We start from the raw sequence: 71037 nt of genomic DNA, 5'->3' as shown, positions 1-71037 counted from the left end.
AAATATTTAGCTCCTTGTGCGTAATAATTATTAGGGTTTTATCAGCCTTAAGAAAAGACAGAATCTCTGGGTCGTAAAAACTAATAACGAGCGCGAGGAAAAGTATTCAGCATTTAACTAATAGGGCTGACATTTTCGAAAAAGCCTTAATTTAGCTAGGTCCTTTTACTATTCAGAAATGACAATTTTTTTGTAACTGGAAAGTTGCCAAGGGAATTCAAATTCGGGTTTCCTTGCTGACCGTGATTTCTCCTTCCACAGGTTATGCCACACATATGATCGGTAAATGGCACCTGGGCTACCACAAGTGGGAATACACCCCGACATATCGTGGTTTTGATACATTCTATGGTTTTTATAATGGGTGGGGAGACCACTACTCTCATGAAATTGACAATATATTGGACTTAAGAGACAACAAGGAAGCTGTTCGTGACCTCAACGGCACATTCGCTACATTTGCCTTCTCCAAGGTAATAATGATCTTCCAGTTAACTCGGATAATTGCTTTCTCTGTATCGATCAAGGCAACCGCATGTCCTTAAATTGGATCCTTGCTACTTAAGAACGGACAGACGGAAGAATTCATAGGAGGATTATGTCAAGAAGAGCAATAGCAAGTGGGAAAGACAAAATTTTAAATAAGGCTCAGTCGGCGAATTGCCATGATGACTATTAGGAGACAGTCTTAGAAGGAAGAGATAGGAGTAGCAACAACCTGGGGCAATGAAAGACTTTTAACCTATTTCGTACCCTCAATTTACAGTTACAGTTTCTCTGACTTTTCCCTCTGAATGATATATTGCAATTATACTCTTTTTTTACCTCAGAGAGCGAATAAGGTGATCAAAGCACATAACTCCTCCACTCCTTTGTTTTTGTACATGGCATTCCAAAATGTTCACGCTCCACTCCAAGCTCCAAAACGTTATTCTGACAAGTACAGCTTTATTAAGGATGAAAAACGTAGGATGTTTGCAGGTATGGTGGATATTATGGATGAAGCCATCGGCAACATTACTCAGGCAATGAAGGATGCAGGGTATGTAACCCGGCGATACCCTTAGGAATTTGCAATACTTCTTCCATCCGCCAGAGATTTTTCATTCGCGGTTTCCGGTTTTAGCCAAGTCTTCATGGTGACCCGCGCCGCTCGAAAGACGTGTCGACCTTCGGCCGATCTTAAAGCATCTTCACCGCACTCAATCGCCGTACGCAAGAAAAAACCCCTGGTACCCAGAGTACATTCTAATTAGCTATAAATCAGCTATTTTCATGTTAATTGACCTCCAAGCCCCGTTTTGCAGTATCTCTTTTGTATTTTGCTCTCTGTGACGAGGCTTGGGGCCAATTAACATAAACGAGCAAAGGGTGAGATCTTTTAATCCCTTCTTTTACGGACACCAAGTTGGCCCTCTTCATCCAAAGAAAATGACATTCCATGCAGGTATGATCTAGAGAAACTCCGAAATTGAAAGGGATGATCTTGCGAACGCGATGTCGGACCGAAAATGTGTGGAATAAGATGGTTCACAGCCTCCCAAACAAAAGGGCCGAATATGATTTTAATGATGATGAACATAAATATAAAAGAATAATAAGTGGAGTGAATAAGGCTCTATTTTGATATTTCAGCTTGTGGGAGGACACCCTCATGGTTTTCACTACTGACAATGGAGGATGGCATGATCACGGCGGATTCAACTGGCCGCTTCGAGGGGAAAAGTTTACCTTATGGGAAGGAGGGGTGAGAGGGGTAAGCTTTGTCCATGGAAACATGCTTGGTAGGAAAGGAGTGAAATGTGAAGGCCTCATGCATGTTACAGACTGGTTTCCAACATTGGTCAATATTGCAGGTAAACATAGCTGTTCTGGTATTTTATGGGTTATTTCTCATGACGTTTCGATACTTTTAACAAGGTTAAAGCGGAGGTTTGATTAATGATGGCCTAATTGCCATTCTTCCTAGTACTTCTTTAATTATCACTGCACGAAAAAGTGGATTTTCACAAATTTACTCGGTGCAAATATAGTGCGAAAAAGTGCAAACTAGAGGGAAATCAAAAGCAAAGATGGTAAATACCGCATTTGCATGCCAGTTTACATCTTTGCCCTTTATTTAACCTTAGGTTGCACTTTTTTGCACCAAATTTGCACTGCGTACATTTGGTTTAAACCAAATTTTTCGTGCAGTGTATTATGAATTACGAGCAATTTATTCTTTAGATAAATTTGTGGTTGTATGCACTTATCTTAGACGAGATGACTAATACGTCTCAAACGAATTATGCGTCGAGTTTATAAATGGAGAAATTTTTGCACATTGAAAAAATGAGGACACAAGTCTCACTAAACAGAGGCTCACCCGATTCTGAAACGCCAAATGCAACCCATTATTTTCGTATTTTGCGATAATTTTTAAGGCGTAAAACTGTGCCCAATTATGACCTATGAATTTCTCGCTCTACTCCAGGTGGTACTATTGATCATGCGCAGGCACCTCTGGATGGTGTGAATGTGTGGAACACCATTTCTAAAGGAAAATCATCACCTAGGAAGGAGATACTACTCAATATTGATTTAAAACATAAACAAGAGAGCGATGAATTATCGGCCATCACTTATTACGAAGGCATTGCTTTGCGATCAGGTGAAATGAAGCTTCTTATGACTGTGCCTAATTCGTCTTGGTATAAGCCTCCTGAGCTTGAAGGAAACCCAGACCACAAACATTACATTGATTGGTCACAAGGAGGAATAAAGGTATGGGTAAATAATATGCAACTATCCCCCGAAGGGGAGTTGGATAGTGGTGGTGGAAATATGCCGAGGCGCGAAGCGTCGAGGTAGCGCTGTTCGTCGACCCTGAAGGGGATAGTTGTTTTAGTATTTACCAAATCAGTTGGATAAAAATGAAAAAAGTAACTTTTTGTAAATTAAAATCGTCACTTAATAGGAACTTTGTTTACAATTTACAAACATTTCGCGAATTTTGTCAAGTGCATTTTTACGATTTTGTTGCAGATTCAGCATGAAAATAATTTTATAACTACAAGTAAACAATGACAAGCCAAAGTTCGTCTCTTTCCTGGTATTTCTTTGTTCGACTACTTCATTTGTCGCTCAAACTTCCTCTTTCGAAAATGTCTCGAAACGAGACGCCCTCTTGGCTCCGGTCGAAACAGTGAATAGCTAAGGATATTTCGAGTCACGAGAGCCAATCAAAACGCGCGAAAATTGCTATTCACTGATTAGGTAAAAATTAATACCAGTTAAATCTATATCATACTCTCAGTTTATGTTCACACTATACCGGGTAGCTTTTTGTGGCGGCACGAAAAGCTATAAGGTATATTGATCCTATCAACTTTAAACTAGTAAGCACATTTAAGTGTCTTTTTTCATCGATAAATCGTTCAAGTGCCATAGGATAGAAACTTCTCCGGTCCAAGATGCCACCTCCGAAATCCGAAATCGAGTTTGAGTCTAAAATAAAATAAATCGTTGGGCCGTTTCTCTCTTTCTAAGGGCCTACTGTTGCTCCTAGATCGGATTTAGATGCCAAAGGCTCTGACTTTTTTTCAAAAGAATCTGATATGTCAGTAAGTTTATAGAATCGTTAAATGTTTTTGCCGCCTTTCATAACTTACGAAAGAGAATTAGAGTTCTTCTAAGCATGATCTATGTAGAGCATATCCTAGCTAGCCCATTTTTTGTATTTACTATAGAGTACTCCAAGTGTCACTCCAAGTACTTTAACGGTGGCTTTGTACAACATTACCGCTGACCCAACAGAGCATATTGACCTTAGTGAAAAGCTTCCAGGAGTGGTGAAGAAAATGAAAAACAGAGCGCAATACTACATGAAGGAATCTGTACCTCCACTTAACAAACCTGATGATCCTAGAGCAACTGAAAAAGCTTTGGAAGAAGGTATCTGGACTCCTTGGGAAGACTGAAATTTCTCCTGAGGGCAGTATTTTGATTAGAGATACGCCAGTCAGAGGAAACCTTAATTTTAAGCTGTAAAAAATCTTTTAAATCGTTTTAGATTAAGTGGATTTCGAATTTGTTGTGCTAGTTTAAGTTCCTCTCTTTCTAGGCTTTGAGTTGCAACTGTAAAAACAAATAAATATCTAATAAATGATAACAGGTTAAGCAAATAAATGAATGAATAAAGGAATAAATAGGACCGAGGGTTTAAAGTGGTTGACGTCCTTTGTGGTTTTCTGTGTACCCACCCCAGATGGAGTTGGAAAGGGGTTTAAACGCGAAAACTAACATGTGAACAGAAAGGAAATGAGGAGGGGAGGTTGTGTCAAGAGAGAAGGAGCTCATTCTCTCTTGGTTGTGTACATCCGTTTCCACGTTGTTCGATGTGAAAAATTTGAGAGCTGCCTCTCGTCGTTGCGAAGCGAACTAAAAACCCTCCACATATTTTGCTTGTGGTAGCCGATGATCTCGGTTGGAGCAATGTTGGATTTCATGACTCAAAAATCAAAACACCGAATATCGACAAACTTGCTTCAGAAGGAGTCATCCTTGACATATATAAGACACTTAAATGAACATAAAATTTGTATATAAAATAGGCATCCCAATTTGCAAATCACTGAAAAAAGTTAAAAATTCGTCACAAACTCAATAGAAGTCATAAAAGATATTTCCACCCTAAAACGAACAAACAAAAAAAACAAACTTACGCAGTTTTGTTACGAGTAAGATTAATTACAGGAATTAAAGGAGACGTCACTCTTGCCAAGCATAAATCAAGTCACAAACAATTCTTCCAACCTGAATTTCTGAAAAAAGTTTGCGTTGCGGGGGCTTGCGGACAGATAAACGGATGTAGTAACACTTTCCTTGAGCAATTTCTTTAGGTCGGCTGCGGCATGAGGGCAAGAAGGAGCTTGAATTGTGTACCTAAGTTCTTCAGTTTCACACTTTATTTTGCTTATTTTTCACTTTGCTTGGTTACCTTTGTTCTTTTTAGTGGAATATATTACATAACCCCTGATCATTATTCACTGTCTGAAAAGTTCATGAAAGTTGGTGATGGCTTTGATTGTAACAGGGGAGTGTGGGGCTCAAACAATAGCTGATAACAATCACAAAACAATGCAATATATATTCCTCTACTCATATTTCCCTTCTCAAAAAAAAAAAAAGACGTGTAACCTTCCCAGTGAAACAACACAAGTCAGATTTTGAACAACGATTTAATAAACTTGCCACATTGTTTGGACTTCATTTGCTTCGTCTGCATTTGTCATAGCACAATGTCTTTCAGAAGAGAAACCTGTGTCACCAGCCGCGTTCGCGTTATTTTCAAACAAATATGACACAACAACTCCAACTCGAACGTTTAACTGTGACTCGTCGGACGTCTAATATAAAAATCTGTCGAGATTGATGGTCCAAAAGGGCCTCCAAAACTGCTCTGCCTTAACGTTAAGAATACTTTTCTTCCTTTCTGATAAAACTACTGTTTGACTACTCCGCATGAATTGACCAATTTCCATATTTTAGAATTCAGCCTCAACAATTCGAGGCTCTTGGGAATAATCATCTTTAGAAAATAGACCATTCTTGATATATTAAAATTCATACTTGGCTGCGAGGCTTGGAGGAATAAAATTGAGGCTCAGCAATGAACAATACTTTTCTTTTGTTTTATTCCCCCCCAAGCTTCGCAGACCAGTATGAATTTTAATATATCGGAATTGGTCGATTAAATAGTTTATTATTTACTGTCTGGGGTATGTAATATGTTCGAGGGCGATACCAGGTAAATATATATATCACATACACCCTCGTTCCAGATAAATAACCCTTACATCACCACAACATGAATTATTAACGCCTGCTCTTTTGACTGTTTTTCTTCTGCTTTTCTGAATAAACACGCTTTAAGAGAACAAAACGTCAACCAACAGAAGCAGAAGTACAATACTGCGTGGACATATTTTCACTTTCTCCAAAACACGCACTGGGCGCACTTTTCCTGTAGGGAGGAGGGGGGAGGGGTGGTGCAACCCCCAAAGACTCCGCAGGTCCACCTTTTTGTTGAACAAAGATTTAAAAAATAGTAAATTAGCGATACTGAGCCTACAGTGTAATTGCAAAATCGTTCTCAATTTTGTGACAGTTGGACAGTTTGGAACATAGTTCGCTAGAAAATGGGCAGAAGAGAGCAAGAAGAGAGGCCGCCGCAGGATTTTGTCAACCATAGACACCTCTGTTCGTAAACCGCCTCAATTTCTTCATTTAAAAATCTCGAGGGTAAATCTAAAAGTTTTCGATTTCTGGGCATTGGGAAGCGGACACCTTGGCGGGAGTGCCCCTTCAGCGTGCTCTTGTTAAAGTCAGATTTCTCTAGTTTCATTTAAGTAGAGAAATACTATTTGTACGTACCATCTAACAGACATTGATCTGAATAAAGTCGTTAAGTTCAAACATTGTGGGAAATATCCTCGTTTCGCTTTTGGCTGCCTTGTCATACATGTATCTTCTTCAAAACGCCCCAAATGTAGTCTCAGACAGCCTAATCCCTCCCATCCTAGGAGACCCGGGGGCAGTCAGTCGGGTCGGGTGAAAAGGCGGGACGAAAGTTTTCAAGTACGGGCAAAAGAGCCCCTGGGTACCGACTCTCACCGAGCTATTTCTAAAAATTCAAGCGGATGCCGGCTCCTGATTGGGCACAAAAAGTGCTTGTATTATTGTGCCCAATCGGCGAACAGTTTGTCCTGAGTTCCCCTTTTCAGCATCAAATTTCTCCTTGCACTATCAATGTTTTGTACAAAAGGGTGGTCAGGAGAATTAAGGACATGATCACACAAGATGAATTTGCTTGATATTTTATCAACTCCTTCCCACTACTTCTACAGAGCATGAATAGGCGCGACAAATGAAAATTTTAATTTTGATCTTAGGGTTGGAAGGGTTAAATATAAACCTAAAGCCGGCTAAGAATCGTACTTATTGGAGCAGCAACAACAGACTAGGAAGAAACGACAGAACAAAGAAATTTATTATATATAGGTCAAAGCGAACTTTGGGTAAACAATTTCTACCACATAAATACGTTTGTTCAAGAAAACCTACGCTTTTACAGGTGTAATATGCCAGTTTTTAAGCTAAATAGACCTCTTTTTCTTTCAGTTAACTCACATTCTCAAAAAAATAAAATAAAACAAAACAAAACACCGGAGACGAAATTAATGTCATCCCTTTTGGCAAGTATCATCAATGCATATGCATTCTTATTTGTTTTACTCACAGACCAATGGAAGCAATGTGCAACTCGCACAGTACAACATTACTGCTGACCCAGAAGAACGCCACAATCTCAACAGGAAACTTCCAGAAGAATTAAAGTCATTGCTAGCAAGAGTGCGCTACCACATGGAAGGTGTGGTTCCTCCACCAGCTCATACGTTTGACCCTAAGGCCCATGCAAAAGCAGTAAAGGAGGGTGTCTGGTGTCCTTAGCTAGAGTAAATGAACTTTCGAAAAGTCGCCGTAATGGTTTGTTAGACTGAAAAAACAAAACTCAAGACATATAAAAAACGCGGAGTAAACTATAGCAATCTAGTTTTGGGGAAGCTTAGACCATATGATCAAAAATACGTTTTAGTGTTAAAAACTGTACTTTTTACACGATTTGGCCTTCAAAAAGTCCATAATAAAATGGTAAAAACGGGGGTTTTTCAAGGACACTATTTCAAAAGTGGAGAGTTCCAAAACGGAAGCTAGTCGTTCTAGTGTGGACGGGTGCAAACGGAGCTTTCCAAAAACGCTTACGGCGTAGTTAATTAGATATGACATATACCTACAAACGGAGGGTATAAGAGAGTATCACGCGAACAGTTTGGGAACGGACTATAAAGTTAAACGCTTTCGATTGCATTAGTGTTGACGAAGTATTTGGAGTGGCTCACATGAGCAACTCAATCGCTGGCAGAAGTACAGAGAAAACTACGAGAAATGTTCACACGTCCAAAGAAAGCCCTCATGCGTGTCAGTATCCCAAATCGCAACATGGTGGACGAATTTTTCAGTCACCTTTTGTTTCCGTTGAATTGTTCTAAGGCTACCCTTGAATCGGTTAACACTTGTGAGCGGTAACACAAAAAATGGAAAATTTTCTATTTCTTGCGCTTGCTTTGAAGTAGTTGTAACATATGTCCTTTTTATATCAAGGCATTTTTTAAAAATGCTGAAAATTGGTTCAAACAGGCGATGTGAACAGCGTGATGGTGAGCGTCAAAAGGGCCGAGCGCATGGAAAAACGCCCTTAAGAACGATATCGTCCGGAACGCCCAAAATTCTGATTGGCTGGAAATAAGACGGAGCCTGCCGCCTTAGCCTGCAAACCATTATCTAAACAATGCCTTGCCATAAAATCCCATTATGATGCCGTCATAACGGTGTCTCTTTTGCTTGCGTTTGCGTCGCTCATGTAAACCGGCGGTACCGATTACGCGCTTTGTTTGTAATTAACACCTTGCGTTGCCTATTTTCTTAACCTAAATATAGGTAACATGCGCCTGGCTGTATTCTGCCTACAGATATATTGCGTTCTTCATTCAATCATCGCAGATGTCAGCAATAGACTTTAAGCGAGCCTTCATGTTTTTTTGCCAGATCCTCACAAATGGTCTTTGCGGAATAAACAAGCGAAGTTCAGAGACTGAGATTTGCTCCGCCGTCCCCATGATAACATATTGCTTTCGTAAAAATAATCTCGGGCATTGACAATAATCATCTTGAACAAAAATTTCTTGTCTTGTCTTGAGATCCACAAGGCTCCTAAAGACAGTGATAACCCGTACTAGGTACCTCCTCTCTTGGGTTCTGTTATCAAACGTGGATTGTAATATCCGTGCTCGAATTACTGGTGAAAATAAAAAAAAAAACTTTATTGCCTAACGCTATAAAGGTGAATTTTTCTTGAACGATAATAATCCGATCAGCGCTCAAAGCTATGTACAGCATATTTATCATGGCCTAATGTGAAAAGTCTGGATATAAGCAAATACATGTACCTTGTGATTTTTTTATTTTCCTTTTTTTTCTTTTAAGTGACTATAAAAAGCTTTAAAGTAAAATTTAACATCCAAGGTCAAAAGAAAAGAGGACTGTTGTAGCCAATCACAGAAGAATAACATTAACGTAAGCATTAGCTTGCACCAATTCTGGTTACTAAGAAAACAAACTGTGGTATGCAACGTAACGATAATCAGAGAGATTTGTCAATTAAGAAGACACCGAAATGTAATAAGAGTAAAAGACAAGACTAGTGCTCATATATATATATATATATATATATATACACCCGTTTTCAAAAAGGTTTTCATACAGAGAGATATATAGATAGATATATACTTTTGTTCTCTTGCACGTGCGCCCGTGTGTATTTTCACTTGTTATTGTCCAACTTGTGAAAAACTCGGTTCAACGATAAATTTTTTCGTCGTCGGGGTTTTTGTTCCAATTTGAAACGTCGTTTTGATTTTTTTTTTTTTTTTTAGAAAAATACATGCCCCCCTGCGATACAAACTTGCAATGGCGAATTATATAGCTGATTTTGGGAATGAGGAAAACATCCCGCGAAGCAGCCGATCCGCGAGTTATACGGCGTCACCAAATTGGTAGGCCAAATGCCATGGCATCTGTAGCAAGTGACGAAGCATTTTTATTGATGGAGTGTATTAAAGGAGTGTATTAAGGGGCGTGCTTAAGAGAAACTGTAAACTAACTTAAAAGCATTTGTGGCCGAGAGTTTATTCTGTCTTCAATGAGACGTTGCCTTACAGGCCGCGATTTTACACGAAAAAAGGTGAGATATTAATATGTATGACCCGCTCATCATGGTTATGATAACATCTACTTCTATGAACCTAGTCAACGTCTTGGTCCGTTTTAATCAACTGCTATAATATTGTTGCTCCTTCCCACATATCCAATATGGATATCCACCGTCACATCTTCCTTCTCAGCGGTTTCGAAAACACTTCTTTTTTTCATTTCATCTGCGTTTTTCCCCTTATCCTGTAACGACAACAATGATATGACCTGCAAGTGACCGAATTCCTCATTCTTTAATTTTCAACAGGAATGCAAATCAAGAGAATTGCAGACAATATTCGTGCATTATTTTTTTTAATTGACAAATTGCAACAAAGAACCTGACGAAAAAAAAAAATTATTGTTGAACCAAGTTTTTTCACAAGTTAGATAATAACAAGTGTAAATGCACACGGGCGCACGTGCAAGAAAACAAAAGTATATATCTATCTATATATCTCTCTATATGAAAACCTTTTTGAAAACGGGTGTATATATATATATATATATATATATATATATATATGAGCACTAGTCTTGTCTTTTTAAGAACCCGCTGGTTCCTCCTGAAAGAATTTTAAATTTGTACAAGTAATGCTCTCTTTAGACAACACAGCCCGATATAAAAGTCGACACTGTTCGTTCTTTCTGTCCACTGCATTGTAAAACCACCGCCTGAGTACAGTCTCTTTTAGGACAATATCTCTTCTCATCAGGCGAGTAATTTTTTTTAGTAACAGCAAGGAAGCATTTACACCATTATCTCTAGTCAAAGGAACTTGGTAAAAAGATGAAGGAAATATTTACCAAAGTCACTTTCACAGTAGCTCTTGTTCCGTTTCTTTGATATTCTACATGTGCGGCATTTTTCTAATCAAAAGAGAACAACACTATAAGTGTCAGCAATAAATGCATCGAAAAGAAAGAAAACCGGTTCTTTTTTTTTAATGAAAAAAAAAATGAGTAGTAAGCTAAAAGAAACAAGTCAGTAATCGCTACCTGCAGAATTATTTAGTTCTTTAAAGACTCGCACCTGGAAAATGTCGTCTCATCAAGAGAAATAAAGTCAGGAAAATTAACAATTGTACGGTGGTTTTAAACAACGCAGACTATCTTTCTAAGTTATTATCTGACAAATTCAACTTCAACTTCTCCTCACCTGGTCTGTTGGGTGTTGATAGCGTTGTAGGTGATTCGCGCCCGATTTCAGTGATCCCTTGAGTTGTAATTAGAAACGTTTCTTCTCGTGGACCTGTATCACGTTCCGAATGAGAATTGTCTTAAATCAATTGTTATGTCATACTCGTTCAACATGTACATAAAGTTGATGTGACATTTTACTGATAATCTTTGACTAAACTTAAACTGTCACAGAATCTCATTCTTCGCAACACATCATATATCAAAAGTTATTAGACACACGAAAAGGTATCTCCCCGGATTTCAGGGAATTGGAAGAACCTTATTAAAAAAAAATAAGAGTAGGTTTAAGACCTGTTTACCAAATTGTGATAGCTCGAGGTGTGGGGATATAATAGTCTAGTAAACGGTCAATATTAATTTAAGAGAACAAGTTTTATGATAATTTGGACCACATTTTGAAAACTTCCATACCACAGAAATTTCAAGTTTCGGGCTTGTATATCTCTACGAAAAAATCCGTTAAGTCCAACTCCATTAACCCTAAGATTCCCTAGGTTTTGAGATGATTAAAGTAAATTTTAGTTTAAAGCTATACCCGCAATAGTTTTGGGCTCCGCTCGAACAAGCGTTGTCGTCTGCGTCGTCTTCATCAGTTGGCACCGTTTTCGTAAATCCTGCATCCTTCGTAACAACGATCCATTCCATTCTTCGACGTAGCTTTCTCGACTGACTTCAGCTATGACCTTTGTGGAGCCCACCATCCTGGTCATCTTTCCCATTAAAAGATACTGTTTACCAGGAAGAAGCAGGGGGCAGCTACACAGATTACTGAGTATCCAAACGCTTCGAAATGTTGGTAACGAACTTTTCATTTTAAACATGTGAATAAATCTGACGCGGTAGTTGGTGTCCAGGGATAATTCGTTGATACCTTCTGACAAAATCCTGACGTGTACGACTATTCAAAAAAAATTAGAAAGAAAAATGTCATCTTTGTCATGCTCTAATGAGCTTTAAATTTACCATCAATTTTAATTGATCAACCTTTCATTACGCTGTCGAATTTGCTGTTCCTGGAAGCACCCAGTAATTTTCCTGTAATTCTTTTTAATGTGGCCCGAACCTATTCGTATGCGTGTTGGTTTAAAATGTTTTTGAATCGCGTTTTTCAGCAGGAAAAATTTAACCGATTTCTATGATTTTTGGCATCCTTAATGAAGAATGATGGAACTTTAAGAGAAAATGTTATTTATTTTCTTGTAGATATAACACGTTTCAGATATCGGCATATATTTAAAACCACATTTTTACGAAAGCTGGAAATAACTTTGAAATCCTACGACAGATTTTTTGCCAATTTTAATTAGCAAATAAGCCTCAGAGCTCTCTACTCTTACATCTGCAAGTTTGAAGTCAATCGTGACCACACAACTCGCTGCAAAAAATGCTGGTCAAATTTAAAATTAAAATGCTACGCTAACAAATTTGTTAATGTTGACGCATAGATAGAGGAAGACTGTCTACGGACTATCTCCTGTCTGAAAGGGTATTCTTGCCCAAAGCTTTATTGCAAGAAACTGAATAATCAGAAACTTACGGCAAACACGGTTAGCACTGCAATGCAAGATATTAATATTTCTTATAAAAATGCGGTTTTAAATATATGTCGATATCTCAAACGTTTTTATATCTACAAGAAAACAAATAAAATTTTCTTCAAGTTCGACCATTCGTCATTAAGGATGTCAAAAATCATAAAAATCGGTTAAATCGTTTCTGCTGAAAAACGCGATTCAAAAACATATCCAACACGCATACAAACAGGTTCGGGCCACCATAAGAACTCCTTCGTAGCTCAGTGGAAAGTCCTCCTGCCCACTGTTTTGAAGGCCATAGATTGGAAATCTGAAGAGTTTTGTCCCATGTTTGTTAAATGATGATCACGGCGTCTTTCTCATTCAGTGCAAGGTTAAAATCTGCTCTCCTAAATTCTCGCTTTGATTTGCAGATAGCCAACGAAATACTGTAGTTCAGTGATTAATGTAACGGTCTGAAATTTAACGAATGAGCTTCATTGGGCTGTAAGAAAATTGAATATTTGCACCATTTTTTTGTTAAAGTTGTTTCTACGTCGGTTAGTTCTTCTCCAAGAATGCCCAAACATAGCGTCTTTCATACAAAGGTAAGAATGGCGTATTCAGTGAATAGTAGTATAGGGCGCACTGGCTTCTCCCCCTTTCTGCGGTGGAATCACATTAATGTAAGGTGGAATAGATCAGCGTGGAGGTTGTTACGAATAGGCATCAAATCTCTTGTTTTTTATTTCTTTGGTGTTGTGGCTAGAATAGTAGTCAGACGGTTTTACGGGGTTTTACTTATTTCTAAATCGATAATGCAGTCTGACTGTGCGGGTCATGTCGTTATGTTCACCATGGTGTTATAAGCTGTTTTGATTGGTGAACTCATGGAAAATAAAGCAGTATAGTAAATCGTTTGTCACTATAATCAATTTGCTTTGGCGTTATAATTCCAATTCTGTTCCCTAGTTTCAGTTTATCCAAAAACATTGTGAAACTTTTCAATTAAATTATTTCTCCTCCTCCTCCTCTAGCTTCCCCATTCTCCCCCTCCTACTAACCAATTGTATTGTCCTCCCTCTCCCCCTCCCGTCTTCCTCATCAACAATCCTAACTCGTGTAAGAAAGCCTGATTTGCACTTACCAAAATCGCTGATGCAATAAGCTCTGGCTCGTTTCACCTGATTTACACAAGGATCACATCGATCTATGAAAGAAGACGCAGTCAGCCATGTGAAATTTTTTCTACCGTCGTAAGGTCAGACCCCAGAGTTTTGGCTAGCATTTTGTCATCAAACGGAATAAAATTGCACTTAAAGCTGAAAGTTCCAGTTACTGTTGCCACGCCAAGGTCCTTTCTCCAACCACGGAGAGAAACATCTTTGGTCAATCGTTTGATGCATGAAATCGTTATGGTAAAACCAAGAACCATCAACTCCGCTCAATTGATTTCCAGAAAGCCTGTAAGTGTTTTTAAGACAAGCCCAGGAATCTGTTTTTGTTTCAAAGAATGAAAAAACGCTTTCGTCTACTTACTTCTTGCTGGACTTGCTGTAATAGACAGCTTTGTTGTATAGTTATGTGTGACTGTTACAGGCGGAGATGCAGCAGCTGGCGATGATATTGTTGCGTATTCCCCAGACAGCGCACTGATCTTGAATGTAGCTGTGATCACCAACACAACATATGGTCAGTTTTTTTCTCGAAATGAATTTGTGCCTATCAGAAATCTATATAGGACATTTCGAATAAAATCTAAAATTGCATGTCTTTTCTATGTTCAACCAAAGCAACTCCTGCATATAAAAATATCCTCACCAAGAAAATGTTTTAAAATTACTCAAATTTGTTAAAAGAACGGAACCTCAAAACAACCAGCGCCCTTCAAATGGGATAATTACGACATAAATATTTTATTCGTCACATTTTATCATTCCAGGATGAAACAGGTTCATAAAGAGTAAGGAAGGTGAAGAAATGTTGAAGTGGGTGACATACCTGAAGTCTTTATTCCCGTAATGATCTGTAAAGAATTTGCTACCCTTGGAGTAACAACAACTGAATTCCTTAAGCAGGAGTCTGCCATCTGATTCATTTCATTATCCAGTGTTTCATCCCATTCAGCCAGGAAACTTTGTCGGTCAAGTTCCAAAGATGCCATTTTTCTGATGGTGACATTGTGATTTCCGATCACCAGATACTCTCTTTTAAACAAAAGTTTGGGTTTGCAGTCACAAGTTTTGTTATTGAAACGTATGTCCAATTTCTTCTTCATACGTTGATTTTTCTTGAATACTTTCTTGACATTGACCAAGTAAAGGGTGTGATGGCCATCAACAATTTCTTGTGAACGTACTCTTACAATTATTGCTGAAATTGTAATAACAAAAAAGAAAAAAACAACAACAACTAGAACAACTTTGAGTGAAAGAAACTCTATTCACACCAACTACAACGGTTCACAATGATAAGGAAGCAGGAGATATGATTTGTAAAGTCAAGCGGTTCTGGACTTTCTAGGTTGCCTTTAATTTGAAACGTTAGGGGTCAACCTCCAGTTATCCCTCTCCACTCCTTTATCTCCATGAAAAAAATTCACAGTAGCCTGACATGTACTAAGCATAGGTAACAAAAAAACACAACGAGAAAATGGATTTTCAATATAACATATATGGGTTGATTTAGCAACAGAACGCGAACGTCAGTTGACGACGGCGCTCGCAAATCAAACAAGTGGCTTGACCAATGGCAGAGCGGAAAAGTGGGCACCAGAAGTCGCGTTTAGTCTTTTCCACGCACATTCCCGTCGTCAATTGACGTTTCCTAACCGACAGAATCAGAACTATGCTATCTTAACATTGAATATGATAAAGTAGAATTGGTACCTTGAACCATTATACGTACCATAATCACTGCCACAATACTTTTCCCTTAATTTCTGATCTAAATCACATGGTAGACATTTCGCTGTTGAAAAGAGAGATTGCAAAGAGATCTATATGTTTTTTACAGTGCCCCTCTTCTCTTTCTCTATTATTTTTCTGCATTTTTAAACAAAAACTTATAGAATTTTACCTAAGGTAAAAGGCCATACTTTTAACATGTTTCAATTACACTTTTCCTCAATGAATTTCATAGCCATCGCTTCAAATTCAGACTGTTTTAAAATATTTCTCCCCAGAAAGCTAAGAAGAGAAAGAAACAACTGCTAAGTAATTTCATTAAAGAATAAAAGGGGTGCCAATTCGTTTTTCGACAAAAGGTATTTGGTCGGCACTTACTTGTCCTCTCGCTTGTGAATCGAGCTGGTCTTTTGGTTGGACCTTACAAGTAAAAAATATGTATATCAATATCATAAATGCATTTTCATCCGTTTAGTTATAATGGTAAAGTGAAGGAACTAGCATTTGGAAAATCTAAAGTAATACCTGAGGTACTTTCAGGCTTCGTCCCCACAGACGTTGTCATCCACGTTATCCTTATCAACGAACATCGTTTGCTCTTTATTTCTTCAATCCGCGTCAGCATCGATCTCGTCCATTCCTCAACATAGCTTTCTCTACTGACTTCAGCTATGATCTTTGTGTAGCCTGCGAGCCTGGTCATCTTTCCGGTTAAAAGATACTGTTTACCAGGACGAAGTAACGGGCAGCTACACAGATTTCTGAGTATCCAAACGCTTCGAAATGTTGGTAACGAACTGTTCATTTTAAAAATGTTTATAATACTGATGCGATAGTGGGTATCCAGGAATAATTCGTTAATGCCTTCCGTTAAAATCCTGACGTGGACCACTGTTAAAACAAAAATAGAAGTAAGGGTGCGGGTAACGCCTTTGAGTAAAGTGAGTGATTATAGTACTCATTTTCATTAACTCTTACCAAAATCACTGATGCAATAGGCCCTGGTTAATTTTATCCGATTGACACACGGGTCGCATCGATCTATGACAAAAGAACAAAGGTATAAAGAGATATTTTTTGACATTACAAATTTGCGCATTTCGCCATAGGCATTCAAACTATTGTGGCCCCACGAAACGTTTAATGGTCCATCTTGTTTACTTGAAAGAAAAAAACTATCATGTAAAAAAAGAAGTTATATTCCATCGTTTGTGGGTAGTAAAGGATACTCTAGAATGCAGGGTATTATGGGCTACCATACTATGGTGGCACCTACGTCTAAATGATGTTCTCTCGTTGAACATAGAGAATTTCTCAAGGTTGTTTACATATTTGTATGGAGCAAAAGAAACTGTGCTCTATAGCTGGACACTTTGCTGGGAATGCTGTCATGTCAGTTAGAGACCCATTCATGTTTGGAAATTTAGTTTCTCCTTTATGACTTCGAATTCATTATGACGTCAAAGCTTTTTATATAAAATACTAAAAGACTTCGTAATATTATTAAACATGTTACTGTTAGGGTTTGTGGTTAAACATCCTTTCTTGATAAAAGAGTTGACGGCAGATGCGTTTAGCTAAAATGTGTAAATAAGTGCGCGAGGTCAGTAACTATGACATAAAATGTCCGCCTCCTCCACAAGCTTCCTTAAGGCTTGGTGGGGAACACCTACCGTAAAATTCCGAAAATAAGCCCCGGGGCTTATATTTTTGGAGGGGCGTATCTACGGACGGAAATTTGCGTTTCAAAATCGATTGGGCTAAACTTATAGTTGGAAGTAAATTTCCTTTTTTTGCTTTATTTTACTTTGTATTTGAGGGCAATTTTCTAAGCACAAGCCCCCCGGGGGGGGCTTATATTTGGAGGGGCGATTTAACGGAGGGTTTTTTGCGTAACCGGTTTGGGGGGATTATATTGGGAGGGGCTTATTTTCGGAATTTTACGGTACATACCATAACAGCGGAATGCTGGAGACGAGCCAGAAGCGCGAGTGGGGAGTGATGGAAAGAAAAACAGAGAGAAGAGAGAGCCGCTTAACTTTTTCTTCCCTTCTCATCACTACCTTCGACCTCGCTTTTCTAAATGAGTATCTCAAACTATGCTCAGGAATGACAGTAAAAGTTTATCTTAATGACATCATTCTTTCTAAATTTGGTGACTATATGGTAAGCATTTTTTACAGTTAATAACCGGTCAAGGGGTTTCCCCAGGATAAATATATTGGACTGTTCTTACGTTTTTCTTCATGAAGAATTGTGTTTGCTGAAACTGCAGCTTCATTCATCGTTGTTGGCTTCACGCTGTGTGCAACTAGTCTCGAGCTTTCTTCTAGAATTGGCGAAGAGGCTACATCATCTTTTGCTAAAGAGGAAGGACTCAGCTTTCTGTTTGTAAACCATTGGTTTGATGACGATGTTTTCAGCATTAACTCGTGTTTAGACTTTTTCCGTGTACTGATCTGCTGAGTCAGTTTTGCAGTAAATGGTTGGTTAACTATAGTAGAATCTAGAGATCCCGAAAAACTGACCACAGACTTGGATGTAAAGCTCTCCATGTACAACACTGATGAATTTCTTATAGAACTCCTCTCGGCGGTAAAATGTTCATCTTTCGAAATTAAACTACCCTCTGGAGAAATAATGGCCGTTGCATTTCCTTTTTTTGAGGATAAAATTGTTGTAAGGTATGAAGAGGATACCATGGACTTTAATGAAGACTTATTTGTCAAGTTTATCACCAGGCTAGCAAGGTTTCCTTTTATCGGCAACGAAGTTAACAACGGAGTAATTTGCTTGGAAGTAAGGTTAGCAGGAGCCTCTGGTGAGATTGTGATTCTTGTTGGCTGAATTGTTCCTAAACGAAATTGTGGAGACTTCGACGATAAAATAGGGTGTGAAGTTAAAGAAACTACATTTCGAGACACTGTGTTCTCTCCAATAGCTGCCGATATTAAAGAAGTCACATTCATCATAATGAGGCGTTCAGGTGCTGTTTTCGACTGTCGGAGTACCCAGGTGTTCGTGGTTTCGTCTGAGCTAAATATTAATGGCATCGCCGATGAAAAGGAAACTCCCGCCGATGAACTCGCTGAAGAGTTCACAATATTAGTGGAAGATTCATCTGCAGGGCGAGTGTTGAAATACTCAAATGTAAATATTTTGTCTTTCTGTGATACTGAAGTAAGCATTTTACCAACTGGCCTAACGCCTGAGGACGTTAAAAATTGCGTAGGTTGCGATGACATTAAGCGTCTGACGTGGTCTTTTCCTGTGGACTTACTTTGCTCTCTTGTTAAAATCAGCTGCGCATACATTGACGAAGGTGTGAGTTGAGGCAAAGAAGTCGTAAAGGGAGCCATATATGACATTGTGACTTTTTCAACTTCCATGGAACTAAACTGCGTAAGCGTTGGCGAGATTGCTTGCCATGGCGGCCATGGCGGGGTCTTTTTATCTAACACCGTCTGTTTTACATGGCCTGCAGTCGTCGATGAGTTTAAATTTCGAGATAATGAAATGTGCGTGCGTTTGGTGAAAGGAGAAGATGATGTGACGTGTTCTTTTGCCGAAGAACTGGAATTCGCATTCATCGGTACTTTAGGTAGCCTGGATAATGATGCTGTTGATGATTCAAAATCGCTACTCGACGACCTTTGTATTGGTGGAAACTTTAAATCCAAGGATGATTGCGATGATCCACTAGCTAGTGTGAAGTCCAAGGATTCAGCAACGGCCTCACTTCTTTTAACTGACGAAAAAAATGGGCTGACATCCTTTAACGTCTGGGAAACTGCGCTGTGTTCAAAAGACGAAAACTCTGTCGATAGCGTAGGTGCAATTAGAGTTTTTTCATATTCCCTTGTTGTTTTATTACGTGAGGGGGAATTTGGTGAGAGTTCTTTCTGGCTGGGTACGGACAATAAGCGTAAGTACTCTATACTCTTAGATGACAATGGATACCTTTGAGAAGTGAGCAATGAAGGATGGCCAAGAAGGGATGTGGTAAATCCATTCAGCATTGGAGTTAAGTTGCTAAAGCTTGTACCAGTTGATAATTGCTTGTATTTCCTGGTCGACGTACTTTTTAGTGATAACACACTACATGTGAAAACGCCTTCTGTTACAGGCGGCGTACGCCGTCTGAATGAGGCAATGGTTACGTATTCTTTGTGACGTGGTAGTGCTTCTTCGTTTACAGCAGAATATGATGAGGGTCGAATTGACTCTACAGACGATGGTCCAGAGAAGGAAGACAGGGTCGGTCTTATGGCTTCACCTTTCTGTTTCGAGCCCATTTTCGGTGACAGAGGTAAGTTGAAGTGGATTTCCGAAGGAATGGACGGTGAAAACAACACGGTGGCTTCAAGGGTTGAATTTTTCGACGCTGACATTGGAATGTTGGTCCTTGACAGTGGAGTTGCAACGGATTCTGATTCCAATTCTGATTGAGTCGAGCGAAACTGCATTTTTGTCGATGATGTAATGGCTTGTCCTGGTAATGGACGCATGAAAGAATCGATTTGTGTTGCCTTAAAGTCGTCCTTTAGTGTTCCAGTAGGCACTTTATACCATGAGGAAAGTACGTTTTGACTTAACGATGATCTTGGTAACCACTCTATTTTTAAAGTGTCTTGCCTCTTCATTACTTGGGTACTCCCTGTGATTGATGATGATACACGCTCCCTGAGCAAAGAACTGTTAAAGGATTCAGTTTCATTGTTAACCAAATTTTGTTTCATTATTGAATTCCGTAGAAAACCAGAATCCTTGCTTGTTATTGAACCCTCCTCCTTTGGAGCTAAGGTTGTCCGTGAAGACAAGGAAGTTGTAATAGGAACTATGGACGAAGAAATATCGTTAGACTGCATGTTGGTCCTTACCTCTCTTGGTGTTGAATTAAACTGTGGATGAGGTGACGAAAGCACCGGTTGATTGCGTAAAACACTGGTTGAAATTGCACTTTGAAGAAGAGAACCTTCTTCTATGGCGCTGGAAGGATGGGCGAGATGCAAGGCCGAAGGTGGGTTTTTAGAATACATGATTAAGGTGTCTTTTGTTGTTATTGATGATGGCGGCTCTTCCTTTGACAGTGAAATAGATACATCTCCACTTTCTATGTCTTCACTTCTCCCTGCTGAATGTTGTGATTTGGTAAACGGTGAAAAATATGAAGACGGTGACAATGGGGTGATAGTAAAACCAGTACCAGTGGAACTCAGATTAATACTGGGGGAAGGAAGTAACAATTTTGCTTCATCTAATGGCGTCGGTATTTTTGATAAAGTAGGTAGAAGTTGGAAACTTGTTGATGGTCTCGAAGACATCTCTTTCTCAAAAGAATAGGTGCTTTTGTTTAGAGCTTCTTTTGGCAATCCTGAAACGATAGTCGAAAATACAGACCTTGACAGTCTCCCGTGACTATAGCCAGTTGATGATTTCAAACGCTTACTTGTTGATAAAGCTATGCTTGGTGTCGGTGGCCAGACGATGATTAGTTTTTTCGTGATTTCAAAAGGTATAGTCGTCTTGGTAGGACGAACACTCTTGACTGCACTCATTCCTTCTGAAATTGTCTTAGTTGATTTCGTATTTATATCTTGTCCCTTCGAGGCATGAAAATATTTTGTAAGGGTGTTTATCTTTGATGACAATTCGATTGTGTCCTTCCACAAGCCTTCTCCTTCAACTGGCAATTCAGCTGTTTTCCTAGTGTCATCTACCTCTTTCTTAGTAGAAGGAAAAGATCGAGGAGTTATATTATGACCAGATGGGTGAAGAAAGGATGACAGACCTGAAGTTTTACTTGCAGTTTTCAGCAGAACACTGCCCGACCGCACATCATTTGGTTCAAAGAATAACATTGTTTCCATAGGTGGCAAGAAAGACGTCGTCCTTACATTTAAGAAAAAAGATTGAGTTTCGTCTGATGATGAAGGAGCGCAACCCACCGGACCTGATGATCCTTCAAAAGATGTCAATACTGTTGATGGGGGTGTTCTTGCGCTGCGTGTCATTATCAACTTTGAAGATATTTTTTCTAGGAGTTTGCTTGACTCAGTAACCTTGGATTGACGAGAAAATGAGTTTGTGGACATAACTAGATGTCTTGAATTTATATCAAATACCGAAGACCCGGTCTGTGGCTTCAATGTCGTCGACTGTTCTGCATTACGTAATAAAGAATCATTGAGTGACACCATTTTCCCTTGGATAGAAAAGGGTGTCGTCACTGAAGCATTTGTCACAACGTTAGCTTCAGACGCAGCCATGTTGGTGTTCTCAGTCGTACTCAGTGCGTCGCTGGAAGACGAGGGATAATAAGATACTGCCCGTTTGCCTGATAAAGACACAAAATTGCTCCTTTGAATCGTGTGTCTTTCTGACATCGACGTTTCTTCAGAGGCTTTTGTACTTGAAGACGTACTCTCATTCAAAATTGAACTGGACGCCAATTTCTCCCTTGGTCGTAGTATTATGCTATGGGTTACAAATAATGGGAAAATGCTGCCGCCAAAGGTGAGAGCTTGTGACCCTTCGGGAGATCCAAGGACAACTGAATGAGCGTTGGTTGTCATTTTGGAAACCATCTCGGTTGGATCCGTGGGTAGGGAAAGCCACTTTGAAAATGATGGCCTTACAACTAAAACGTTGGCTTCAGTCGTAGATAGTTTGTTAGAAGGGAGAATGGGCGTCCTTGCTAAGGTGTGCCCAAGTTCTGCGCTATCCAAAATTTTATTCAGTTCTGAAGTAGAGATTTTCCGCACGTCAATGGAAGAGAATGGCGTAACGCTTTGATCATGGTCAGAGGAAACAGGAATCATTTGTCCGGTAACTGAAAAGTAACTTCCATGGGTAGTTCTGGACGCTTTTATCGTTGACACGAGAAATGAATTGGCAGGGAAATGGAATACCTCTGAGGAAGTCAACGTATAACCTGTTAGCGAAGACGGTGTTGACTGAGACAAATCAAAAAAGCTCGTAGAAACGAGTGGCGTCCTTGCTATTTTGTGCGAATCCAAAAAATTATCTTTAGGAGTAATTGACGAGGAGGGATTACTTTCATAACTCGTTCCTGTAGAATTCACTGCGGGAGTTTCCTGCAATAATGAAGGCGTTTCCACATTGATGATGTCCGAAGTGTTTGCCATCTTTCCTTTAATAAGAACAAAGACAAGAGCAACCTTAAAAATATATAGCTGATCATAACTAAAGATATTCAAGCAATAGAAAACTAAGCTACGATCAGTATATTGTGAGATTTAGGCAGCATAAGCGTAAGACGAAAGAGTCCTGAAAACATGACGCGAAAAGTTGAGCTAGTTTAAAAGTGTGTTCACTCGTAGCCATTAAGACGAAACTATGGGTTAAGGTTCGCGTTAAGCTTGCATTGTAAGTTAACGCTACTATTTTTCAAAAATTACTGAGCCTGCCAGGTAAAAAGCGAAAATGCCCGTGTTGAATATCACAATAACCGTGTCTTGGCTAGCCGGAGAAAACAACTGACATTTCACGACGCCACCAACTGTATCCCCGCGAAATGACGTCTCAGGAACGAGTGCAGAAATTTAATACTGATGACGTCACACTATCCAGATCATGATAGTTGAACAGTTGAAACAAATATCCCTCCTGTTACGACCATTCAGAAGCATTTTTGGGTAGTGATATGTCATCAGTATGAAATTTCTGCTGTAGCTCCTTAGACGTCACTTCGCGGGAATACCAGTCGTGACGTCGTGAGATGTCGGCTGTTTTTTTTCAGGTATTTCTCCTCCCCTAGTCCTAGTGATACCAAACATAACACAATTCCTACTTCTAACTGAATACGGACGTCTCTGTAAAGCGCACCCTTCGGTCTCTTCGGTGTCCATATTAAGGATGTTTAACAATACAAAACGCTAAGTAAACCTTAAAAATAATTTCCTTAGTTTACAAAATTTAGAAAAAGTGTAATTATCATACTGTACGCCAAGCTAATCTTAGTATCATGGTTATGTTGCAGGCTTCGATAATACTTTTTATAAAAAGCAAAACTGCTACATTGACACCTTCTGTAGGGCACTCCTGTGCGTTGCAGAGCTCCACTGCGTATCTATCACCGAGACAGCTAGATCTGTCAGTAGACTGGTTAGGCGTTTTGCAATAACGAAACCTCATCCTTGCTCCACCTCCGCACGACGCACTACAATCATCCCACGGACCCCATTCCGACCATTCAGACATCATCTCATCATATGGCATATCACCGCATCGCTGAACGTCTGTCTCTCCACCTAGGAAGGACGAAACGTCTCCGTTGCCGCGCTTTCGAGCCCGCACTTTGATTCCACCTCCGCATGTGGCAGAACAAGCTGTCCACCTGCCCCACTCTATCAGTAAGTCTAAGCGGTTGCCCTGAAGATGTGTCTTGACTTCAGCTGCTTCTGGAACAAAAAAGGAAAACAAAAATCGGCCAAAACTAACTTGTCCCCTTCATACTTTTACCATTTTTAAAAATTTGATGTCACCAATGTTCACTCTCAAGCACTCAAGAAGGATTAAATGAGTTTTGTGCTCCCAAAAAGACAAGGTCTCCAATACTCCATAAGATTTCTAAGTTGCAATCATTCCAACCTACTAATATAATTTTATTGTACAGAAAGCGAAAGACCATTGTATAAGCACTGCGAATTGAGGTACTCATATAAATTTTCACAGCCCCGTTAACATTATTCAAAGCACTTCCTCAGAGGAGAAATTTGCGTTTCTTTAGATCCTTCCACTTGCCTTGTAAAACTTTTGTATGTTTTATCGGTATCCAGTATTCAAAGCTTATGTTAAGTTTTCCTGTAATAAGCAGACACTAAAACGAAGCATAATAGTAAAAATCAGTACAAAGAAAAATTCTGCCAAAGCTTTTAAAGTATTCATTAGGAAGCCTAATATATAAAAACAAATATTTATATTTCGATTTGGTTTACCCTCAGTAGACGTGGGTTAGTCAAACCGTGTTTTCGGGTAAAGTTAAAATTCCCTCACGACGTTGTGACGGCGCGCGTAGATCTAAAATTGAATTGGCCAATAGCAATGTGGCAAATTAAAAAATGGATGTTGCGTTCAGTCTTTTGTGTGAACTTTTACATTCTCATTAGACATTGTGTGATCTTTGCTAAATCTACCTAATAAACACTCCAACGTCCACTAAGGAACCTTACGTGCTTCACAAATTTGAAAAAATAAATAAAATAAAATCACTGGGGTACATTCAAGGCCGACGGTTGCACTGGTGTTAAACGAGGTAGAGACCTAATGTTGACGATCTGTTTTGCCAAGGTTGTTTACAAGAATAATTACTAACTTTTTCGGGCAAATCTGCGTTACCAGAAATACCAACTGAGATGGAAAAAGAAATGTTACTTATGCTGTATAGAAGTTAAGAGCGACTAACCATTACATAAATATCTTCTTCGGTGGGTCCTGGTATCTGGATGGTTTCTTTGATATTGTTTGAAAATTTCGTGTACTGAACATCCACATCACCAATTTTGTACAAACCAGACCAACTTGCTATCCGATCGCCATTGAAGACATAATCACCATTTTTTCTCTTAATAGCTGAAATGAAGAATTTCAGAATGTTATAGATGGATGAGTAAAGAATAAGCTCATCCGAAATTTAATTCGGGAACCCCGATCTCAACAGACGAATTAAGTATTTGTACATAGAGATTAGTATAAATATACAAAGTACTATATGTCAGGACAGAGCGCTCGGTTTCGAAGGGGTATATATAAAAAAGAAGCAATTTGCATTAGACGGTACCACCCTACCCTAACTAAGAACTGTGTCAGATCGCAAGTGTTATCCACCAGTGGAAACCTAATTATCAATTCTTGGTCTTAATGGAAGTACCCAAGCTAATATAAGCTTTAATTTTACATGCATTTTACTTGACTATGTGTTTTGTCGGTTTCGGTTTTTCCAGCCAGGAAAATATGTGGGAAAGATCATATAAGTACCTAAATAATTCCAGGTTTCGTCTGAAAGAAACACACTCGTTGACCCTTTTGGAATGACCATTACCTCTGCATACCCTAATGAGAAAATTTTGTTAACAGTTACACATTGTACAAAGTAATTTCCTGTTAAACAGATATTTAAATTGTGAATCTTACACAATAAAAAGAACTCTTAGCTAAGGAAAGCCTTAATTGACACTCAAACCAAGAAAAAGCGCAAGGAATACAAAACCCCACAATAAAACAAGAAATATATATCTGTATGCTTAGCTCTTAATGTTCGACCCACAAAGCAGTCACCCTCTCACCTGACATCTTTTCAAAATGATTCGGCGATCTTTCTATTCTTCCTCTGACTGGCTCGCACGTCGTGGAATTCCCACCACATACGCGACACTTGTCAGGGTAGACACCTGACTCGAGAACATTGTCACATCCCACTGGCTTAACCATGAAAATATGCAAAAAGCAGATTACTTAAACTATATGGGCGCAGTGTCATCAAGAAAAGCTATGACTCGAACATCCTGATGAAGTATCAAAACAAATCGACTCAAGTGAATTGGCAATCAACTAGAACATAAAAGAGATTTAAACATGAATTCGGTTAGGAAAAGGTTCGTATGGAAGGTGACTAAAACTTGAAAAACTCGGTCCCTTTTCCCTTTTATTTATTTGGGAAAAATCGATCACAGCTTTCCTTTTACTATGTGGAGTATAATAATTCTTTTGTTTGGCTTTGTTGTTTTGGGCTGAATGCGTATCATATACAGCACTTCGAATCACTGTGATATTAGTCCTTTTTTTATTTTTAGACGAAAAATTCATTTTACCTTACATTGCCCACGTATACATACGCCGCGAGGTTCTTTGGAGCACTGAGTCCCATCCTTTGCTTTTCCAAAATAATAAAATAATTGTCCTCCTTGAGGGTAGCAGAACAGCAAGCACTGATTGTCACCTGAAAATAAATTACACCGAATTGGTAGCTGAAACGATTTCATTCAATTTTGAAGAATTTCAATGCGCATGGTATACAAGCAGCTGCTTTTTAAAAATGCGAATTGTTACCGGCGATTACTTAAGTAAATAGCAAGTAAGATATTTGATTTGGGATTTTTTTGGCTTTAGAAGTTGTACATGTGCTATTAAGTCTTCTCGGTTCATTAAAAAACCTTGTAAAATACTGGACATTACTATGATGGCTTGTATAGAGCGCTCTCACTCACGTGGCAAGATACAATGCAATTTTAGTGAAAAAGAAAGTGTGTACATAAGAAAAGAGTTAAACTTCAAATACCAATATGGCCAGCCTGACATAATGTGAAAATATATTTATTTAATTATACTCTGCTAGAGTTGCACTCGTCTATCGCCTCGTGCAACTCTTACGCATCTTTCGTGCTCTCCAAACTTCCCGCGTGCATCCATAACTCGATATACGCACGCTAAGCATGAGCAAATTCTTTTATAACATAGCTCACAAAAATGCTTGCTTTTTGATTAACTGCAAAATTCTCGTAACGCGCGACACAATAACAAACGGTTCTATTGGCTGATTACGAACACGCCACAATCGTCTAGTTTGAACGAAAATATTCTTTCTGTAAAAGTGAGAAAGAAAATTTGCTTCTTTACTCGTTAACGATCAATGGAAACAAAGCAGAAACAAAGGTAAAAGAGTCTTAAAGTTCACCTAAAGTTAAAACTAACATGTTCGTAAGAATTCGTGGAGTATGGTTTGGATTTGCTGAAAAGATGTTTACGTTTTGCTCGGCGAAATCCGGAAAACATGTTTTTAGCGAAGACGACTGTCATCCTTCTTTAAACTTATATTCATTTACGAACATTGGCTCGTCATTACGGCTTCTTGAGAAGACCTGGCAGCAGTTGTTTTTGTGAGTAATAAATTTATGTCTTCTTGTGTAATTTGTGTTGTTATTGCGATATAAATTTTTCTGCTTCAGTCGGATTGTCCGGAGATAACGAAGTGCATAACAAATTTAAAAACAACAATAAAAACGGAAATTTTGCCTTTAAATGTTGTTGATGACCAGTTGGTGTCTGTTCTGTTCCCAGTGAATGTCTTTCGGTCAAAATTTTGTGCAGCTCAGGTCTTCGATAAATTTGCTAAACGCGCAACTTGCGAGTTTTTTTTAATTCGGCTTTATTTTTGTTTTTGTTGGATCAGGACCTAAAAGGTCAATGCCGATAGAAAAATTGGGCAGTTCTTCGCTGGTTTCTTCCATATTTTAAAGAGAAGGAAAAGTGCACTGCAGCTTATTAAAAGACGACAACTTTGCAGCCAAGTAAAAAGAAATGCTCACGTCATCTCATTTACGCACGGGCGTGCGTAAATAAAGATTTTGTTCATAGCGGCTCAATAGGACTTATATAGGGCAAGCACGCGCGCTATGTTATAATTCAAATTTCCACTATAAATTACGAGAATGTTCAGATACCTCGAACATATGGCAGCCATTTTGCTTTGTGACCATTGATGAATATATTTCTATCGTTATAAATTCCACACTGCAAATCACGAAAACTTGTGCCTCCGGGAGGACATGCCTAAAAAGAGAGCGATTCATAAACAAATCAAAGTGAAACACGCACGCAAAAATTCTGGTTGGCAGTTAGCTCTCATTCCCTTAATCACTTTATCTGCTCATCTTCCCACCCTGTCGAGATCGTATAGTGTAATTGCAAAAGGGGACGTTCAAGTAATGCTTATGGGAATAATAGGGAAATGTGGAGGGACAAAGAACCGTAGTGATTCCAGTCTCCGATTCTCATCTGTACATCTGTGCAGGAGCAACGGAGATTTAACGAGCATTGAGCGGAGCTACCTGGAGGGCGCGAGGCGCACTTTTCATGTTTTTTAGTTAAATTATCCCTGAAAGGATTTTCTACTACGTATTTGCCGTTTTCAGCTTTGCTAACAATCTGCGCGGCAGGAATAGTTCAGTCGGAAGAGCGCTAGTTTGTAGAGCGGAGGTCGTGGGTTCGATCCCCGGGGCCGGTTCTATACTTAAGAGTCTTAAAATAACTAAAAAATAAAGGTACTGCGTTTGTCCTAAAAAAAAACTCCAATAGACCTTCACGTGACAGGGACTGTCCTCGGTCTGCAAAAAAACAATAGTTCTATTTTTGATTGTTTTGCCAATTTAGCTCTCAAATAAAGCCCGTCAGTGGGATTTGCCATAACCTTTCATTCAGTCGCTGATTTGGTTGTGACATGAAACCTTTAGAAAGGAGCATACAGGTCTCCGGGCAAGGCCTGTCCACCAGAAGAGCTTGCCAAGGTTTAAGACGACCTGGTAAAGTCTTTTTGCAAAGTTGCCAGGTAGATTCAGCATTTTGCTGATGTTGGAGAAGAAGTAGAACATGATACACGTACTAGGAGAGCACAGACTTCTTTGAATGACAGTTCTGTACTAAGTGGCTTAGATTCTCAGCCTTAATTGGATCTTGGTGGAAGCTGAGGAAGTACAGATTCCAAAGTCCATGATCAGCCGGGTCGGTTCATGAAGAGTGTAAGACCGGTCCCGTACCAGTTGAGAAAGAGGAAAGGGAACAAAGGGTGAATGTCTTCTTCAAATGGTTGCAAGAACTTGAACCAAATGACCACAAGAGTTTTTATGTTGTTACTGGTGACAAGTGTTGGATTTCTTTTCTTCAACATGAAAACGTTCCAACACGGTGTGGTTGACCGAAGACCATGAACTACGTTAGACGTCCTGAAAACAGATTCCGTGCAAGAATGAGGATGTTCACAATTGTCGTCAATCTTCAGGGGCCTTTTGTTGTCGATGCAACGCGCGACGGGCTACATTCACTTCCACAAGTTACATAACTTCAGTTTTTACAACGGTTATCTTCCGTATCCAGTCAACTGCACGGACATTTAGTCGGTCCGGAATCCAGTTACATACTGAAAATGGTGCCCCTCACAAAGCTAACTTCACATAGTCCTACCTTGATCACAATGGTATGCATTTGATGGAACACTCACCATACTCACCCAACACGGCTAGGGTAAGTATAGTTCATTCCAAAAATCAAATGATTTATTATTTGGAAGACCTTTTCAAGAACGAACACCTTGCAAAAAATTGTACATTCAGAGATGAGTGCCACACCTGCCTGAGAGTACCGGCAATGCTTTTAGAAGTGGAGGATGTGTGTAGAAGTCGAAGGAAGCTAATTTGAGGGAATGTGACTATAACGTTTGAGACAGTAGGTGAATCGGGGGAAATATAGGCCAAGTGACTGAAATTCTTGATCGGCCAGCGTATACTAGCAATTTCTACAAGATAACGTGCGGCCTTCTCGTATTTACATAAACAGGAAACGATCTATATAAAAGTATGACTAACTACGTAATAAATTTAAGGACTACCGAAAATTTCAACTTTCCTCGTAAGAACTTACACGTATATTAAGTGAACAATTAACAATTACAAAATTCGGGAAAAAATAGGAAAACATAAATTGACAGTCGATAGTCCTACAAACAGACTAATGGCTTCTTTTTCGAAAGAGCCAAACCCACTTGTATTTCACATGCTCACTTTAAAACTGTGACGCGACGACTATCGAGTGTCAGTAAAACCCCCATTCAAGGTAGAGAGAAGGTGGCTCTGTTGCTCTTTTTCTTCGTTCATTTTGTTTAAGAAAACAACAGGAAACGAAACAAAATAACAAAGGAATACTTGACTGTCTGATGGAGGATACATTTCCTCGGATTCGATCCAATATTTTGTAACTAATTCGTGCAAGGACGAAGATGATTCCCGCTAATACTAGCTCCGGAAAATCGGACTAAACTATGACGAACTTTTCTTTGGACGTTCCAACTCGTTTTGATTGTGCAATGGCTTAGCTATCCTTACCTGTGGGTTGCACGTTTCATATATTATCGGTTTCTTCACACACAATGCCTTGTTTTTCCTAGATATAGATAAATTATATAGATGATACAATACACTACTGTCAAACATAACTTACACACATTCATTTTAACACCCCCATGCAAAAGACACAGGAAACACTGGATGCCACCCTTTTCGAGGGCCTCTTTTTCTCAATTCATATAAAAGATACTCCTTCTTTACTTTTGTAAACTGGCTACGGATTGTTGCTATGATATGATATGGACGACAAGCGAAATATCCAGAAAAAAAACCTTGGCTGGTGATTATTAAACCAACTCCCCCTTCTCCGAAACACTTCGTGGATGTGTACTTTCAGGTATCATCACTTTTGAAAAAATATCAAACCATTATAGTTCTACATTAAAAAAAAAAACTCACCGAAGACACAACTGTCCTCTAAATTTTACTCCAATGCCGCAGCTTCTCGAACAAGGACTCCACACTGACCATTCATAAAAGTCCTCCCCTTGTTCGAAAGTCTGGTTAATGTCTTCGCGTCCTTTTTCAAGAGCTTCATTTTGCTTTTACATGCAATGAAACAGAAGATATATTTTAATCGATTTAATCGTGATAATCAGTTGCTCTGAATGTAATGTCGACGAAAGCCCCTGACAGCTTAATCCAATTAAGAATCACCATAGGTAAAGAAACACAAAAATTACAGGCACGAGGCCAAACACCCATTTTTGTCTTTTTTTTCTTCGTTTCATTTCTTGAACAAATTGTAACAGCCAGCTGAAATTGACTACTACCCTATCAGGTGCAATGTCTACTAATTTGGCCAGAGCTTCTGGAAGCTGCATTTCTGACTGCGTTTTCAAGAAAACTAACTAAGACTGCGAACTAAGCCGGCCTGTGAAATTCTTGGGTAATATGAAATATTTATTCTCCTTGTGTGACCTTTTGGTGAAAGCTAAACTCAACTTAATCTGCACTACGATTGGCCAGGTGAGGACTTGCTTAATTTAGTTAGTTGTAAAAAATGTAATGACCTATAAAATTACTTACATTGGCTTTATATAAACTCTTATGTACAAGATACATATGAAATAATAATAATGATAATAATAATAGTAATAATACTAAAAAAAACAACACATTTTCACATGATCCCCTTTCATACTACATATTAGGACAAAGCAAGCTAAGGCAAGTTGTGACATTTCATGTGAAAGTAAACGTTAACCATTCCTAGCCTACATTGCAGACGTAACGTAACCCCGGTTAGTGTCTCGAAGTTCAGATCCGTCTCTGGCGCAGGCTACCATATTCCCTGATGGCACCTGATAGTACGTTATACCCTGTTGTTTACATAGCTACTTAGTTTATTGACCATAAATTTGCCCCTGAAGTAGACTGAGTACATTTCGCACGGTTTAGTAAGTGGTTACTTTCCACAAAGCTGTCAACGTTATAGTTTGTTTCAAATTAACGCAAACCTAAAATAACAGTGGACTTTTGAATTATTCGGAAAGGTATGGACATTTAGTTCATCGTCGATTTTGTGTCAACTTGTTTTATCTTTTGGGAATCATTAAATAAGCAGTAAAAAGAAATTATCACACAGCAGAAACATTTATTTGCAGTAGTTCAGTAAAATGGAAAAATTCATATCGTGTTGAGTGGAAAAATCCATATGCCTCTCAGTGTGCAAGAAATATTTTTACAAAACCTGTAATATATTTCCTTGCTTACTTGATTGCTTTTTGTCTCTTTCTTTTGCGGCTCTTAAAAGGATTTTAGCGCGAAAAGATTATTGTCGTACGAATTATTTTGAAGAAATTTAGGATCATTATAAAATTAGATTCCCTTTTCTTGTTGTTTATAAATCTATTTTTTGTTTCGAGAATCCAGGGTTAAAGGTACGTCTGGTATTTTTCCACAAGTGGTATTTGTCCACAAGTTTAGGCCCCTAGGGTCGCGAAAAAAACGGTATGAAATTCTCTAATCACTTCAATACTTGATACTAAAGCTAATATGTCCCCAATATTTTAGAGTTTTGAACTGTCGTGGCTCAAATCCATATCAAAAGCTTAAGAATATCAACAAGATGAGATAACAGAAGTTAGGGGATCAACATCATTATACTGTGGAGCAAGAACAGGCACGGTATGCCTGTTAAAATATCTCCCGGTAGGAAGTTAAAAAGGTGATGCAATGATTTTATGTACCTACCCCATTTGCTTTTGTCGGACATCCGAAGATCACAATGTCTACAATGATAAAGACTAAGAGACACAGCCTAAAAAACGATATCAATTGATTGTGAATACCATAAATTAACAACGGGCATAAAGATTAGAGAGTGGTAAACACTCGCCTTTATTCCTACCTTTTGAAACCGTCCATTGACCAGTTCAGCTTTCATGCATATGGTAAACTTATGAAACTTGCGTGCACTGAATAACTGTACTAATTACATTTGTCTTTCCCGTTATCTCATCACCATCGGAAGAGATATTCACAAACTACACGAACGATGAGTTATCGTTGATATGTTTAATCTGCCATTGACCCTATGGGTGCAATACTATACTTGTAATGAGTGACAGACAAGTCAAAAAGGAAATTTTTGAAGGACTTAAACAGCCACAACAAAAAGACTTTGCAAAACTAATTTTGGCAAATCAAAACAAAACACTAAATCTATCTTTGGTTATTTGCGTGCTCCAGAATGCTCCATGTCAACTTATCGTATCGATCAGAGAGCCGTCAACTTGATTGTTTTTAAGGTAATGGAAATCTGGGTGGGGAAGGGACTGGGGACACCTCCAATACCCGTCCCGAGGGTTTAGTTTGTGTTTTTCACTAGTCTTATTTTTTTCGGACACCTAGGGCCTACGAATTCTAGACGTCCCATGCGATCTAACTTGCGTACATGCTCTGGGAGGCTCAGGTCTATAAATGGGTACCGGCGACATACTGCTGGGGGGTAACCCTGCAATGGTCTAGCATCCCGTCCAGGGGGAAGTAGTACTACTCCTAGGTGCTTCATGCTAATGAAACCCGGATAAGTGCCGGCCATTTGGGCCTTTGGCTCGTGTGCGCCGTTACCTTACCTTGAGAGAAAAAGGGAAGGCGATAAATTTCATCGTATCTACATGAGCTCGCTCGCGGTCTCTTCTCCTCACCTCTACCTTGATTTCCTAACTTATAAAAGGCTAAGTGAGAGGGAATAATCACCTAACAGTTTCAAGGGACGAAAAGTTAGTTTTACAGTGATTTTTTCATTGGCTTCGCAGTTGCCATATCGCAAGGTGCCAGACGACTCGGGCGACTGATCATATGAAAGGAGTATCCGAGAGCAACTCTAACTTCTCGCGCGGTTCTCCAAACTTGTGCGTCCATAACTCGTAAAACGTCATAGTCGTTAATGCAAGAATCGATTCTTTCATAACAAAGCGGCAACAAAGTTTTATTTGTGATTTCTTTTAATTTAGGCGTTGCGCTACATTTTTTATGTATTATTATTATTTTTTTATCTTTACGCTAAATTTTTTATAATAATAATAACAATAATAAAAGAAAGGCAAGGAGAAATAGTTGTTCTCTTTCTTTACATTCAGAGAAGGGAAAAGAAAGCAGTAGAAAAAAAGATAATAAGAGTAAAATAGAACAAAATTAAAAAACAAACAAACACGCTAGCTCAGAGATGATTCTAACATTCGGCAGAGAGACTTAGTCGAAAGTTGACTGTGAAGTACTTAAGATCTCCTTGTCCTTAGTTTCCGCCGCAATGTATTATTTTATCTAATTATTATCTATTATTCAGGTGAATAAACTAAAATTTAAGATGTGGAAAACGTAGAACAGTTGCTGTTCATTCTTTCTTTTTGCCGATAACAAAAGCTTAGACAACACCACTAGTGAACGTCTAAAAAATAGTTTATAAAGCTATGCACAATATTACTCTTCTCCAAGGGTCAAATGGCTCGGCGAGTTGTTGAGATGGCTATTCCGAACTTTCGTTTTCTGTACACCTCGCAAAAATGGTAAATATTTTAACTATCTATAGCCGTTAAAAACCGTATTGCTTTCACTGGTAACCTACATTCCCAACATTAAGGTTGTCGTACCAAAGTACTCAGCATTGCGAAGCCACAGATTGATAGGATATTCGCAAATCCCTTTCCCTGTGTAACCAGAAAAATCAAACAAGCCGGACATAGCCGAATCACGGATTGGGGGAGGGCACGATTTCAACCTCAAATTAACAAAATACCAGGGCCGCAAAGTTCCTGCCACTGTTCTAAAAATAGGAAAAATAAAGTAAAAACAGACTCTTTATTTTTAGTTCTCATGAACGCCCTCTGAAGAATATAACTGAAAAACTGAAGGGATTTATATCTTGGAAATTAGTCTTCTCTTTAACACGTCATTAGCAAAAGAAACGGTTCACGCCCCCGTAGCGTCTTATTTGCGATACAACGTATGTTTTCCACAAACAAACAAAAAACAACTATTATGTTTTCCGTTATGTTTAAGCCCCATTGTTTTTATTAAACAAATAAGAATTGTTATTGGCCGGATGAAATGAAAAAAACTATTTTCGTGTGCTCAGCTGCTTGCAACAATAAATATGACTACATAAAACGTAACTGAACTATTTAGGGAGTAATCTTTTCCACATTTTTTCAAGTCGAAAGCCATGCGCTCCTTTCTTGCTTTGCTCATTATAAGCTTCGCGTCGTACGTCAGTGCTAAGAATTATGTGCAAGTGTGTTACCACACAAACTGGTCCCAGTATCGGCCTGGTATCGGCAGGTTTAACACGCCAGCTCAGAGATAATTCTAACATTCTGTAGAGGCACTTAGTCGAAAGTTGACTGTGAAGTACTTAAGATCTCCTTGTCCTTAGTTTCCGCCGCAATGTAACAATTTTATCTAGAGCCAAATATTATTCAGGTGAATAAACTAAAATTTAACATGTGAAAAACATAGAACAGTTGTTGTTCATTCCTTCTTTTTGCCGATAACAAAAGCTTAGACAACACCACTAGTGAACGTCTAAAAAATAGTTTATAAAGCTATGCACAATATAACGCTTCTCCAAGGTCAAATGGCTCGGCGAATTCTACGCGGCTGTGCAGAAACTCAAAGTTGAGATGGCTATTCCGAACTTTCGTTTTCTATACACCTCGCAAACAATGAGAAATATTTTAACTATCTATAGCCGTTAAAAACCGTATTGCTTTCACCGGTAACCTACATTCAATGGCGTACCAAAGTACTCAGCATTGCGGAGCCACAGTTTGATAGGATATTCGCAAATCCCTTTTTTTTAAAGTTCATACATGTACCGTCAAGACCACAATAACTGCAATTAAAGCTGTGTAACCAGAAAAATCAAACAAGCCGGACCTCGTCTAATCATGGATTTGGGGAGAGCACGATTTTAACCTCAATTAACAAAATACCAGGGCCGCGCAGTTCGTGCCACTGTTCTAAAAATAAGAAAAATAAAGTAAAAACAGACTCTTTATTTTTAGTTCTCATGAACGCCCTCTGAAGAATATAACTGAAAAAATGTAGGGATTTATATCTTGGAAATTAGTCTTCTTTTTAACACGTCGTTAGCAAAAGAAACGGTTCACGCCCCTGGTAGCGTCTTATTTGCGATACAACGTATGTTTTCCACAAACAAAAAAGCCGAACTATTATGTTTTCAGTTATGTTTAAACCCTATTGTTTTTATTAAACAAATAAGAATTGTCATTGGCCAGATGAAAGGCAAAAAACTATTTCGCGTGCTCAGCTGCTTGCAACAATAAATGTGACTACATAAAACGTAACTGAACTATTTAGGGAGTAATCTTTTCCACATTTTTTTAAGTCAAAAGCCATGCGCTCCTTTCTCGCTTTGCTCATTATAAGCTTCGCGTCGTACGTCAGTGCTAAGAATTATGTGCGAGTGTGTTACCACACAAACTGGTCCCAGTATCGGCCTGGTATCGGCAGGTTTAACCCTGAAAATGTCGATCCTTTCCTCTGCACTCATCTGGTGTACGCATTTGCAAAGATAAACCGCAAAACAAACAAACTAGCCATGTTCGAGTGGAACGATGACAAACTGTACCCAAAGTTCAACGCTCTAAAGAAGGCAAACCCCGGTTTGAAAACCACCCTGGCCGTAGGTGGCTGGAACCACGAAAACCAAGACAGCCCATTTTCTAAGATGGTCAAAACCAGTGCTTCTAGGAAGGTAAAATTATTAAGGAAAGGTTAAAACTCAAATAGATGATTCCAAAATGAAGATTTTCAGCCCAAAAGGGAGATGTACGGTTACACGAGAGTCAGTACAGTTTAAAATTGTCAGATTTAGAATCACGTTTAAGGAAAACTGCAAACATCGTTAGGTCCAGGTTAACGGTTTCAGATATTGTTACATGAAGAGATAAAACATGTGAAACTAAATTCAGCAATTATTTGATGAGGCTGAATTGATATGGAGAACCATGAAGGTCGAGGAGGTTGCTCAGCGCTTTTCCATTCCATAGCTATAGCACGTCGGCTTTTCGAGTTTTACTTTTTATATGATAGCTTGTTGTATTTTATGGGAAAGGGCTCTAACTTCAAGTGTCGTTTCTTCTTTTTTTTTTTTCGTCCTATTTATTTATGCTTTAAAGTCAATTTGGTCAAAAAAATTCGGTTTTACAATACTGATTGCTTCTTTTAACATTTATCATCTATTGCTAGGTATTTATAGACTCAGCAACTGACATGTTGCGGAAGTGGGGTTTTGATGGTCTTGATCTGGACTGGGAGTATCCCGCTGTAAGAGGAGGCTCGCCCCCAGGGGATAAACAGAGGTTTACCTTTCTCTGCCAGGAACTGTTAAATGCTTTCAAGGCTGAAGCTGCCGCTACTGGAAAGCCTCGTCTGCTGCTGACCGCCGCTGTGGCAGCTGGTTATACTACAGTCGAAAAAGCCTACGAGGTTAACAAGCTCGGTCCACTTCTGGATATTCTTAACCTGATGACCTATGACCTACACGGTAACTGGGACTCAGTGACAGGGCATCATACAGCCATGTCAGGAGAAGACAAGCTCAACGTTCCATTCGCGGCTCAGTATTGGATCGACAACGGATTCCCAGCAGAGAAGATTGCTCTTGGAATGGGGACATACGGGAGAGCATTCAGGTTGAAAGATCCCAATAACCATGGCCTTGGTGCTCCTAAGCACGACTGGCAGAACCCCATCAAAGGTCCATACACCCGCGAAGCAGGTTTTCTGGCGTATTACGAGATCTGCAAGATGGGTTTGAATGTCGTCACAGACAACGCAGTTATGGCTCCTTATGGTTATAGCGACACCACCTGGGTAGGCTTTGATGATCCACGCAGCCTTTATTATAAGGTAAAAGAGGTGGTCGAGAAAAAAGGTCTCAAGGGTGTTATGTTCTGGGCCCTTGATTTAGATGATTTCAGTGGCAGTCAATGTGGTGAAGGTCCCTACCCCCTGATAAACTCCGTCAAAAAGTCCTTGGGTGGCTACGTCCCATCACCTCGTCCCACGGTGCAGACTTCACTTCCCAACACTCCTGCGCCAGGCCCTATAACAACTGTGAAGCCAAACCCAGTCACCACATCAGCTCCAAAACCACCGACCAACGAACCAGGTACATCAGGACCTAATGGTGGTTGTGTCGCAGTACCACCTTATGACCAGTTGCCTGGCATGGATGCATGGTGCGAGACCAACTGTGCAGCTGGATTTTGCCCCGCAAGCCACTGCAAATGCTTTTAAATAAAGCTGTAAAGATGCACGTAATGTATCATAATAAAATGAAACAGCAATGTACAATATTGCATTGCCTTTAACTTGTTTTAACACTTCAGCCAAGTCCCGATGAAACACGGCGTCAATGGTCTGTAAACTGTTCTTCATATAGTGAAACCCAAATAAAACGAGCTCCTATGTGTATATACAGTAAAACCTCGATCGAACTAAATTTCCTTTCCCTTGATCAAACTTTTACTGAAATTACCCCGATAACTCGAACTGTTTTTCGTTTTCCTTCAAAGTTCGAGTTACCGGGATTCAACGCATTGAAGCCCGAGTAACAGAAACTTAGGTAAGGCAGAACCTAATATAACGTTCCGAACGACGTTTCCACTTTGAGGAGGGTAGGTTGGCTTCGTTTCAAGAATTTTTTTCAACAACTGGGGCAAAGATAATCATGATAATGATATATACTTAAATTAGTCTCTCCCATTATGGGGCTTTTCAGGGATAATGAAATAAATAATTCAAATGAAACATAACAATAATAACAACCTCAGCTGGTAGGAGGCAAAGCATTTTGTGACGGGTGGGCGAGGAATTGAAGTCAGGACTATGGATATAAAATCCGGGTTGAGGACTTGAACTAGAGCCTTCACATAATAAGTCCACCACTCTATCCACTTGGCCAAACTGCCTCCTGCCATTCGTGTCACCCGGTTTCCTTATTACAGGGGTTTGACTGGATCAATAATCGAGTTGATTTTCTTGAAAATGTGAATTAGACATAGCAATGATGTTATCGAAAGTTAGAAGAGGAATGGTAGGTAAACCCTTTGTTATCGGTTTTTTTTTAGCTTTTTTGGACCTGACCGTGCACAACGTTCAGTAGCATTCCTATCAGTATGAAGTTATTGACCAATAGAAACATTGCATTTAATTCATTCAGTCATAATTTGTGAACAGAAAACAAAGGATTGTGCACGGTCAGGGAGCTTCCAACATAACCTACAGCACTATTGTTTTCAACTTTGATGTTTGCCGGGTTTCCTAACCAGTCTCCTCTACTATGGCTACATGTATTTGATAGCTTTCTGGTCAGCGGAACCAATTTTTTATTATACTTAACGAAGGGTTAGGGGACCGGCAAAATATGTTCGTCATGGCGAGGTTTCATCGAGGTTATTTTCCACATATTTTATTATTAATGGAGGGTGGAATATTGATCCTGGAAGGACTTCGTTATATCGAGGTTGTCATTTTTAGGTTCCACTTTATCAACCCGCTTAACTGTTGACAGCCTTGTTCATACCTGAGCCCCAGCCATCTTCATAACTGAAGAATTCTTAAGAAACTGGTTATGGATTTAAGCCCTACTCCACTGGAGTGGGATTAGGCACTAATGCTACGGTAAGCCTCAAATGGGTTGGCCCTTTGGAAAAAAAATGCTGAAGAATTATTCGCAAAGATCTTTGCGAAATTGTTATGGGATTTTATGTTATTAATTTCAATTTTACACATTTTATGCACAAAAAGAGGCTCCGAATAGGCTTGGGCCCAACCCACTTAATAATAATAATAATAATAATAATAATAATAATTTACCAATTTATATAGCGCGTATTTACATGTGCTGATCAATAGCGCTTTACAATCATATGTTTAAAAGAAAACGAAAATACATTACCGTGATAATAAAATAAACTAAGTTACAAACTATAAAAAATACATCTTAAAAAGATAGGTTTTAAGTCGAGATGTAAAACTGGTAAGTGATGTTGCTTGACGAAGCTCCACAGGTAGCTCATTCCAGAGTTTCGGAGCTGCTGCTGAGAATGATCTTGCTCTCAATGTTGTAAGCATCTTCCCCTTGGGATGGTCCAATAGGAGCTTACCAGTAGACCTAAGATTATATAATGAATTCGATTTTATACTAATAAGATCGCTAAGATAAGTTGGCGCTAGGCCATAAATACATTTGATAGTCAAAAGTAAAATCTTATGGTCAATACGCAAAGAAACCGGCAGCCAGTGCAGCTCATAAAGCGCCGGTGTAATGTGAGTGAACTTTCCAATGCCAATAATAAGTCTTGCTGCTGCATTTTGTACACGCTGTAATTTAGCGATCTGCGCCTTTGGTAAGCCAGACAATAAACCATTACAATAGTCAAGACGGCTGGATATAAAAGCATGAACCAAAGTAATTAATACTTAATACGTCTCAAGTTATGTAAATGATAAAATACCGCATTACAAGCCTTGTTTATATGATCACTCATGCTTAAGTTGCTGTCAAACCACGATCCAAGGTTTCTAACACATGGGTTTGGACCGATACGATTATTGCCCACAGTTATGGAACACGAATCTAATTTATCAAGCTGTTGTCTTGTGCCGACTAACAAAAACTCCGTTTATCTCTGCAACCAGTTATAACTGAAACGGGCCCAAGGAAGAGAGACCGCATTTAAGTTTAAAGAGAAACAACATGGCCTTAATTTCGCGGCAAGCGCGTGTTGTCTTGAGGGAGATAATCTTAATACTAGAAGTTGTCTCAAATGAGAGCACTCATATGGTCATCAATTTATAATTTGAATAATACAAAAGTTTGCTGTCAAAGTGCAAGGGAAATACCATTCCCTGCCCGTTCCCCTCCCTTAATAAAAAGGCCTGACTGATATGAGTTCAACTTAGTTGTATATCTTCCTATATCCTCAACGTTTCATACCGAGGAGAAAACATTCGTCCTTAGTTAGGTAATGCATAAGGCGAACGAGGTCACGTGACCATCGTTGCTGAATGCCGTAAACACGATACTTAATCTCTCTATTGCCTGAAGGACACCGTTACTTCACAGTGGTCAAACGATAGAAATTTGCAAAAGCCAAGCAAATTTTGATGTAATATGTAATACGCTTTTGAGAACTCTTAGTAAACTCTTTGAACGTTTACCACTTGAGACGATACCTCACACGGACATGCATGAAAGAGAGGTCCACAATTTGAAAAAAAGAAGTCAGGTGGGTGTAAATATACTAACACAGGTTGAATAAACTGAAATTCTCATTCCACACAGTGTCAAACGTAACCGTGACTGATTAAATAACTTCAAACCAGCGACAGTAATGTATGTAAAAAATAAAGGCAAACGAATAAATGAAATTTTCGGGAGTACTTAGAGAGCTCTTATAACCGTTTGACATCGATTACGCAAGTTTAAGTAAAGCATACGCTTTAACACTTGAAAAATTGTAGTTTTATATGCAGGGAGAAACTAAAAACGGGAAATAATTTTTTGGCAGTTTTTCGTTTCGGCTTAATATCTGGCACTAAAAATTGCCCTAACAAAGGAAAAGGGGAAGCAATAAATACTGAAAGAGCTAGACCATTTTCCCGTGCGTGGATTTCTAGACTAAAATTGCATAAATGTACAGAAGACGATTTTTTCAACACATGTTAATACACGAAGACGCACAGGGAGGGAGAAAAATGATCGAGGGATCTATTTTTTATTGGCTGACGAAGCCGCTATTTATTGCCTTACAGAAACCAAAGAAAAAAGCCCGGAGTTTACCAATAAATACTTAACAAACACCACTAGAGAAAGCGGTGATAAACTTGCCGCAGAATACACGGGGTGGGGCCAACCGCGGACTTAATGCGTCTATGCCACTCCCTTTTACATTACCAGACATTCTCTAAGCCGTGAAAAAAAAAATTGTATATGTATATAAATTAAATGGCCACAACACTGAAACTCAAAATTTGTATTCACCATATTTGTATCAGAAAATTGTCGTCTTTGATTTCATACGGGAATGTTTCATTTATTGGGGGTATAAAACGTTCATTTTGACCAATCCGATTATTGTTTCTTAGATCGCCCTTTTGTTCTTTTAGAACCCTTAGAACGCCATAAAATTAGTCAATTTAAGTTTGAGGTTGTACGTCTAAAGATGACCAAAGATATCGCTTCACAAAGTCGCATAATGTTACAGACTTTTGTATAGTGGGGTTGGGGGGGGGGGGGGGGCACGGACTTGCCCCCCACCATAAAAATGTGTCCTAGAATTGGATCTTTACTAATTCTTTCCAGCGGTGTTAACCTATTTTGGCTAACGTTTCTTACTCAAAAGTTGAAACAACAGAGGAAGGGTCTTTTCGCCTGATGAAAAAAAATCACTACAGTTGAACCTCCCCACAACGGCCACCTTGGGACAGAAGAAAGTGGCCTTTGTGGAGAGGTTTAAACAAGAGTCAACGTATGGGATGTCTGCCAAAAAAGTGGCCGTCGTAGAGAGGTGGCCGTTGTGAGGAAGTGATCGTTAATGGAGGTTCGACTGTAATGGGTCTACACAGGTAAGGTATAAAAACGTACCCCAAGTCATGTTTTCTTCCCCTTAAAGACCTTTATCTTTGTAAGTTGATATTAGAAAACAACCAATATCCTGCAGAGCTCTGCAATGTAACAATAGCTTAACTGTATAACTAGAAGATACGAGGGATGAAAAAAGATTTTACGTTTCATTTTTCAATTCTAAACATATCTCAGTCGTTTTAGAGACCTTATCCGTGCCTGCTAGTGTGATTCGAAAAAACCTTTAAATGATAGATCATGGTTTGTGTTCTGATTTTACATGTCACCTTTTTACCCTTACCGTGGGCAAGACAAGTCAAGGGAGTTATCTAAACACAGGCTAAAACTGCTAAATAAAACAATTTCAAACTCCTGTCTGATTTTTTAAAGACATCTTAACACACTTGCAGCTGAGTTTGTACCGCTATTAAAACAAAACACCATTTCTGTTCAAACATCATATGAAACTTAAAGTGCAATTGGTTAAAGGAAGAACATACGGGAACTTCATATGCACAGCTGTTTAAAAACGCGTAGCAGTTACTGCTTTATAAAGAAGTGCTCTAGAATCCCAGCCATTTACACTGCTTTGGGTATTTGCGTTGATAATACCTCAAAATGCGTGCGTTCATCATCCTACTCTTGGCGGGTTTTACCCCGTTCATAAGTGCAAAGAAATATGTACGAGTGTGCTACCATACAAACTGGTCTCAGTATCGCCCTGGTCTAGGCAAGTTCTGGCCTGAGAATATTGATCCTTACCTGTGTACCCACCTGGTGTACTCTTTTGCCAAGATTAACAGGAATACCGACACATTGGCCATGTACGAGTGGAACGATGACAAATTATACCCAAGGTTCAACGCACTCAAACAGAAAAATCCCACTTTGAAAACCCTCTTGGCCGTAGGAGGTTGGAACCACGAAAATACAAACAGTCCATTTTCCAAGATGGTCCGCACTGCAGCTTCCAGAAGGGTAATGTTTCCAAATCGCCGTATCCGACCTGAAAATGTATTCGTTGTAAAAAAAAAATTCTTTGTAAAGAGTACTTTACGTAAGCTTGTAGGGTTGAAAGCTTTTAGTCTTAATAAACAACCTGTGCGTGTGATCCAGTAACTCCTTATGTCAATTTTCTCTTCCCTTTTATGCTTTATCGGTGTTTTGAGAACAACCTTTAACCCTTTAATGCCCAAAAATGGGGAAGCAATATTCGCCACGTCGCCAGTTTGATCTGTTCCTTTTTCAAAAGAAGATGATGCATTTGCCGTTTTCAAGCTTTGTGGAACTTAAGAAAGCCTTGCGCAAAACTCGGAAAGAACTCCGGGGTAATCTCTTTCTTCACAAGCATTGATTAACAAGAGCAAATTATTGTTGTTTTTTAACATTTAGGTTTTTATTGAACATGCAGTATCGTTTCTGCGAAAGTGGGGATTTGATGGCCTCGATCTGGATTGGGAGTATCCGGGTAGAAAAGACAGAGGAGGCTCCGTCCCAGAAGACAAACAGAGGTTCACATATCTTTGTGAAGAGCTGTTGGATGAATTCAAAGCTGAAGCGGCCCAAACCGGCGAGCATCGCCTTTTGCTGACAGCTGCTGTATCAGCTGGTAGGGACACCATCGAGAAAGCATACGAGATCAAGAAACTGGGTAAAGTGCTGGACATACTCAACCTGATGACCTATGACCTTCACGGCAGCTGGGACAAGGTGACAGGACACCACACAGCAATGGTCGATATTACGGGAGATGGGAAAGATTACTACGTGCCATACGCAGCCCAGTACTGGATAAAGGGAGGATTTCCACCTGAAAAAATTGCCCTTGGAATGGCGACGTATGGACGAGCGTTCGCCCTTAAAGATGCGAATAATAACGGCCTCGGCGCTCCTAAGGCCGAATGGACAAGTCCGCCTAAAGGTCAGTACACCCGTGAGCCTGGATTCCTGGCCTACTACGAGATCTGCAAGATGGGTTTGACTATTGTTACCGAAAATGCAGTGAAAGCTCCATACGGGTACAATAGCAGAGGGTGGGTAGGCTATGATGACCAACAGAGTCTGAAATACAAGATTGCAGAGGTGATAAAAAAGAAGAATCTCATGGGAGCGATGTTTTGGGCTCTTGATTTAGACGATTTTAGTGGCAAACATTGCGGTCAAGGCACATATCCCCTAATAAACTCAGTGAAAAAGGCCCTGGAAACCAACGTACCACAACCACGTCCAACTACTCCACCTTTTACCACTTCAGCACCAGGCCCTGAAACGACCACCGGACCCGTCCCTGTCACTACGACTGAACCTGGCCCTGTAACAACAGCGGTACCATGTCCTGTAACAACCTCCGGGCCGGTACCTTCAACCCAGCGTCCAGTTTCACCAGGTCCCGGAAAAAATTGTGAGGCAATCCCACCATACAATACCGGACCGAACATGGATGAATGGTGCAAGTTAAACTGTGCAATGGGAAATTGTCCAGCGAGTCACTGCAAGTGCACCTAGAAAGAAGCGCGGTGACTGATTGATTGATTGATTGACTCTAGTGTGTTTGGTTTTTGTTAGGCCATGAAGTAGAAATAAAATAAGCGTTGCAACAAATTATAAACACTCTTGTAGATTAATTAAGGGGTATCTTTTTACGGTTTTAATTAGTGAGTAAAAAAGAGTTTCAAAAATTATATTAATAATAACGGGAAAGGTCAAGGGTACTGAATAAAACATAAACTTACAATTGCACATAGCACTAAAACGCCAAGTATCCTCACATTTCCTTCCGAAACGGAAGTTTGTAAATCATACTCAAACGTCGCAGTTAATTTATGCTTAACGACTCACATCTTTAGGGGTGAAAATGTTGGGATCAAGGAACGGTTTAATACAAAAGGTCCATCACAATCTCTTTTACGTTAAGACGACTCGATGGGGTATTTTTCAGGGTCAATACCTCCCACCTTTGAGCAGAAACTACGTCACCATTAACAAAGATTTGCAAAGGTTACCACCACAGCTGTATTATAGATGAAGATGAAATTTGTTATGGTCAGTGTTACAATGACATCAGACTTGTTATAGCAACGAAATGACGCCATTACGTATTTTACTTGCAGCCCTATTTCTCGGCACTGAAGTTCACAGGAGTTTTTTCTTCCAATAGTCCCCTCTATGCTTGTGAAGTTTAAGCGAAGAAAGCGTTATCGAGATACTTTGGGATGAAGTGTTTATGGAAGGAATACGGTAAAAAACGGACAATCTTGATGTTCGGCCGTTATACTGACGGAAACGAAGCGCTTTTGAAAGGCAGCCTTACCTCCTTATAGTAGTCTCAATCTTTTTAAAAAAGTGTATGAATGATTATGGGTATAGCTTTGGCCGATTGCAAGAAAGAAGGATTTGATTAGTTTATATTAAGGCGCTCTTGCTAGCGGTTTTGTAAACATTTTGGTCTACTTACACAAGTAACTGAATAATTTTCAAACGGCTCGACATATTTCTTGCACTTGCACTGTCACTTTTCTTTACGATTTTTTTAATTCTAGCGTCCGTCCTTCTGCTGTCGAAAGGTAAAACTCAAAAAGAATTTGTTCGATTGAAATAGTAGTTTGAAGGATGTTTTGTAAGCAGTAAGGTGTCGGATAATTTTTTCGTTCTAAAATAGCTTTGATGCCTTGCATTTTTGCATGATCATCCAACTTTTTAAAGTCCTATTTCCAAATTGTTGTGTAATCGCAAACGAAAATGGCACAATCCCGATACGGTTCTGGGCAAACTTTGAAGTGACACTGCGTGACAGGGCCAGTGGCAACCACAATTGCCGACAAGATTGAAAATACTACACAAAAACACGATCCTTAAAAAGTTCAACGTTTTAAAGAACACCTTTTGTTATTTTCCTGGAAAAATAATCGATTGTTCAAACCCATGAGAACAAATAAGTCAATTAGGGAGGAACTGAAAGTGGAAAATCAATGGTTAAAGATCTTTATAAGGAAAAAAAAGCTGAAGTATTTTGGCCAGTTGAAAAGAAGTGAGGGCTTGGGAAAGATCATCTTGGAGGGAAAAATAGATGGGAAACGAGGAAGAGGAAGACCGAGAAGGCAGTGGGAAAAGGACATACGGAATGTTTTCGACAACAGAGGTCTATGGGGATAAGCAGTTTACGTAGTAGCTCCGAAGGGGAGTGGGGCTGAGGAATACAAATATTTGGAGCAAACCATGTGAACTGTCAAATCCCCTGTTAATCGTAGATCATATATACCCCTGGGTAACGTAAGAAGCCTGAGTGAATGCGGATTAGCAGAATTTAATCACTGATATTTTATTCTACATCTCTGTCCCAATACCTTATACATTACATTATTGCACCTTAATCAGTAAAGCATTTTTGCTTTGTCTTAATCACATTTGCAGTGACTCGCAGGGCAATTTCCAATTGCACAATTTGAGCTGCACCATTCATTCATGCCTGGTTGCTGATCGTATGGTGGTATAGCTACGCATCTCCCTGTGGGCGTGTTAGTTGGTGGTACCGGAGGTAACGTCGTTACAGGGCTGGGTTCAGTGGTTGTAGCACCAGGTGAAGGAGTCTGCACCGTTGGCCGAGGTGGTGGGGTGTAGCCCCCCAAGTACTTTTTCACGGCGTTAATCAACGGATATTGACCTTGACCACATTGCTTGCCACTGAAATCATCTAAATCCAGGGCCCAGAACATTGCACCCATAAGACCCTTTTTCTTGATAACCTCGGTTGTCTTGTTTTTCAGGCTATGCTTATCGTCAAAGCCTACCCAGATGGTACCATTGTGGCCGTATGGAGCATCGACTCCATTTACTGTGACAACATTCAAGCCAAGCTTGCAGATCTCGTAGTAGGCCAGGAATCCTGCTTCACGGGTGTACTGTCCCTTGTGAGGCTTCTGCCAATCGTGCTTTGGGGCACCGAGACCACTGTTGCTGGGGTCTTTCAGGGCGAACGCTCGTCCATACGTAGCCATACCGAGAGCGATCTTATTTGCAGGAAAACCTTTGTCAATCCAGTACTGGGCTGCGTAAGGCACTGTCAGCTTGTCATCTCCTACCATGGCTGTATGATGGCCGGTCACTTTGTCCCAGTTACCGTGAAGGTCATAGGTCATCAAATTGAGAATGTCAAGCAATGGACCTAATTTTGCGACCTCGTAGGCTTTGTCGATTGTAGCATAACCAGCTGCCACAGCAGCTGTTAGCAAAAGACGTGGCCTTCCAGTTTGCGCCGCCTCCGCTTTGAAGGCATCCAACAACTCCTGGCAGAGAACAGTGAATTTTTGTTTGTCTCCCGGTGGAGAGCCGCCTCGAACAGCAGGATATTCCCAATCCAGATCGAGACCATCGAAACCCCAGGTTCGCAGCATCTCAATTGAAGAGTCAATAAATACCTTGCGTGAAAAGAATGGTGTTTACATTAATTAACAAAATATATAGCAAAAAGAAAGATGGACGGACACAAAACAGTCTAACAACTTGCTCAAGTATAAGCTGTTAGCAAGATTTAAGAAACCGCGCTAGCGGCAGTAGGATTCCATGCCGCATAGAGCTATTGAGAGATGTTTTCTTTATCTAACTACATGTACTTGACATGTTAGAGATTTTTCTGGCTATTTTTCTTCACATGAGAAATATCGGTAGTAATCTAAGTTGCCCTCATCGCCTTTTCCTGAAATTTATGAAATCAAGTTTGATGTTTTAGATTAAAATTAAACGGTAGGCTCTGTTATTTTAATGACATCACTGCGGCTAATTTCATAATCCCTAAGGAATCGGCAAGTTTAAATGAAACAGTAGGGTTAAAATAGAAAATCAACGCTTTTTAGGGTCTTTCAGGGCTGAAATATTAATATCGCAGTAAATTTTTTCCCTTTAAAAGACACTGACTGTTCTGATAGATCAGCTATAAAGGTAGCCTTTAAAATTACCTTTCTAGAAGCTGCAGTTTTGACCATCTTCGAGAATGGGCTGTTATGATTCTCGTGGTTCCAACCACCTACGGCCAGAAGGGTTCTCAAACCAGCGTTTTTCTTCTTTAGTGCGTTAAACCTTGGGTATAGTTTGTCATCGTTCCACTCGTACATGGCCAGTTTGTCGTTGTTACGGTTAATCTTGGCAAAAGAGTACACCAAATGTGTGCAAAGATCGGGGTCGATATTCTCAGGCCAGAACTTGCCTGCACCTGGGCGATACTGAGACCAGTTGGTGTGGTAACAGACTCGTACATAGTTCTTTGCATTGATTTGCCAGGCGAACCCCGTTAACAGCAATACGATGAAAGTATGCATCTTCGACTCTGAAAACAAATGTCCAAGCAGACAGCGTAGAGATTGGTTTCAAGCCCTCTTTTTAAGTCCTGTTCTTTTCACATGTTTACCCAGCTGTGTTTCCGAAATGCCTTTCCAGTCTGGCTCAAGTCAACTGCTGTTGTCCTTGAAAGGCTTTTTCGTAGAATATGTCTAGTGTCTTAACAGTTGTGTATTATCAGTCGACAAATATTTTATGACCTGGGCTAAATTTTGGATAGTAGTATCACTCTGTTTTTGCGACAATGGCATGGTTTATTCAACCTGTGTTAAGATATCTCGATTTCGTCTTGGCACTTCTGAATGCATCTTATACTTCTGTTTTATCAAAACATTACGTACAGTACTTCTTATTCGCCGAAAATTAGAAAATGTTTTTAAAAACAACCTTTGTACTATTTAGTTATCATGGAATGAAAAAGCTCACGAAATTCAATAATCGGAACTGTTTAGAACACTATTTTTCGCAGGGAAAAAGTAAACAAACAACGAATGGAAAGTAAACTCGGATCGCAGAGAATGTGGGAATGAAGCCGAGGGTAAAGGGAGGGGCTCTCACCCGAACGCTTAAGGGTGACATACTGTGGGACCCTATGACATGCTTTTGATATATAAATTTAAGTGCTTTTTAATGGCTGCAAACGCATCTAAAACAATCCTTTGCTGTAATAAAAGTTTTGCACCAACTTTTACAATATTATACTGTCACTAGAGTTTGCGAAAGTCGGAAAAGACTCCTTGAATTGGAAAGTGTTAGAGATAAAATTTACCACTGTGTTCATGGTGCTAAATAGATTCCGACTTAATTGATTAGTTGCAAAGCCTCTATGTTGCAGCTCGGGCGCTAGAGTTTTACCTATTAATGGATCAACCCTACAACTGATAAGCCTGTTCAGTTATCTAAAAGATGTTTTATGAACATTTTGTCACTCTTTATATATACACACTGTTTACAGGTAGCCAAAACGAGACCTATATACACACAGTTTACAGGTAGCCAAAACAAGACCTGAAGGACGATCATCAGGTTACCCCTATATTAAGATAACCCACCCAACCAAGAAAAGGATGGCTACACCACCGGGGTCTACGTCCGCCTTTGCCAAAACATGTCGGTAGGTTCGATTCCTTATTGAAATTTTCGTCGTAAGCTGAAAAGATTGAACGTTTCAAGTATTTACGACAATAAGCAACGATAGTAGAAGACAGCAAGAAGAGTAGTTAAACAATTGATAAAGATCTTTATCTCCGTGCCTAAAAAGACCATTCATACCATGAAACAGTGATTTAAAAGGAGCTAATTCAAATATGGACACGATAAACAGAAGATTTTATCGCCATTATGCAGAGTAAACTGTTAAAAATTTTACAAAGAGGTAAGCATGTGTGATCGATAATTATAGACTTTAAGTTAATTTCCGCGGTCTTTGCAACCGCACAGAACTCTCCAAGCTGCCAAGAAACCTTGGTTCCAAAAGGAAAACGAATTGAAAAGCGGCCGTGGTTAAAGGACCGTACATTCAGAGAATATGTGTAGATCGACAGCACATGACAGGTTTTTACTTAGAGGGGGTTCTTGCACAGTATAAGTGTATGTCCTCAGCCTTCCCAGCTTTATTTGAGCAGATACACTGAACACACTTGTCAACGTATTGTCAACGCACCGTCCTACAATTCTGGTGAGAACAGGAATTCCAAACACAACTGTCTCAGACTGCAAACGGTATCTTAATAGCTGGTTAAAAAGTAAATAGTAAAGCTGTCCCCTTCTTTTCTTTAAGAGTTCGTCTCCTTTCGAAGCGTTAAAGTCTGTTGTAGCTTAGTGTTTTAAATAAAGACTCAAAAACCTTCTGTATTCCGGCTATATTTGTCCTTAAGAAGACTCTTAGAAGATTGCTTTAATCCAGCAGCCTTTACAGCACTGTATTGGTTTCGCATATACTGTCTTGAAAACATATACTAGGAAATCAAAACTTGACCAGCACTAAAGAGATTACTATGGGTCGGCGTATTGATATGATGTAAAATAATGTCAATGGAATAGCCCTTCCAAGTATTTTTCTGTAAAATATTTAATTTGGACTAAATAGGAAAAAAAACCATCCAAACTGTTTGAAAGAGGGGACTAAATTAAGTGCTTAAGGTTACCTAGTTTGAGAGTAGTGTTGTGCTAAAAACAACCGAAAAATAAATTCAGTTTACAAATTTACAGATGTGTGTGCGGTGGCTGGGAGGGTGCAAATTTGTTGCTCCCATCGTGGAAACGCCAAAGGATATGCAACGTTGTGGGTCTATGTTTTTTTTTTTGATATATCAATTTCAAACTCTATCTAGCAGGAGAAGAGGACTCTTTTGAGGCAAAAATGATTCAGGGTCAACGATGAACAAGTCTTTTGCCTCCCCATCATGATCTGGGGAGACAGAGTCAGACTTGGGTTAACTTGCTATCAAAAATGATAACCTGGGCAAACTGTTTCTTCTTCCCCATATTTTATTGATATAGGGATGAAAATATTCTTGAGTATTATTTTGATAAACATCAGTATTTCATGGAATTCTTAGATCAATTCTATCATCGCATGAAGATGCTTCAAAGCCAACATGCTTTTCCAAAATGAAAGAGGGTCACGAAGGTTTGGAATTTCTAAGTGGTAGACTCTGCCAAATAGACAGGGAACCACGGCAAAGACCTTTAAACGTTAAGTAAACAGTCATGCAACATCAAGTTTCATAAATTACCTACAAAAAAATCCCTAGGCTGTATTACCTGCTTAACATCATACTTAGCCCTTCTTATAAAACTAAGTTGTGAAAACTTTAATATAATATAATTAATAGTGACTTTGAAAAATATCACTAGAATGCACAATCAAAAATAGAACACAAATAAACAAAAGACTTTAGTCTTTTTTCCCAGCAAAGAAATCTTGAACTTAAATGTTTTAATTTTCAATCTCATTAATACTTCATGAAGGAAACAAAGAGGAAAGAAGAATGGAATTTCAAATTCTAATGAACATATTAAGATTTTGCAATTTTTAATTTCATTTTCTTCAAAGATTATTGTTCATTTGACAAATGTATCGAACACCCAACAAAGTGTTTAATCCCATACCCAAAGACTTCAAGGTGGTTTGTGACAAACTCAAGGATTCATCTTTTGTTCAACCCACTTAGGTTTAGTGTCATGAGATGAAACACTGCATTGGTTGTTCTACAAGTTTAGTTACATCAAAAGAAGACATCCCTTGCGAAATGAATTCCCAGAGTTCTGGGAATTCCTAGGATTTCCTAGGAATTCCTAGGAATTCCAATTTATTCCAAGACATGCAAATGAGCAAAGATAAAAAACCTTGGAATATTTGGGAATACTTGGGAATGGGTTAAAACACCAGTGGGAATTTTTGGGAATTCCTAGGAATTCCCAATAATTCCAAGTTTGAAGGAAACTGTCTTTGGAACTTATGGGAATTATTGGGAATTGCTAAAACACCAATGAGAATTTGTGGGAATTCCTAGGAATTCTAAGTCATTGTTAACTTGGAAACACTGGCTTAATTTTTAGGAAAAACGATAACTGTTCAAAGGTAATAAAAAGCGTAAAAAATTTTAATAATCATTTCTTTAATTGCCTATAACAACAAGGATTTCTTGACATTAACCAGCATCTATATACATTTATTGCGACTTAAATCTTTAAAAAAAAATTATCAACAATAAGCACGATACTGAAAGCTTATTCAAAGTGCACTTCTCGTACCTTAGCTTTCCAAACATGTCCACAACACGTTTTTCATCGCGGCTTTGCCTAATAAAAGGTCATCGCTTCTTGAAAAACAATACGAAATCTTCCTCTCGCTGCTTATACCTCAAAAGCGTTGGAATATTTTATTTAGCTCTGAAAACGACCGCTTTTTTCAACTTGCTCATCATCGAGCAAAATCATCCGCCATGTTTGAGCTATACTGGTTACCAGTCTCCCCACTAAGTGAATTGCATCATCACGTGCGCCTTTTGAACCAATGGAAAAGTGTGAAATGAAGTTCCGTTTGGTGAATTCAAATTCACGCGGTCTTTCATTAGCAAGAGCACAAGTATTTTGCATCCGAAATTGACATTATTTTAAACGCGGATTGTTCATTTATTTTGTTGTTGACACATGAAACGTGCTTCCAGTCATGTCCGAGAACGATAAGTCAGCTGGATTGTGAAAGGTAAAGGTACGTTCCTGCTTCGTAATGTGTCTTCTGATGGTAATCACGTACTCAAATAATGAAGCTGGAGATCAAAGTGAAATTATAGATCGTTCCGATATACGAACACAAAACTTCAAGATGGCATGGAAAACCATTTATTGGTTCCTTTTTGTTTACTGGAGACATAACTGTAGTCGTTGTTGCAAATGGTTGATGGAATTCTACGTGAATTAGCTAATACTCGATCAGATTCTGGCGGATTTAATACAGTAGAACCTCGATAACTCGAACTCCGATAACTCGAATTCCCCGCTAAGTCGAACTAAATTTGCTTTCTCTTCATCAAGATTTAACTGAAATTTACCCCGATAACTCGAATTCCCCACTTAAAATCGAACTATTTTTCGTTTCCCTTTAGAGTTCGAGTCACTGCCGGGGTTCTACTGTAGTCATGAACGAGTATGTTTAAACGCCATGTACTACAAGTATTTTAGTTTCCAGTTCATTGTTTTGTTCTCAGTTTGAGACCTGAATTAAAAGAGCGGCTTAATAAGGGCTTAGCAGATAAGCTTGCTGGAAGCAAGTTGGCCTGACTTTTTCTTTTTTTACATAGATGTTCCCGCTGTTAAATTAATTCAATCAAGACTCTTTTGCTGTATTATTCCAGTTACAAATGTGTCCCACAATTTTTCAATAATGACTCAAGAACAATTTATATCTCGGGACTTAATTGTTTTATTCAATTTTTTAAAAAACAAAACATGTACCATAAGATGTGATTTTGAACATTATTATCATAAACGTGTTTAAATGCAATTTCCATGCTTTCTCCAGTTGGTAATTAATCATTAAATTTGCATATACTTTACTATCCTGGCATTGGATGTTGATTGATGACATGATGTTAAACCTGTAAACTCCTAGAATTCCTAGGAATTCCTAAGAATTCCTAGGAATTACTAGGAATTTCTGGGAATTTCTATGAACTTTTTGTGCTTTAAAATCTTGTAGGTTGGAATTCCTAGGAATTCCTAGGAATTCCTAGGAATTCCAAGTCTAGTTTCATTTCGATTTGGAATTTCCGGGAATTTCTAGGAATTTAAAACCAGAACTTTTTAAACTGGGAATTCCTAGGAATTCCTAGGAATTCCAAGTCCGAATTTACCGTGAAAATTCACACCTACGATTCCTAGGAATTCCTAGGAATTCTTAGGAATTCCTAGGATTTTTTTCCTAGGAATTCCTAGGATAATCCTAGGAATTCCAAAAGTTATTTCGCAAGGGATACCTTGAAAACCATGATAGTGATATGTTTCTTACATGCAGCTGTCAACTCACTCCATATAAGTCAAATTCACATGTGAAGTGTTTGCCTTCTTAGCATATAACCATTATTCTTTGTTAAAGCTATAAGAATATGATATATAGGTAGATCAATTTAAAGTAGAATTAGCTATGTCTGTGACATCAAAACAGAATTAGCTATGTGGCCTCTGGATACTCTTTGAGAATTCGAAGTTCTTATTAAAATTGGCGAGGGATTCAACAAAAAAAACATTAAAAAAAATGAAACATGATCAAGATTTAAGGAAAGGCCAAAAATTGAGAGAGTCGATGGACTAATAGACATGTTATATGCTGTCACTTTTCAACCAGAACTTTGTATAGGACCAGATAGGATCAACCACCCACATTTCACTAATTGGCAAAAGGTAGTGATAGTGTTTCAGAGGGTTGATCCGATCTGGTCTGATCGATCCAGGTTTTCTGAACAGCTGGCAAATCGTCAATTTAAATAACGATAATAATTACTCAATATTTAGAATCTATAGTGGAAAAACTGGAGTAGACTTAGTATTAATTTATGCAAAATTCACAACAACTTTACGGGAACAATATAAATTTTGAATACCCTTAGCATCTTTATGACAGACTTGACATGGAGAGTTCCTGTAAAAGAAGGACAGGCCCTGTTTACAGTGTGATAGGGGACCCCAGGATGGTGAGGTTTATACCCGCGTGTCCACATAATCTCTCATGTTTTTAATACATCAAACACAGACACAAAAGCTGCACGCACCATTCTTGAGTTCTTTTTCTATTCTCTCCGGCAAAATCCTTTTGTATAAGCTAATCCACCACTGTTTTCATTGTTTCAATTTGCAGCAAGAGCATTACCCGCCAAAACAAGTCGTTCGCCCGCCATCTTGTCTGTTTACGTGCTTAGCCACCAGGCAATAATCTGGGTGTCGTAAGGCAAGTTCGTTCATGGTAGTCTCCATATAGACTCCCTAGTATGTTATCTCTTAGAAGTAAACTAAGCCACAGACTCTCATATATCCTGTATACCCATGAATTACTTACCCGCGTGTTTGACGTGTTTATCATAGCAAAGTTAATTTTTACGTAGTACGACTAACTTTGGAGATTTATGTTTACTTGGGATATATTTTTGTTGATCAGATTTTCTGTAAATCTACGCCTTGCGGCATATTCATTTGCGGTCTTCGTTACGTTGCTGTTTTGTTACCCCCATCTAAGCGGATTCGGGATACCTCGCCTACCGAAGTCTCCCAACTTCATGTAAATAGGTCCTTCAGTAAGATTTCTCGACCCCCGTACGCTGCTCAACAGCCCCTTTTTTGTTTCTGATGTTTAAAAAATTACACCTTGTAGGCACTTCAAATATGTTGCAAAAGCTCACAGGTATTCAGAAGCCATATTGTAATCATATTGTTTAATTCGAAACGAGTCCTGTCTTCTCACGTACAAGGAACCTTAATGTTATTCCAGGTAAAATTCATCAAGGTGGAGGGATTTGAATTCAACCACATCCAAATCTACAATCTACAAAAAAATCATGGCGCCAGGAGGCTCTCAGAAACATTGATTTCCTTTCCGTCTTTGTCTTTCAGGCAAGGCGCATTATACATGTTTGGGTTATTCATCTTTGGTTTTGTTAGCTAATTAAGAAGATCGTCGTGAGAGCTTCTTGCCACCCTGTCTTAAAGTAAGGAAGCTATTATTACAAAAATTTTCTTAAAGAATTTAAGATTTCTGTAACACAGAGAAGGCCAAACAAAATCCAATTCAACAGAAAACTACTTACTAATTATGCCTGATTATGAAAAAAGGCACAAACAATTCTTACCAATTTTCCGTGAACATGTTAAATGTCCATTTTGTCACGTTCCGGATAGATTTAAGGGCCTGTTTACATGGAGTGGGGGACCCCGGTCTAGTGGGGTAGGTTTCTTTTGTTTTGTGTTCCCCAGAGCGTGAAAACAAAAGAAACCAACCCCACTAGACCGGGGTCTCCCACTCCATGTAAACAGGCCCTTAGGCACACTATCCTTGAGTATGTTCTCTTTTGTATGGTTCGGATATCGTCCACGTAAAGGCTGGGAGCGGCTTGAACTTTGTCTCGGCACTTTCTTCAAGTTAATTTGCATCACTGAATTTAGCGCGCGTCTTTGTATTTTACCCATCGTATTTATTCATTCATTTACCTTTCTTTTCTGAGGTTTGCAAAAAAGAAAACTTTTAATGAAACAAGACATCGACAAATGGCAGAAGAAATTAAATATTCAGGGATAGATCAGGGAAGAACATACTTTCAAAGGTGTTCAAAACACTCACAGCAAGTCTTTGTCAAGTCTAAAAATGCTCGCCCTCCGCATTTTTAACCCTGCACCCTGTTAAAAACACGACCACAAACAGGTATCGGTAGTTTTGGAATCTGCAATTCGAAAACTCTTCAGAGGGGAATTTTTTAATACGGCAGTTAACAGTAGTCCTGTTAGCAGTATTTTTTTAAAAAACTTGACGTTACAGTATATTTCGCACCGGGTAAGAGTCGCAACTGCTACCTTCTGTTTTCAAAGATCTGCAGCATTTTTCAGAGGGGCGTCGTTTACTGTTGGTCTTTCAAATCGAAGCGCTGAACGCACTCTTCAGATCTATACCCATGACAGAGAAGATTTTACGTCATACAGTATGTATAAGTGCTTGGCGCGACATCTTTGTCAACCACACATAGTTCGTGACTATTTCACACTATGCAGGATAGCTTTTCGCATCCACACGAAAAGCTATCCGGTATTCTTGGTTTGCAACCACGTGACAAGGCGGCCATGTTAGGGGCAAATACAGCTAAATACAATAGAATTTTTTCTCGAAGAATTTAAATGACAAAAGAGTTAAGTTCCCAGAGGTGAGAAATGCTTTTGTTCTTTACCACCATGCAACACGGCCGCCGTGACATCACGTGCAAACCAGCAACAGTATGAACGCCTATCCGACATTCGACTCTACACTTAAGACATCGGTGAAGCGCAGCTTCGTTTAGTTACAGAAATCACGTCCAGATCACCGTTCTTATTTGTGAACAGTAGCCCTATCCGGTATCAGTGGTTCTTGTGACCGCGCAAACGCTATCCAGTATAATGTGAACATAGCCTTAAAGGACGAGAGGGATAATTTTAGCACAATTCAAGGCCGATCGACCTAAAACATACCATTTTTGAATAGAAAAAAAAAATACTAAATTTTGCGTTTATGGGTTGAATGGCCCTAAGTCCTCGACCAGAAAAAAACGAAACTGACGCTTCTTTAGCTTAAGCTAGCCGGCATTATTCACTTTAAAACTGAAATAGAACCGTCATGTTTCATTTTTTTCTGTTTCGGTTTGAAAAAAAAAATTTCAAGCAACTATCGTCATAAGACGTAAGATTAAGAATATTTCTGTAAGTCTTATCTTTACTAATCGTCCAATGAAAAGGGTCTTACAAATCATACTTCTAAATTACAAAATCTATTTACAGTCAATTATGATAGAAAACAACTTTATAAGTAATTAATTACATCTCATTCGCAGAAACCTAGTTTTTAAAAAAATTACACTCGATAAAGCCATAAAAAATACAATGCAATGTATGCTTACCTGAAAAGGTGAGTTTTCAGTTGCGTTTTGAAGGCATTGATGTTTGAAACCTTCCTTAAAAGAAACAACTGGCAATTCATTGAAGAGTCCAGATATCGCACATTTTTAATTCATTCAAAATATTCCGTCGTTTTCTGACAGACTTTACACCGGCTAATTATTGAAAACTACTACCAGAAGCTCCTAGAGGCCTGTTTCTCAACACTTGACTTTCAAGCCAAAAAGATTTGGATCAAAAATTTCCGGATAATAGTCAGAGCTAAAAATTCATGTGATTCTATCCAAGTCAGTGTCGCAAACACAAACGTAATGACACCTGACATCCAGTAATTAAACAACAAATGTGGATGATCCAAACAGACAAAGCTTGAAGTCAAATATAGCATAGTCTGTCCCAAGTAAGCCTCTCACGCAGACGTGCTTTTCGCTTGTTACGCAATCCTCTCCAAAGAACATCTGCTGAGACAAGCGGGTTAAAAAATAGACCAGTCACAGAAGACCAGCAAAAAGTGTGCACGTTGGAGCCTGAGAACCTAATTAGAATGTAATTACAGCTTGCAGTCCAGGTTTTCAGATTTATCTTCTTCTAGAATGTCCTGCGATACATTTACCATGCCTTTTTGTACCATAACTTTAAACGCAGCAAATGGCGACTTTTGAGTGAACATTTCTGCCCGACGGTGCTGCTGGAGCGACGGGTTGTTGTGTAGAGTATACAGAAGGTGCCAGCGATTGCGAAGTCGTCGAAATTTGTTACGTCCAAGTGGTGTCTCCCTCAGTTCAACACTTACTTGATTGTCTAAACAAACATTGGGCAATTTTTAAGGGAGGAAATAGGTAAATACACAATGGGCTTATATAGAGATGAATATGCAGAGATGAAGATGAATGTGACTACTATAATACTATTGACGAAGATGATGATGGCCAGGCCCATGATGATGAAAATCAACTTTATTTTGAGCCGGTAACACCTGACACCTTTACACTGAATGGCCGCTTTCACGCTAGAAACGTTAAAGTCGTCTGAGACGTTAAATAAGACAGACGTATTTAAGGTTTGACGACATTAAAGTTTTCTGTTAAGTGCGTCGTTTAGGCGCACTTAACTGGCGAGTTTAACGTCTGAGACATTAAATGCGTCTAGTATGAAAACGGGACATCGTAAACTGGGACGCATTTATGTCCGGCTCGTCCAGAGACGAAGAGAATACGGCGGCCGACCTATTCTTCTTGCCGGCTTCACCAGCTCGCGTTGGCGGCTCCCCCGGCTAATGTTTAAAATTTCGCAAGGATGACGAAATTTGAAACTAAGAGCATGAGAGGACACAGAGGCTTTTTACTGGAAGTACCATCCCACGCAGTGATGCTTTCTCCGCGGGCAGCTAATCCGACTTAATCCCATTTAATATGTCGCGCTCCTCGAAAGTGCGAAAATTTTCTTGTCGTGTATTAGATTTCAGATGCATTTTCTTAATCTTCATTTCGCGCCAGAATAAATTAGTTTGCGCGCAAAGGGCTCCTAAAAAATCACAAGGTTTGTCCCACCTCGAGTCCACCTTCTGGAGATACGCCGGCTTGGTAGCTGGAATACATTGCCGAGGCGAAGATCTGGCATTTTTTCCTCCTCGTCGTATTTTCTTCACGGCAAATATTTATATTTGTAGTGAGAATGCAGCGCATATCGGTGGATTTTACTTCATGAGGCTTGCTACTTCTGAAAGAAGAGTGCCGGATTTCATCGTTTTGTTCATGTTTATTAGTGTTGGCAAATGTAAGGTAAATGAACCGACCACTGTAAGGTAAGAATTGAAGTTTTAAATTTGTTACTCGGCGAAAAATCGTGGAATGGGAATACTTAACGAGACCATTTGACGAATATTTCTTGTTATATGCTTTATTCATATTTGCTTGGCTTATTCAGGCTACATGCCAGGAGTTTGATGACAATGTTTGTGTGCTATAATTATGCTGATAAGTTTTTGCACCTTTATATTGAAACTCATGAGCCAAACGTTTGTAAACTCTAGCAAAACACTCTTCTATTATGGAGGAACTTTTAACGTCTTTCGGGTCCTAATATGGTGTCAAATTTTTAGGGGAAACAAAGCTTGATTTTTGGCCAAACAGACTATAGCTTTTTTGTCTTTGAAGAGAGCGCGAGGCAAACGTCCGTGAGTACAGTGTAAGCCAGTGATTCTTTAGGTAGAGCTAACAAAGTTAACGTAGGCTGCACTTTAGGTGGCACACCCATGGGTGCAGTGTAACCCAGTGATTCTTTAGGTAGAGCCAACAAACATAGTCTGCACTTTAGGTGGCACACCCAAAGGTGCAGTGTAACCCAGTGATTCTTTAGGAAGAGCTAACAAACATAGGCTGCACTTTAGGTGGCACACCCATGGGTGTAGTGTAACCCAGTGATTCTTTAGGTAGAGCTAACAAACATAGGCTGCACTTTAGGTGGCACACCCATGGGAGTAGTGTAACCCAGTGATTCTTTAGGTAGAGCCAACAAACATAGTCTGCACTTTAGGTGGCACACCCAAAGGTGCAGTGTAACCCAGTGATTCTTTAGGAAGAGCTAACAAACATAGGCTGCACTTTAGGTGGCACACCCATGGGTGTAGTGTAACCCAGTGATTCTTTAGGAAGAGCTAACAAACATAGGCTGCACTTTAGGTGGCACACCCATGGGTGCAGTGTAACCCAGTGATTCTTTAGGTAGAGCTAACAAACATAGGCTGCACTTTAGGTGGCACACCCATGGGTGCAGTGTAACCCAGTGATTCTTTAGGTAAAGCTAACAAACATAGGCTGCACTTTAGGTGGCACACCCATGGGTGCAGTGTAACCCAGTGATGCTTTAGGTAGAGCTAACAAACATAGGCTGCACTTTAGGTGGCACACCCATGGGTGCAGTGTAACCAAGTGATTCTTTAGGTAGAGCTAACAAACATAGGCTGCACTTTAGGTGGCACACCCGTTGGTGCAGTGTAACCCAGTGATTCTTTAGGCAGAGCTTACAAACATAGACTATACAGGTGTACATCAGATGGCAACAAGTTTTCCAGTTAAAACTTTGTCATAAATTGCTACACCATGGCACTTCGACTATTTCATTATCGCGCTTGTTTTGACGCACAATTGATAGTCAGGAGAAGTCGTATTGTCTAAAACCATAGCAAAAGACAAATTTACACACATCACAGCGTTAAGGTAAGGCAATACACGGCATTTCCTTCAGGTACATTTACATTTTCTGTTAGGTTATAAGCGATTAAATCGCATGCAGCGACGAACAAAACGCGAAGCCGTCAGATATTCTAGAACCGTGTTTTCTACAGTGCTGTGCATTATTATTGCTTAACTAACTAACTACGCGCTGATGGAAATAAGTTTCGGCCGCTTTAAATTTTGAAACAATTCACTGGTACTGTATAGTCATAATACTTATTGGAGCGGAAAGTTAGCACGCGAGCAGGACGATTCTGCTGTGGTTTCTGTAATGTAGAAGATATTACGGCAATGAGGCTCCCGAGGTCCGTTCTGGAAATCACAACTACATGTAGGATGAAATGCATTCTGCGTGCAGACGTCTCCTTTTCCAGGTTAGGTTAAATAAACCGTACCAACGGTTTGTTTGACAAAGCTCCCGCGAGACGGTTTCTCGGTGATTTTATTAATTTTTCCGATCCATTTTTTTTTTCAGCTCTATTTTCGCGGCTTTTGCGATACAAACTAAATTCATTTTTAGTTGTGATGGCATTACACTGCTTAATCATGAGGGCTTTGGTAGAAACACAATACATTGCGCTTCGCGATTTCGCAAAATCTCTGCGGGAATTAAAAAAAAATTTCTTCCAAAAAAGCGTTTTCACGCTTCTTTCTCTAGTCAATTATCTCGTTTGTCTCGTTTTCTAAAGGTCCTTGAGAACAGAATAAGACAATATTTTATTACCGACAACCTAAAAACCTGATTTTAGACCAGATCGAAACAAAACTGACCTCTGAAATGGAAGGAGAAAAGCCTTTTATTTTTGCCGGCTTCGGCCCGCCGACGCGATCGTGTCTGTTTTGCTTTCATATGATGACATTTTCCTGACAGAAGGGTGTCGGGAGAAACACCTCGCGCTGATCATACGTGACAAAATCCGCCGCGCCTAAACTAATTAAGAAAAGTCTCCTCGAAAGCTCCATACAATTCCTTATAACAAAATTATAAGGAATTGTATGGAGCTCTCCGGGATACTTACAGTACAAGCTCTTTGTGTCCCCTCATGATCAATGTTTTTGTTTAACACTTATAGGAGCATGAGCCAGGAATATAAAAACCTCAACTAAAAATTCGATATACTTGATTTAATAACATGTTTCCTTACTTGCACATCCTTGCTCCCCTGATAAGTGGTTTTTAAGAACATTGATTTCTTCTTGTTCCTCGTTCATCGTTTTGATGAGAAGCTGGCAAAAAGTAACCAGAACTGGGTTGGCATGGGTATGCTCCAGCAGCAGATATCCCACATATGCGTTAAACCCTAACAACAACAGAAAAAAAAAGTTAATTCGTTATTTAAAAATAATAACAATTTAAACGTTAATAGACCATTTCCAAATTGGCTCAAGCCTCTGTTTCAAAGCGAGGCTTAATGCGAAAGCATTGATATGAAAATGACTTGTTATTCTCATGCAGATAACACTCATTTTCACAACAAAGGTTTCTCACATAGCCTCGTTCTGAAAGTGAGAGATTTTGGAACTCGGAAATGGCCTTTTGTATTCAAAGACTGAATCTGGAAGTGGGAACCGCGAGCGACCAGGGGCACAGGAAAATGAGAAATCAAAACAACATCTTACTTAGAGGGGTTATGTCAGGAGGATATTGCTGTTTTTTTAGGTCATTACGTAGTACTTTTGCCCATACACAAAATGCTCCTGTTGTGTTAGGAGGAAGATATCAAACAAATTTCAACAGACAGCACTGACCACAATATTTTTTAGGATAATTTTTGCAGGCATGGCATTTAAACTTGAAAAATTGACCCATTTTTTTCAATTGTTAATCCATGACCATCCTTGCCATCCGTAGCAAAAGATAATGCCTGAATATAGTCTTAAATAACAAAGCTAGATCATTAGGTTTGGAATTTAATAGATACAAAGACACATCTTAGCTTTACGTTTCGGGCAAACTGCCCACCTACCCATCTCCTAAGCCAACATTAACACTTACTTCTCACTTAGGGCAAAATGTTGGCTTAGGGGAGGGGTACGTGGGCTGTTTCTCATAAACGTATAATTATCCCTTAGCTTTTTCAAAAAGATAGTAAATAGCGTGACATAGCGTCTTTTTTAAGTTCTCTGTTTTATATTAACATTTTATAATTCTAACTTTGTGTTTTGTTCATTTTTTCATTTTCCTTTTCCCCGTGCATGTTCCAGATTCCTTGTTCACCATTTGATTGACATCTGGCTAGAGTTCCCTTTATTTGCACCGGTTTTGGACAACTATGCTCCATCTTGATGCCAAAATGCACAACCACTTACAACCAACAAAACCACCACGACAGTAGTAGGCAAATTTATGCTGACGTCATTATTGCTTACATTTTTGCTCATTAGAATACGAGTTAACCCGTACTTAACGTCGCTGTATATCCAAAAAAAAATCAAGAAAAGATTGGAATTATCAGAATTTATCCTTGGCTAAGAGGCAGAGGGGTTTAACACAAAAGAAAAGAATAATTAACCCTTCAGTGGCTCTGGTCCATTAAGTCCAAAGGTGAAAAGAGCCGGTTCACTTTCAATGAGCAAATTGTGGATTTTTAGCTCTTTGTAAGCAGTGTTCAATGAATTAGCAGCTATCAAAAACTCCGAAATTGCCGGTTGTTAAAAAAGTTAATAAGCTCATGCATTCTTGGTAGAATATTGAGTTTTAAAAATAGAATTCTCCGAAGCCATTCGGCATATCAGCCTGAACGTATCAGAAATGACCAGTATTGTTATGTTCTTTCAATATTCAGAGATGCGATTTAGATAGCTCGATGAGAGAATGATAACGTCAGGGTATGTTAATGAGCCAAACAATGTGCACAAAATTCGCCTGTCACTCAAACCTGGATCCTTGAGTTCAAAGTCACGTGGTATGACACTTTTTTGAGTCCTTCCAAGAAACATCACGCCAAGAACAGCACCGACGATAATACGCTTCAAACAGGAGAACACTCCCAGAAAAATGTTGAAGAAAAAGAGAAAAAAAGTGCAGACATGAAACAACCGCCTGTTGAGGAAAAAAGGCTCCGTTACCACTGCGTTTACCCAACAGAAGCAAAAACTCATAATGTAAATAGTACATTAAAAGAAGAAAGAAAAGGAGCCATAACGGGATAAACTCACAACAACGAGTCCATTTCCAAAAATTGTAAGAAGTATAGAATTACGACTCCAAGGAAATTGATTTACAAAAACAAAAAATACAACAAAAAACAAGTTTTACAAATTATTGTTGTTTTCTAACCGACTTATCGGCTAACCTATATACTTTTGTTTCGGCGACTGCTATTATAATTGGCTTTTGCCTGACTGCTGAGTTACGACTGATTGATTGATCGATATTTTGATTGATTAATTGATGTACCTGTTATCCAGTGCTAGCGTTGAATTCTTGTCTATCAAAAACACATACTTTGCCAAGAGTAACTGGACCGCAAAAAAGGCTAGAGAAATTAATATAGCGGGCCTGAAAGAAACATTAAATAAAACTGAGTCATCCATAACTCAAAAAACCACACCTCCAGTTGTGACTTCACAGAAATTAGAGAAAAGGTCTACTGTGAACGGAAAATGCAAATGTTATGGAGTTTTTTAGTCAGGGCCGAAGAGAAGACAGTCTACCACACCAACTAAGTGATCTGCTCTCTGCGTCTGCCACGAAGGAAAAATAATTTGGTCCTTGCTAAAAACCACGAAAATCCTAAAAGACATTCACATAAACCATGCACATCATTGACAGTGGTTATTCTCTATTGTCACCAATAAACTAATACACAATATACTCCTACTACACCATACGTCTCTTACTAAATAAAAACCGTTCTTAACTTACCAGAGATTCTTTAACTTAGTCCAAACGAACGAGTCAAAAGTTCCATCAACCATTGGTAAAATAATCTGCTGTCCAACCACGAATCCCACTACTGATAACGTCAAAACGCATATTGTTGCTCCTTGAAGTAAAAAATAAATAAGATAAAGTAATGGAGAAAGATAGAGAGAAGTACCTCTTGCTTGCAACGTTTGGTTACAGTCAACTCAGATATACCAATTTACAAAACCCAAAACCTGTAAACACAGTATACTAGAAAGTGACTATGGCACTTCAAGTTGATAATGGAATATCGACTGAATGAAAAGATAGAGAAAGCCAGTAAGGCAAAAATGTACATTACAAAAATATCAAAACTAAGTTTAACAAAGATTAAGGATTAAGTGAAAATACCTTCTTTCTAAACCTTCAATATTCCGCCTCATATTAGGTACTAGATAAAAAGCCGACCTGGAGATCTGTATCGACGTTAACAAAAGAAGGCAAACCATAGAGTTCTAAAGTGTGACGTTATATTAAATAAATTTGTGAAATTATGGGATTTGTCAGAACATTCTGAAAGAACAACACCCAAGAGTCCTACTTGCCAAAAACTAGCATTTCGGGGCAAATTGTCTCTGGGATATTAGCCCAGTTATACTCCGATGACTCCATACAAATCCTTCTTAATTTGACTCAGTTCATAACATTAGGTTGTCCTGGACAATCAGGACAACTGGGACAACTGAAACAACCTGGACATCCAAGACAACTGGAGCAACCGTAACAGCCAAGCGACAGGGACAACTGGGATGACAGGGACAGCCAGGACTACCAGGGTAACTGGAACTACCCAGACAACCAGGACAACTAAGACAACCGGGACAACCAAGACAACTGGAACAACTGGGACAACCAGAACAACTGGGACAACCGAGACAACCGGGACAATGGTCACAACCAGGACAACTGGCACAACCGGGACAATCATGACAACCGGAACAACCAGGGCAACTGAAACAACCTCGACAACCAGGACAACTGGAACAGCTTGGACAACCTGAACAACAAGGACACCCGGGACAATCTGAACAATGGAAACAACTGGGACAACTCAGAAGACCGGAACAAAGGGGGCAACCAGGACAACAGGGAAAACAGGGACGACCGAGTCAAACAGAACAACTGGGACAACCGAGACAACTGCAACAACTGGAAATACCGGGACAACAACGACAATCAAGACAACTGGGACCACCGGAACAGGCAGGACAACCGGGACAAAATAGACGACCAGGACAAACGGAACAACAACACCAACTGGCACAACCAGGACAACCAGGGCAACTGGAACACCCGGGACAACCGGGCAACTAGGACAACCGGGATAAACGAGACAATCCGGAGAGCGGATTTAACCGGGACAACTGGAACAACGACGGCAACAACGGACAACTGGGAGGACCGGAACAACCATGGTAACCGGTATAAATGGGACAAATAGGACAACTGGGACAACTGGGACAAATGGAAAGCAGGGGACAACAAGGACAACCGGGACAACCAGGACAACTGAGGCAGCCAGAGTAACTAGGACAACAGGGACAACCAGGACAACGGGGCAACCGAGACAACTGGGCCAAGTGGGACAAGCAGGACAACTGAGACAAGTGGAAGGACTGGGACAACTGGATGAACTGGGACAACCAGGACAACCAGTAGATCCAGGACTACTGGGACAACCGCGACCACCAGGACAATCGGGGCAACTCGGAAAACTCGCAAGACCAGGACAACATGGACAACCAATTCTGCGGTTTAGTAACTTATTAACAGAATAATTTCCAATTGGGGTTTGGAAAGGTGTTTATCTATACGATCTCAATATATGCTTCCCATTAACTTGTCTCATCTCTCATTAATTCGCTTCTTCCACATTGCCAATATAATACATCTTGTCCCCCCCCCCCCCCCCCCACCCCGCCATCGTTTGGGACGATTGTTATACACAGGAGAAATTAGGGACTTGAAGGTCCAACGACGCGACGGCAACAAGAATGTCGCTTAAAAAGTGAATTTGCGTTCTTTCAGTCGTTATAGCGATTATTCCTACCCACTTACTTTGTCAATTGTAGGTGAACCCTCTTAAAGATGAATTTCAAGGGACCATATTTAAGCTCAGAGAGAGAAATAAAATTTCGTTGTTGCTTGTTTACGTTGTCCACAAAACGCGAAATTAAGCATTTTCACGTCGTAGTCGTGCAAAAACATGAAAGAAATGTACAAAAAAGTGTGATGCACGTGCAAATTTGTTGTTTTGCTTATTAAAACTATTGTTTTTATGACGTTATCGTTGTCGTCCGCGTCTTTGGATCTTTGGATTGAAAGCAATGCTTACGCAAAATTTCCGGGGGAGTAACAGGCGGTGTATTATGGGCAATGTGAAAGTGGCGTATAAATATCTATTGAATTTTAAAATAGAGACATACATAGAACTCACCCCAGCATAAGTAGGCCACCTGAAAACCAGAGTATTTAAGTGTAGCGACCTAAAATCAAACACAAAAACAGTCAATAGTTGTCGTCAAAATATTGAGCTAGCTCCTAACAGAATTTGACCCAGTTTTACACCTCTACAATCACCGAACGTCTAAGGCATGGCAAGGTTCTTGTGTTTATTAAAAGGAGACCACTTTAACTTTCAATCGGAAGTCTGACGTTTTTGGTATTAACGCTAACTTATTAACACCACAGCACTCCATACTTTATGTCCGTGTTGTCTTTCTTCTTGTTTTGGGCGTTCTGCTTAAATAGTGCTTGGAGGGTTCCCAATGTTACCTACTGTAATATATTAGGTTCCGGGCTCCCTGTATTTTACACATCCGCAGTACATTATATATGGGGGACTAGCACATGGTTCGTTTTCGTCCTGTACAGGGTGTTTCAAAAGTTCGTTCCGATTTTTTATTCGCTTAAATTTCACTAATAATTAAAAAAAACCTTTGGGAAACTTAGTATGTTATTCATTATTTATTTAACATTGAATACCTAAAATATTAGTAACCAGAATGTCTTCCTGTATGTTTTCTGACATTTTCTAAGCGGTGAGGTATAGAATGTACGAGCTCCTCAGGCGTGTCCAAAGTCACATTCTTCCAGGCGAAGCGTAGTCACTGTCTTAGCTTGCCCAGTGTTTAGGGGGGCTGGATCTTTGTATTTTGTCTCGTCTACAATAATCCAGATGGTCTCTAGGGGGTTCACATCACATTAGTTTGCCGGCTGGTCCTCCTTTGGTCTAAAGTTGGCAAATCCTTCTGACACCATGCTTGCATGAAGTGTGCACCGCCTTTTCCTCTTCAAGGCTTTCCAACTTTTTTTGGTAACTTATCCCCTTACCGTTGTGCTCAAAACTTTGATCAATAATGTGAAGTTGAAATTTTTTTAACTCTCTGTTTTGCGGAATTATTAAGCATATACTTACAGCTTTTTCGATAATATTTCTCACACAGTTTGTGAAAAAACGGCCATGCACTCCTTGGTTTGTCTTCTAAGGTCTTTACTTTTGACCTCTTGTTCAGTCATCGTTCAGACTTCTTCAACAATTTGACAATTTTTTTGGACTGAATGGCCAGAAGACCATAAAAATAGATGCCTGAGCTATAGCACAAACAGTGTAGGCCTTCATTTTCATGAACGAGTAGAGAAAATGAAAGAAAACGATAAAAATACCAAAATAGACAACCTACAAAATGGGCAGGAAAAGTATGGGGGGAAAAACCTCGTGTACATGTACAGGTGTGGCAAAAATTAAAAAAAATTATAATTTCTTAAAATTTCAGTTTGAAATTGCTTTTAACAGTTATTTAGATAAATTTCTTACCTGAATCACTTTACATTTGCCCAAAGAAGCATTAAATGCTTTGCGCAAAATACAATTTACAATCGGAACGAACTTTTGAAACACCCTGTAGTTTTATGACCTGAAAATTACATTTGGCGATGAGGATAGTACTAGTGGGGCAAGTAGCAGAATATATCAACGGAAAAAGAGATATTGCCAGATGTATATGGCGTGCTGGGGAATTTGCTAGCCCCTGAACTTCCGAAAGATAAGTCTTTTGTTGCGTTGAAAGAGCTTTGATTTCACATCACTCGCCTAAACCTATTTTGAGCGCAGGAACGTTTTAAATTTCATAGTCGGAACCAGTATGAGAGTGAAACGGTCGCTAAGTTTGTAGTTGAGTTGAAGCGACTGGCGTTGCAGTGTGCGTTTGGAACTTTTTTCGAAGAAGCGTTACGGGACCGCCTCGTTTTGCGGATTGAAAAGCGTGGAAATTCAGAAGAAGTTGTTGTCAGAGAGAGAATTGACCTCTAAGAAAACGTTTGAAACAGCACAATCCATGGTGTGAGCCAACAGAGAAGATTTTCGAGACACCAGTGTGCTGGTGGACGATACCGTCAATAAGGTCGGCAAATATGCCAGTTCAAGGCATTCTTCTGGGGAAGCCGTGAGTTGTTGTCGTTGTGATGGAAAGTATTCTCCATCAGGGTGCTAGGCCAGGTCGGTACAATGTTACAAGTGTCACAATAAAAGTCACCTTGCTAAGATGTGCGATAAGAAAGGCAAGATACATTCCACGCGTTATTTGGAGTTTGAATTCACTATGAGTACTACTGAAGAGCAGTCTGGACTGGAAATGTACACTCTCAAGTATAAAGGACATGGTGGATCAGGGTTTCAGGTTCAGTTATTGTTGGAGGGTAAGCCAGTGAGCATGGAAGTCGACACGGGATCGGCGGTGTCCATTGTCCCTGAGGTGGAGTATAAGAAGGAGTTTAAGCATCTCAAATTGCAGCCAACGCAGTTCCACTTGAAAACCTGTTCTGGTGAGTCATACCCTTGTTGGGGGAAATTCAAGTAATATATCAAACATGAGATGCAGTGTTTCATCACCAGATGAAACACCGAGAAGAGAGTTGAAAATACGACGCGCAGCGGAGTATTTTTGACGAACTTCGAGGTGTTTCATCTGGTGATGAAACACTGTGTCGAATGTTTGATATTTCTTCTCAAACAAAATCATTTTTGAAGGAGAAATTAAGGATGCAAATACTAAGCAGTGTTTCATCCGATTTCCAAACACTCATTAAACATTAATTTCCTTTGTATTTTCTTAATGAATTATTAATGAGTTTGAGAAGTCGCTGTGAAGTATCAGACCCAGGAAATGCAACTACCTCTGGTGGTCGCTCAAGGAGAAAAGCCTGTGACGCTTGGGCGGAACTGGCTTGAGAAATTGAAACTGGATTGGTCCACCATCTTCAAGGTGTCTCGTGTGCCTTCTCTGGAGGATGTCCTTGCTAAGTATGAAGCCCTCTTTGTGAAGGGTTATGGACACTTCAAACTGTGTAAAGCCTCAGGTCCGTGAAGGTGCACAGCCCCTATTCCTGAAAGGAAGACCCGTTCCATATGCTCTTAAAGAAAAGTTGGGCAGGAGCTTCAGAGACTGGAGGGCTGGAGGGCTGCCCCAGTGGTGTTGGTTCCCAAGAAATGTAGTTCACTGCATTTTCTTCCAGTCCGGACTCGAGTTTCTTGGACACTGTATGGACAAAAATGGCATTCGTCCCCTCCCTCAGAAGATGGATGCAGTCATACAAGCCAAGAGTCCTACCAATGTCACAGACCTGAAGTCGTATCTGGGACTTCTTAACTATTATGGCAAGTTCCTGCCCAATCTGGCGACTACGCTGCATCCTCTTCATGACCTTTTGCAAAAGGATTGACCTTGGAAGTGGACGGAGGAAAATCCTATTGGTTTTGCATCTCGAACTCTCACAGCTAGTGAGCGTAACTATTCCCAAATAGAGAAAGAGACCTTATCCATCGTGTTTGGAGTGAAAAATTTCCATACGTATCTGCATGGTCAGAGGTTTTTGCTTACTGATCATCAGCCACTGTTCACGATTCTTGGGCCGAAGACTGGTGTACTCCCACTGGC

General features: G+C 39.4%; 6 protein-coding genes across 6 annotated transcripts in view; 2 read left to right on the top strand and 4 right to left on the bottom strand.

The window, feature by feature from the left end:
- The window catches only part of LOC140938093 (arylsulfatase B-like), a 5899-nt gene extending 1710 nt beyond the window's left edge, over positions 1–4189 (top strand). The window contains exons 3-7 of the mRNA XM_073387628.1: positions 262–473; positions 831–1042; positions 1636–1856; positions 2474–2763; positions 3729–4189. Of these exons, the coding sequence (XP_073243729.1) occupies positions 262–473; positions 831–1042; positions 1636–1856; positions 2474–2763; positions 3729–3959 (1166 nt within the window). The 3' untranslated portion in view covers positions 3960–4189. The remainder of the gene's footprint in view (positions 1–261; positions 474–830; positions 1043–1635; positions 1857–2473; positions 2764–3728) is intronic.
- Positions 4190–6970: 2781 nt separating this feature from the next.
- On the bottom strand, positions 6971–12043 carry LOC140938092 (uncharacterized). Its single transcript, XM_073387627.1, has 5 exons — positions 12037–12043; positions 11588–11950; positions 11009–11128; positions 10657–10719; positions 6971–8896 (listed from the first exon to the last, which is right to left on the bottom strand). Exons 1-5 carry the CDS (start codon positions 12041–12043, stop codon positions 8589–8591), a joined length of 861 nt encoding a protein of 286 aa, XP_073243728.1. The 3' UTR covers positions 6971–8588.
- An 11810-nt stretch (positions 12044–23853) lies between these two features.
- LOC140938090 (ADAMTS-like protein 5) lies at positions 23854–32891 on the bottom strand. Its single transcript, XM_073387626.1, has 10 exons — positions 32741–32891; positions 32584–32650; positions 30787–30929; positions 30367–30424; positions 27934–28042; positions 26305–26432; positions 25780–25915; positions 25472–25546; positions 24900–25066; positions 23854–23895 (listed from the first exon to the last, which is right to left on the bottom strand). Exons 1-10 carry the CDS (start codon positions 32755–32757, stop codon positions 23854–23856), a joined length of 942 nt encoding a protein of 313 aa, XP_073243727.1. The 5' UTR covers positions 32758–32891.
- A 3332-nt stretch (positions 32892–36223) lies between these two features.
- On the top strand, positions 36224–45001 carry LOC140938089 (probable chitinase 10). Its single transcript, XM_073387625.1, has 4 exons — positions 36224–36610; positions 37105–38154; positions 43100–43468; positions 43883–45001. The coding sequence occupies exons 1-4, from the start codon at positions 36251–36253 to the stop codon at positions 44993–44995; spliced, it is 2892 nt and encodes a 963-aa protein (XP_073243726.1). The 5' UTR covers positions 36224–36250; the 3' UTR covers positions 44996–45001.
- Positions 45002–46783: 1782 nt separating this feature from the next.
- LOC140937062 (chitinase-3-like protein 1) lies at positions 46784–48822 on the bottom strand. The gene is made up of 2 exons (XM_073386593.1): positions 48442–48822; positions 46784–47904 (listed from the first exon to the last, which is right to left on the bottom strand). The coding sequence occupies exons 1-2, from the start codon at positions 48799–48801 to the stop codon at positions 46885–46887; spliced, it is 1380 nt and encodes a 459-aa protein (XP_073242694.1). The 5' UTR covers positions 48802–48822; the 3' UTR covers positions 46784–46884.
- Positions 48823–57809: 8987 nt separating this feature from the next.
- Positions 57810–71037, bottom strand: part of LOC140938088 (stimulated by retinoic acid gene 6 protein-like) — a 50631-nt gene continuing 37403 nt past the window's right edge. Inside the window, exons 14-19 of the mRNA XM_073387624.1 lie at positions 67539–67587; positions 65060–65180; positions 64592–64693; positions 64071–64234; positions 62337–62492; positions 57810–58756 (exon numbers count right to left, since the gene is read on the bottom strand). Of these exons, the coding sequence (XP_073243725.1) occupies positions 58506–58756; positions 62337–62492; positions 64071–64234; positions 64592–64693; positions 65060–65180; positions 67539–67587 (843 nt within the window). The 3' untranslated portion in view covers positions 57810–58505. The remainder of the gene's footprint in view (positions 58757–62336; positions 62493–64070; positions 64235–64591; positions 64694–65059; positions 65181–67538; positions 67588–71037) is intronic.

The sequence above is a fragment of the Porites lutea genome, chromosome 5, assembly GCF_958299795.1.
Source record: "Porites lutea chromosome 5, jaPorLute2.1, whole genome shotgun sequence".
NCBI classification, from domain to species: domain Eukaryota; kingdom Metazoa; phylum Cnidaria; class Anthozoa; order Scleractinia; family Poritidae; genus Porites; species Porites lutea.
The sequence above is the reverse complement of the archived record's forward strand: the minus strand, read 5'-3'. Positions and strand labels throughout refer to the sequence as shown.

What these genes read in the sequence shown, in the direction of transcription:
- LOC140938090 (XM_073387626.1), bottom strand. An exon ending in GTCCGACAAAAGCAAATGGG is followed by an intron (nt 30,930 to 32,583) that starts GTAGGTACATAA and finishes TGCATGTAAAAG; the next exon opens with CAAAATGAAGCTCTTGAAAA. An exon ending in AAGAAGATATTTATGTAATG is followed by an intron (nt 23,896 to 24,899) that starts GTTAGTCGCTCT and finishes TTTTTGTTCCAG; the next exon opens with AAGCAGCTGAAGTCAAGACA.
- LOC140938092 (XM_073387627.1), bottom strand. An exon ending in ATCAACACCCAACAGACCAG is followed by an intron (nt 10,720 to 11,008) that starts GTGAGGAGAAGT and finishes TCTTTTGATTAG; the next exon opens with AAAAATGCCGCACATGTAGA. An exon ending in CTACTGTGAAAGTGACTTTG is followed by an intron (nt 8,897 to 10,656) that starts GTAAATATTTCC and finishes TATTTTCACCAG; the next exon opens with TAATTCGAGCACGGATATTA.
- LOC140937062 (XM_073386593.1), bottom strand. Translation starts at nt 48,801, where the DNA reads ATGCATACTTTCATCGTATTGCTGTTAACGGGGTTCGCCTGGCAAATC. An exon ending in AAACTGCAGCTTCTAGAAAG is followed by an intron (nt 47,905 to 48,441) that starts GTAATTTTAAAG and finishes TTTTCACGCAAG; the next exon opens with GTATTTATTGACTCTTCAAT.
- LOC140938089 (XM_073387625.1), top strand. Translation starts at nt 36,251, where the DNA reads ATGCGCTCCTTTCTCGCTTTGCTCATTATAAGCTTCGCGTCGTACGTC. An exon ending in AAACCAGTGCTTCTAGGAAG is followed by an intron (nt 36,611 to 37,104) that starts GTAAAATTATTA and finishes ATCTATTGCTAG; the next exon opens with GTATTTATAGACTCAGCAAC. An exon ending in GCACTGCAGCTTCCAGAAGG is followed by an intron (nt 43,469 to 43,882) that starts GTAATGTTTCCA and finishes TTTAACATTTAG; the next exon opens with GTTTTTATTGAACATGCAGT.